General features: G+C 37.3%; 4 protein-coding genes and 1 pseudogene across 6 annotated transcripts; 1 reads left to right on the forward strand and 4 right to left on the reverse strand.

The window, feature by feature from the left end:
• Window positions 1-4,392: 4,392 nt before the first annotated feature.
• LOC117916242 lies at window positions 4,393-5,460 on the reverse strand. Its single transcript, XM_034832188.1, has one exon. It carries the CDS (start codon window positions 5,458-5,460, stop codon window positions 4,393-4,395), a length of 1,068 nt encoding a protein of 355 aa, XP_034688079.1.
• A 1,581-nt stretch (window positions 5,461-7,041) lies between these two features.
• LOC117916243 lies at window positions 7,042-7,449 on the reverse strand. Its single transcript, XM_034832190.1, has one exon. The coding sequence runs from the start codon at window positions 7,447-7,449 to the stop codon at window positions 7,042-7,044; it is 408 nt and encodes a 135-aa protein (XP_034688081.1).
• A 2,621-nt stretch (window positions 7,450-10,070) lies between these two features.
• Window positions 10,071-39,088, forward strand: LOC117916226 (methyl-CpG-binding domain-containing protein 11-like). Its single transcript, XM_034832154.1, has 3 exons — window positions 10,071-10,321; window positions 37,555-37,705; window positions 37,817-39,088. Exons 1-3 carry the CDS (start codon window positions 10,220-10,222, stop codon window positions 38,509-38,511), a joined length of 948 nt encoding a protein of 315 aa, XP_034688045.1. The 5' UTR covers window positions 10,071-10,219; the 3' UTR covers window positions 38,512-39,088.
• Window positions 12,522-12,682, reverse strand: LOC117917182 (annotated as a pseudogene).
• A 24,056-nt stretch (window positions 39,089-63,144) lies between the features above and the next one.
• On the reverse strand, window positions 63,145-67,633 carry LOC117915805 (probable receptor-like protein kinase At1g49730). Of its 3 annotated transcripts, none has more exons than XM_034831496.1 (7): window positions 67,383-67,546; window positions 65,926-66,181; window positions 65,336-65,388; window positions 65,197-65,264; window positions 63,892-63,981; window positions 63,674-63,743; window positions 63,145-63,597 (listed from the first exon to the last, which is right to left on the reverse strand). In XM_034831496.1, the coding sequence occupies exons 1-7, from the start codon at window positions 67,444-67,446 to the stop codon at window positions 63,293-63,295; spliced, it is 906 nt and encodes a 301-aa protein (XP_034687387.1). In that variant the 5' UTR covers window positions 67,447-67,546; the 3' UTR covers window positions 63,145-63,292. The 3 variants fall into 3 exon arrangements, with proteins under 3 accessions (XP_034687387.1, XP_034687386.1, XP_034687388.1); XM_034831495.1 differs by having other exon boundaries at window positions 65,926-66,193; XM_034831497.1 differs by lacking the exon at window positions 65,926-66,181 and having other exon boundaries at window positions 67,383-67,633.
• Window positions 67,634-72,089: the final 4,456 nt, after the last annotated feature.

A 72,089-nucleotide genomic window follows, 5' to 3' on the forward strand; every position in this document is an offset into this window, starting at 1 on the left:
CACTTCTGTCTTTTCACTCTGCAGGTACTGGGATATGATTTGTGACAGGATGTCAGAATGACGTAGTGAGGCATGCTTGGCTTGACAGTGATCGGATGAACATATCCGGGTAGAATATGAAAGGTCGCCGGATGAGTAATGGCGGTGGTCCGGATAGGATGTTTTGCGAGTCCCGTGTGCTCTTTATTTCAGGGGTCCGGATAGGAAAGCGCGCCACGTGTACTTTTGGGGAAATCCGGATGTGGATACTCCGGATAGGATCACGTGCCACGTATCGTCAGGGGACGCGTGCCACGTGTCATCAGGGATGGGTCCCTACAATGCCCCCCTTTTTAACTTGTCGATTTTGCTTTAGCAAAATGGGCGGGTTAAAAAAGAATGATTGCCTTTTGAAACCGAAGTTTGCTTTTTGTGCTCATTGGACCACGTGGCGAGCGGGGGCGAAGAGACAGGAGAGCATTTATGGCGAGCCGCCGTCTCTGGGTATTCCCTAGGCAATGTGTCGGTTTAATGATAGCGTTTGCTAAACGTTTGGAATACCGAGGGGCTGTTTCCTATAAATAGCAGCCTGTGGCCTCCCGTTGCATTTTTCTTACTGCATTTTTCTTTGTTATTGCTTCATCTGCCTACTGCGTGTCTTCGCTTGTGAGTGTACCGGCAACATTCAGGTTGTGACGGCGACTGCATTTGCGATTTCCGACCATACTTTCCAATTTACATTTGGTACGTATGCTATTCTGGTTTCTCCCCTTCTTGTATTCTCTTTTCTCGGGTTTTTTTTTTTATTTGCTTGGAAAAGCTGTTTGGGCGACTGACTGTTGATGTTAGCTTCTAGGGTTTTCTGCGTTTCAGATATGTTTGAGGTTTCTGTTGCCCCCCTGCGCTTTTGGTGGGGTATTGAATCTTCTGTGGGGTAGGGTTTGAGGTTTTGTGGGGTCGATTCATTTTGTTTGACTTGTTGGATTTCTTCCATGCAGATTCTGCTGCATCTTTTTAGGCTAAAAAATGTCTGCTAACAAGGAAGTTACTTCACCTCGCCCATCTGGTGATGCTCGTGCTGAGAAATCTGTGGAAAATTTGAACGTGAAGGAATTTTGCGATCGGTTTTGTATTCCCAATGGTGTATCTGTGGAACTCTTTGATGGAGAGGGTGTGTTGCTTGAGAAACCGGAAGATAACGCGATCTTTTTTACCAAGGAGCAATTCAATGCTGGACTCCGGTTCCCTCTCCCGTCTCTGGTCAAGGAATTTCTGCATTTCACCCAGATTCCTCCAGTGTATGCACATCCCAACATGATTCGGGTGCTAATGGGGTGCAGCATTCTAAGTATGTTGTTTAATTTGGACCTCTCACTACTGGAGGTTCTCTTCGTTTATTCGATCAAGAAGGTGAAGAGTAATATCTTTAGCTTCGTCGCCAGCCTTCCATCTCTGCAAATGGTGACCAACCTGCCAGATTCGACTAAAAGGGCCGCCAAGGGACAGGTACTAGTCAAGGGCGTATGGGCAGGTTTGGCGGAGCATTCGGATAGGCCCTTTGCTCCCAACCAGTCGCTGAAGGTTCCAGGTATAACTTAGGCTACTTGCTGTTTTTGCATGGTTTGTAAGTCAGCATTGTTTTAGGTGGCTGATATATTTTGCTTGCTTGGGTGCAGGCCAGAATAAAAGGGGAAAACTGGTGGACTGGGTGGAGAAGGCCTCGTTCGACCGTTTGAAGAGGCTTTTCGAAATCACGTCGGCCGAGCGGAGTTGCGAGCTGCTTCTTTCTGCGCAGAACCTCCGCTTGGTCGTCCAGGGGCCTCAGGCATACATGGTGAACATACTCCCGAGGCGGCTGCCTGAAGAAGTGGTAGCTGGGGAGCATTTCACCCTTAAAGACCTTCCCTTCTATGAGGGGGCGCGGAAGGCAAATGCCCGGACACGCAAGGCCCGTCTCAACAAGCGGGAGAGGAAAAGACAAGAGGGGCTCCTGCGGAAGGCTCCGGGTGGGAAACGGTCCGCGTCCTCTCCACCTGTTGGTGCTCCGGCGAAAAAGAAGAAGAAGCTGAGTAAGAAAAATAAGGGAAAGGCAGTGAAAATCCCAACTCCTCCGAAGGAGTTTGTACCGCCTCCCATTGGCTATGAAAAGGAATGTACAATACAAGAGCCGGAAAATCCTCTACCGCCTTCTATCTCAAGCGGTTTTGAATTTATTAGGGGCCTAAATCTTTCAGGGCCCTCAATGGCGCCGGACGTTCGGATGGCTCTTCTGACTGAGGAAGCGCTTTCAATAAATCAACCCGGCTCCCCTCATCCGGATGTGGCTGCGGCCCGGGCCTCTAGCGCTGCGACCTTGCCTCCTGCGACACCCCCAACAGGAGAAATGGGGGCGGATAACCAGGGGTTGCCTTCTCATGGGCCGAACCCTCGTGCCTTTGTACCTGTGAGGGGGCCAACCAGGAGAAGGTCGCGTCCGGTACGCGACTTGAAATCTGGCCTTGCTAGGCGGCTTGAGGGTCGGTTTTTAGAAAGCATCGAAGTCAGCTGTTCGTCCGTCCAGGAGGGTCACCTGGAAGGGAATGAGGCGGAGATGGCGGAAGAAAACCCAGCCACCCCAGTGTTGGTGCCGGATGAGGTTCCATCCAAAGAGACCCAGCCGGCTGAGAATGCTGAAGCCGTGGTCCCGGAGGAGGAATCACTTTCCAATGCCTCTTTGGGGGGGAGTCTTTTTTATGATGCCACTTTCAACTCTGCTAGCCCTTTTAGCTATGCGGAGATGGAAGAGAAGCTAAAACAGATTTCTTCCGGTTCTGACGTTGGAGTGCCTTCAGCCAAGATGTTCGAGACAGTAGAGATGGTATAATTTGTGTCTTGATTTCTTTGTCATACTGATGCGTTTGTCACATGGTTTGTAACTTGGTCTTTCTTTGTTTGAGTATTTTCCTGCAGCTGGTGAGTGGCCTTCGCGGCATGGCTCATCAACGTGATCTTCTTTCTGACCTGCTAGAGACTGTTGATTACACAAAATCCTTCATGTCTCAGTGAAAGAGTGATGAAGAGAAGTTGCGTTTGAGACTGGAGCAGGCCGAAGCCGGTTCATCTATTGCTCGAGAGGAGAACGAGGTTCTTCGAGAAGAGCTTGCTGAGGCAAAGAGCCGGGAGGATTTTATGGAAGCCCGCCTTTTTGAGACGGAGGACGAGATGGCTCTTTTGAGGAGGGAGGTAAGGCAACTCCGGACAGAGGTGTCCATTGAGAAGAGGCAAAGAGAAGAGTTGCAGTTGCGCTTATCAGCGCAAAAAAAAGAGCTGGAGGGTGAGTTTGCTGCGGAAAGGGAGGAACTTGAAGCGGAGTACCAGAAGCAAGTTGATGAAATGTACTTCTTTGGCTATCGCTGCTGTATGAAGAAGCATGGAATCAAACGGGATGTCCCTTCAATTCCTCCGGGTGAAGAGGAGAAGCTGCGCCGCAAACCTGCTCAATGAGGGTCTTTTCTTTTTGTAAAGAATTTTTACTGCTATCTTCTCTTTGTATTTTGTAGTCCGGAGACTTTTTGTATGTGATTCTTTTCACACAAGTATCAATAAAATATACTTCTTCATTTTGCCTCATCCTTTATTGGTAATACTGCTTTAGATTAGATACATTCCATGGTCGCTGCAACGGGGTTCCATCTAGTTCTTGTAGATGATAGGCTCCACTTTCACTTGCTTTAGACACTATGTAGGGGCCTTCCCAGTTGGCTTGGAATTTTCCTGCTCCTATGTCAGCAGTATTTTCAAAAACTTTTCTAAGGACCAGCGTACCATTTTTGAAGCTTCTGGGCCTTACTTTGCGATTGTAGTGGGCTGATGCCCTTTGTTGATAATCTGCCATCCGGATGGCTGCAGTTTCTCTTACTTCGTCCGCCCAGTCTAAGTTTCTTCCTAACTCTGTATCTGCATCAGTCTCCCTTTCTACCTCGGTCCGGACAGTGGGTAAGCCTATTTCAGTAGGAATGATTGCGTCCATACCGTATGCGAGGGCGAAGGGAGTGTTTCCTGTTGGACGTCCGGGTGTGGTTCGATAAGCCCACAGGACGCCGGGTAGTTCCTCCACCCACTTTCTTTGGCTTGCTCGAGTCTTTTCTTTAAGGCAGTGATTAGCGTTTTGTTTGTGGCCTCCGCTTGACCATTGCTTTGGGGATATCGTGGCGTAGAGTATGAGTTTCGGATGTTTAGTTCTGAACAAAAATTCCGGAATGCGATACTATCAAACTGTGGGCCATTGTCTGCTATGATGGTCTGGGGGATTCCAAAGCGGCAGATGATGTTTTTCCATACAAACCTGGTGACATCTTTATCTTTGATGCTGGCATAGGCTTCAGCTTCTACCCATTTAGTGAAGTAATCCGTGGCCACAAGCAGGAATTTTTTCTAGGCGGGTGCGGCTGGTAGAGGTCTTACTATGTCCATGCCCCATTGTGCAAAGGGCCAGGGTACTGAGATTGTTTTCAATTCTCCTGACGGCATGTGTGGAATGGGGGCATGCCTTTGACATTTGTCACATTTTTTAACATATGCCGCCGCATCCTTTTTCATCGTGGGCCAGTAATAACCTTGTGAATGGGCCCTGTGCGCCAGAGACCGACCTCCGGAATGATTTCCACATACTCCCTCGTGCAATTCAGCTAATACGTACAACACCTCTGAATGATTTAGACATCTGAGGTAGGGACCTGTAAAGGATCGCTTGTACAGATGTTCCCCTATTAGGGTGAAGCGGGCGGCTTGCACCCGGATCTTGTGTGCTTGCTTAGTTTCTTCGGGCAGGGTGCCTGTCCGGAGATACTCAATGATGGCTTTCATCCAGCCTTTGTCGACTGTTTTGCTTTCCTCAATGGTATGGCAAGTGGAGGTTTCAACGACGGAAGACTTGGCTTGCACATATATAGGCAATAGTATAGCTTCTTTGACGGGAAGAGAAGCGGCTATGCCTGCTAGGGCGTCGGCACGCGAGTTTTCAATCCGCCTGATTTTCTCAATCGTCCATTCGGTGAATCGCTGCAAGGTGTCCCTTACTTTGTTTAAGTATCGCGCCATGCGTGCATCCTTGGCTTCATATTCTTTCTGAACATGTCTTACCACAAGTTGGGAATCGCTATAAATTCGGAGTTTCGAGACGGATAGAGCCAGAGCGAGGTCCAATCCGGCTAAAATGGCTTCGTATTCTGCTTCATTGTTAGAGGCGGGGAATCCCAGCCGGATGGCTTGCTCCAAATATTCTCCGGTTGGGGATTGCAACAGGAGTCCTACCCCGGATCCGGATGACCGGGAGGCCCCATCAACCCGCAAAGTCCACCATTGTTTTTCGCTTGGCTCCTCGTGTTGGGAGGGCCTTCGGGAGTATTCCAGCACGAAGTCAGCCATCACTTGGCCTTTTATGGACAATCTGGGTTGGAACTCGATTCCATATTCACTCAATTCTATGGCCCATTGAAGCATTCTTCCGGTTAGGTCCGGCTTGTGCAGGATATTGCGAAGGGGTTGGTCAGTTAACACGACCACCGGGTGTGCTTAGAAATAGGGTCGGAGTTTTTGGGCGGCACTTCGAAGTGCTAAGGCCGTTAATTCCATCTTTGAATATCTGGTTTCTACGTCTGCTAACGCTCTGCTTATGTAGTAGATGGGTTTCTGCTCCTTGGGCGATGGGCAGCGGAATAAGACAGCGCTAATTGCCCACTCTGAGACAGCCAGGTACATATACAATTTTTCTCTGGGGAGAGGGCTGCTTAGGATGGGTGGTTGCATGAGGCACCGCTTAATTTTTTCGAAAGCGTTTTGACAGTTGTCCGTCCATCCGCTTGCTCCCACTTTACGGATTGCCAAGAAGAAGGGTTGTAGCTCATCGGTGAAACGGGCTATAAAACGCCCTAGGGCGACAAGCTTGCTTGTGAGGCGTTGTACTTTCTTCTTGTTCCTGAGGGGTGGTGTTTCTATGACTGCCTTGACTTGATCTGGGCTAACCTTTATCCCCCTTTGACTGACCATAAATCCCAGGAATTTCCCAGCACTTACGCCAAAGGCGCATTTAGAGGGGTTTAGCTTCATGTCAAACTTCCTTAGGAGGTGAAAAACTTCTTATAAGTGGAGAACATGCTCCTCTCGGGTTTTGCTTTTGACCACGATATTGTCGATATATACCTCTACTGTACGGCCGATTAGTGGTTTAAATATCTTTGTCATCAGTCTTTGATAAGTAGCGCCGGCATTCTTGAGGCCAAATTGCATGACTTTATAACAATAAAGTCCGTGTGGCGTTATGAAGGCTATCTTTTCTTGATCATCCGGGGCCATGGGGATTTGGTGATATCCGGAGAAAGCGTCCAGGAAGGAGAGCATCCCTTGCCCAGCAGTGGAGTCCACAATTTGATATATTCGTGGCAAGGGGAAACTGTCTTTCGGACACGCTTTATTGAGGTTGGTGTAGTCAACGCAGACCCGCCATTTGCCTTCTTTTTTGGGTACCACTACTACATTTGCCAACCAGTCCGGATAATCTACTTCTTTGATGAATCCGGCTTCCAGTAGTTTGTCAATCTCATTCCGGATGATTTTTTGTCTGTCCGGGTGGAAACGTCTAACCCTCTGCCGGATGGGTTTCGCTGTTGGTAAAACGTTAAGTTTGTGAGAGACTATCGATGGATGAATCCCCTTCATATCAGAGTGCGCCCATGCGAAAATGTCATGGTTTTGTCGGAGGGCGTCTTGGATGTTCTGGGTTTCTTCAGGTGTTAAGAGAGAACTGATATGAGTAAGGTGAACATCTTCTTCCGAAATTTGGATTGTTTGCAAGGGATCTGCTACCGGGGGATCTCTGTCCTCCGGGCACAGTGACTGCTATTGGTCAAGTGTGTGCGTGGATTCAGGGAGAGGTTCATTCTCTTGACTGGTCCCTGGTTCTCTTGCTATCTGGTAGCATTGGCGAGCAGCTAGCTGGCTGCCGTACAGGTTGATTTGCCCACCCTCAGTAAGAAAACTTACCATCTGATGATATGTAGAGGGGATGGCTTTCATGTCGTGCAATCATGTGCGCCCCAAGATAATATTGAAGGGTGACAAATCTTGTACCACTGAAAATTGGACGTTGAGAGTGACTGGGCCAGCTTGAACTGGTAGCACAATATCTCCTAAGGAAATAGTTGATGCCCCGTTGAATCCGGACATGATTCTCCCAGGGTTTTCGAGACCGACTAAATTATGTCCCATGTGGCTTACGACTGATGCTTGTACCAGGTCAGCTGAGCTGCCTGGGTCAACTAAGATGCGTCTTACATCGAATTTGTCTATCCCTAAGGATAGAATGAGGGCGTCGCGGTGCGGACGTAATATCCGTGTGGGGTCTACTGGTGGAAAAGTGATTGTTCCGTCTATGGGGTGAGGGCTTCCTCCGGTTATCCCAGGTCGGATGGAGTTGACGCGCTCACGCACCATTGCCTCTCATAATAATTTTTGCCTCTTTCGTTTGGAATTTATCTCTTCATCCGACGGACCTCCATTGATGTAGTTTATAATGGCTTTGGGGGTGGCTGGAACCGTGGGGGCTCCAGAGTCGCGACCCCGGGAGGCGTCTCTATCTCTGGCATCTGAGCGGAGGTATTGCCTTAAATGTCCCGCCTTTATAAGCCTTTCCACCAAATACTGGAGGCTTCTGCACGTCTCCGTTGTATGGCCATGCTCCTTGTGGTAAGCGCATTTTTTGCTATGATCTCTTCTGGATGGGTCCGATCCGAGGGGTCTGGGCCACCTGAAATCAGACATGCTTTGGATCATAGGGAGAAGCTTCTCATAAGTTATAGAGAGTGGTGTGAGGGGTGGCATTTCCGGGCGACTTGGCCCTTCTTGCCTTTGTCGGTGGCCTTGGCCTGTCCGGATGTTTAGTGCTTCCTTCTGTACTACCCTTGGATGACTGTCCGGCAACCAATACTTGCTGGGTGGCTGCCCGTACATCATCTTCAAGCATTGAGTATTTGTTTGCACGTCGAAACAAGTCGTCCATCGTCACGGGAGGCTTTTTAGCTAATGACTCAAAAAATGGAGTGCCTGGACAGATGCTTCGCTTGAAGATCTGTAGGACCGCGTCCATGCTGCAAACTTCCACTTGTAGGACGGCTTGGCCAAATCATTTCACGAATTCCCTTAAGGATTCATTATCCTTCATTTTTATATTTTGCAAGGTGCTGATGTTTTGTTTATGCCGAGCGGAGCATAGGTACTATCCCACGAAAGCTTCTGAGAGGTCTCTGAAATTATCCACCGAGTTAGGAGGTAGGCGATGGAACCATGAGAGAGCCTGTCCTTGTAGACTGGTAGGGAATACTTTGCACAGCAGCGGGTCGTTGCCTATATCGAGGGTCATGAGCTGCCGATAATGCATAATATGGTCGAAGGGGTCACTGCACCCATCATATGTGGAGAACTTTGGTACGAGGAACCCCCTTGGGGGCTCGTAATGAATGATATGGGAGCAGAAAGGTGTGGAGAGCATGTCATCCAGCCTTTTGCTAATGGAGCCGATGGGTGGCTCGTTCGGGGGATTTTTCCCAATGGATCGTACCGCTTGGTGCGGTGGAACGTTCTGCACCATGGGGGTGACCAAGGGGTCACGGTGCAAGAGAACGTTCTGTGGTATGGGGGTGACCGTAGGGTCATGGTGCACTCCCCTTGTGGTGGTTGCTGGTGGCTTGGGCCTGCCAGGCTGCTGGGGTCCTAGTCTCGCACGCATAGCGCCCGATAACTGGGATCTTCTGTCACGCTGTCTCTTTGATGAGAAATGAGTGGAATCCGAGCTCTCTTCACGGGGAGCTCGAGGCATGGGTGTGTGTGGCTCGTGCGGCCTAGCGTTACGTGTTTCAGGGATTGCCTCCGCTGTTCCGGGGTAAATCGACTCCAGATGAGGCCTTGAGTTGGCTACTTGGCCTCTAGAGTGCTGACGACGGGGTGGCCCCGTCGATGATGCCTGGATTCGTAATATTGCATTTTCCTCTCTTAACCTCGTCGTCTCTTGGAGGAGAGTTTGCAGTTGTCGCTCGCTTGCTAACTGCCTTCTTTCGATGGCTTGACGCCATTCAGAATTGTCTTCCTCTCCTCTACCAGATGAACGGCTTTGGGAAGGCATGGCCATCTTTGCTAGTTACTGAATCAACGAAAAAGTTTCCCACAGACGGCGCCAATGTTGAGGCCTCGTATTCTCAATGATCCACGTAGTTGCCAAATGGATGGATGTACGATCTCAACTGTGATTCCTGATTCAGTCGCTCCTGCAAAAGGCGTCCGGACAGGGTGTCCGGACACACCCTCCGATGGTTTTGTCAGCCATGGAAAAAGAGATAAAAGCAATTGGCACAGTTGGCCTTTTACTAGGTATTGAAAGGCTTACCTTCTTCTTTGCGCGAAGGTTTGTATATATAGTTCTTTGGAAATTCTCTCTCCTCCATAAATGATGGAAGGCTTTTTGGTTTACCATGATGCCACTAGGTGGTGGCAGGGACATCCTCATCCTACGAACGACTGTCAGAGATCGTGGAAAGTGACTTGCTGTCACTTCTGTCTTTTCACTCTGCAGGTACTAGGATATGATTTGTGACAGGATGTCAGAATGACGTAGTGAGACATGCTTGGCTTGACCAGTGATTCGGATGAACATATCCGGGTAGAATATGAAAGGTCGCCGGATGAGTAATGGCGGTGGTCCGGATAGGATGTTTTGCGAGTCCCGTGTGCTCTTTATTTCAGGGGTCCGGATAGGAAAGCGCGCCACGTGTACTTTTGGGGAAATTCGGATGTGGATACTCCAGATAGGATCACGTGCCACGTATCGTCAGGGGACGCGTGCCACGTGTCATCAGGGATGGGTCCCTACATATAGGAAGCAGCCATTCATATCTCGGACCCGAAAATCTGAATACAAAAGAATTAAATCCGGACGCCAACCCGAACACTCAAATCCATCCTATACATCATCGCACGTCCGACCCTCCCTGCAAGTCTGTTTCCGGAGAAATAGAAACAAAATTAAAATAAATAAAAGCAAAGGCGAGAAAATGTAGGACTATATATATCATCTCGAAACTCACTCTCACTCGCACATCGTCTCGCGTATTGTGCCTTTGGCTGGTTCGTTTCATCATTCGTTTGTCTTTTTTTGGGAGAGAAGCGAGAGAGAGCGGGAACTCTCGTTTATGTGCGTCGGAGGCTCCCAAAAATGGCGACCTCACAAGCAGATAAGGACTTCATGAAGGAGCAGCACAGCCCAGACGACGTCGTTTCCATCGACCTTCCAGCTCCCCAAGGCTGGACCAAGAAGGTTTTTTTTTCTTTTCCTTTTCCCTTTCTGTTCTCTGCTTTCGAATTCTGTGTTTCAGCTTCTCATGTTGCTTATATGCCCTATTTCGCTCTGTACTTTTCGTTTTTGGATTCTTTCTCGGAGTTTGTTCCAAGTTTGGAGGTTCTTTTTTGGTGGAATTTTGTGCGAGTAAGAGGGTGTGGTGTTCGTTTCCTGGCCTTTAATTCTCAATTTCGAGGTCGAATTGTAATTTTTTAGTTTTTGAGCTTTCACTTGGCTGTATTTGTTGTGGTGTCGTGTGGTGTGGTGTGGTTTGGCTTGTGCTCCCCGAGTTCGTCCACAGGTTGAAGATTTTTCCCTTTTTTTGGTGGAATTGTGTGTGAACGAGATAATATCCGTTTATGTTCTTGTTTTTGCTTGCCCATTTTGAGTTGGTCTTTTATTTATTTTTAGTTTTTTAATCTTTTTCTTTCTCGAATGTCTGTTTGCTCGTTTTGTTTTATGCTCGTTCTTATGTGGTTAGGGTTTTTCTCCGAGTTGTTTAAAGGTTTGGAGTTCTTTTTGGAGAATTGTGCAGCATATGGTGTTGGTTTTCTGGTTTTTGCTCTGAAATATCGAGTTTTGTACTAATTGAATTTTGTGTTTTTAAGAAAATTATTTTTTTGAGTTTTTAAAAATATTTTTTTATAACATTTCTGGCGTGGTTAGGGTTTTTTTCTCCAAGCCAAGTGGGAATTCTACGTGAATGAGAGTATAATTTGTTTGTGTTCCGGTTTTACTTATCAATTTTAAGTAAGAATTGCAGTTTTTGAATTTTTGAATACTTTTTTTATTTTTTATTTTATTTTTTTTTGAGTTTTGGTTGGTGGTTGTTGTTCTGTGCTTGGTCCTTTGAGGTTAGGGATTTTCTCCAAGTACTTTCACAGTTTGAAGCTCTTTTTGGGGAATTGTGCCTAGTAGGAGCATATCTTATTATTATTTTTTTCTGGTTCTTCGTTTTTAATTTTGGGATGGAATTATACCTTTTGCTTTTCTTCAACTTTTTAAAAATTTTTATGGTGTAAATTGTTACTTATTTTGCTATTTGGTGCATGAGAAGCCAATTTGCAGTTATAATAGTTGTTCAGTCTATTGATTGAAATTGCTTTAGGTTGTTTCTTTAATAATAAGGTCACTTTTTTTTTTGAAAGTTTATGGAATATGGAATGTTCTAGATTATTTGGTTTTTATTTATTTAGGACATGGAATGCGTATTTTGTTCTAGATTATTTGGTGTTCATTTATTTAGGGCATGAATCAAGCTGTTATAGTTTTCTGGTTTTCATTTTCATTTAGGTTCCTTAAACAGATAATTCAATATTGTATTTTACTTCTTTTGAAGTTTGCATTTCTATTGATTTAGTATGTTCTGCATTCTATATTGGCACATGCAAGAACCATTCCCGTGCTTTCATCTTTTAAATGGTTTTCAAGTTCAATGCCTTATACATACTCAGTTTGAATTTTATGAGGTCTGTCATTCCTTATAAGACTAGGGTTAGAGAAGCAACTGTTTTTACAAAAGAAGATGATCGGAACTTAATTAGTATAGATTTGATAAAAATTTTAATCATTTCTAATATCTTCTATTTTTGGATGAAGGGTCACAATAAAGAATGAATTTTGTAGTGATTCATGACCTAGTTCATCAATTTTAATTAATGTAATATCATTTATGTGGAGAATCTTAATTGTTTTGCTAATAGTTTTAGGCAGAGTGAAGTATCTTCGTTCTGTTTACAGTTGCTTTTGCTATGTTAGCTTTTAAGATTATTTATTGATATTACAAGAAAATTATAAACCTTTATAAATTGGAATCTATTTGGTAACAATTTATATTCAAGTTTAGACAATTGTATCAAGTAGAGGCCTGAATTAAAATGTGGATTGTTTCATTGTAGTTTCAATTGGAAATTCAAGTCTTATCTTATGATGGACATTGACAAAACATGAGCAAAAATTATTAACTTTTGTGCACTAACACGGATTTTTAAGTGAATTGATATTGATGAAAACTTATGCTAATATGAATTCACACTTCCCTTGGAGTTTTTAAGGTTTGTAGAGTGTAGTTTATCCAAATATGATATTACAAGAAAAGTAGTTAATTAGAATTTTTCTATGGAATAAATAATATTTATATAGAAGTATAGAGTAAATAATATTTTATATAGAAGTTTGAGAAAATATATAGATATGTGTGATAAAGGCCACTACCCCATTACACATGATGAAACACTTGATGACACTATCTTGACCGTATGTGTGGTAATAGGTAAGTTTGAAGGCTATTTCCATCCCTTGTTGGGGCATATGCCAACCATCTCTCTTTTCTATGAAGACGCTTGATGACATTGTCCTAAGAAAACCTCTACTTTGACTTCCACCCAAATTATCAATGAAAAAGGTGTCTTTGATGCTATTTTAAGATGTATTTGACCTAGTATGTATATTGGATTACATAACGTTATATGATATTTCTATTGAGATTGGTGGGTACTTGAAAATTGTGAGAAGGATTGTTGATCCCATAAGTAATGGTCCACCATTTTATTTGAAGATTTATTTTGAATTCGTATATTTTTTATTTTAATAGTAGTTTCAATTCTTAGAATATAATGACCAAATCAAGACTTTTGAAGCCATCTATTATTTAATTAAATTTTTGAAAGGACAGTGGGTGAAGAGCTTACAAGTCAAGTGATGGAAGTTTTCCATCAAAGCATAACTTTTTTTGTACATGTTCTTTAGGTTAAATGAATCATAATTATTATAAACAAGATTTCCAAGCTTAGTAGCAACTTGAACCTATGTCTACATGGTAAACTAGGTGCCGCTTTGACAACTAAGCTAGGAGGCATCACATTCAAGTCTTTTACCAATTATAGTAAAATCCTTGATAAATAAGTGTTCGATAAATTAATAACTCACTTAAATAATAAAATCTTCTAGTCCTAATTCGAGCAAGTGTCTTAAGTTAATAACCTTGCTAAATGCATAAGATATAAATTTTTTAGAAATCCTTAGGGATTGAAGGAAATATAAACTAATAAGTGATGAAGTTCATAAAAAAATAGCAAACAAAATTTCATAATATAGTATTGAGTAGCTTTTCACAACTTCTGTTTTTCACAATTCAACTCTTTTTCAAAACCATCACATATTTGAAATCTTTTTATCCTCTAGGGCATTATATTTTGACACCAAATCTCTTCATTTTAAGAGTCTTTCTATCTTCCATAAATAATAATCATCTCGTCTTTTTTAGAATGTCATGCTTTTATGTATTAACTTTTGATTACATTCATTGTTTTTGAATTTATAAGATATAATATTCTCTCTAAATTAATAAATATTCATTTATCGATGGTTTAATAAATTGTTCATTTATTGATAAATCAATAACATTGGTGAGATAATAATTTCTCGTGGTCCCAAGAGTATTATTTTATAGAGGTTTTACTATATGTATTTTAAGAATATGAACCAATGTGTGCATATATTTGATACCTTGATTTTCTTTGGTGACAATATGGACAAATATTTTCTTCTCTCTCTCTTCCATTCGTGGTTCTTTTGTACGACCATTGCTGAATTCCAATGTGATTGCATATTTCCTCTATGGTTGCGTAAGAATGTTGTAAGACTACAGAAAGATTTTTTGCCTGCATATTGCTGCTGTCCCCCTACCCTCACACCCTAACCCAAGAATTTTATACATTTTACAAGCTTTGGGCTGAGTTTTGAACCTAGTTCCATGGGAAAAAACTGTTTACTGCCTTTGACAAATAAGCTAGGAGACATTGAATTCAAATTTTGATTCAATGTGTACTTAAGGGATGGACAGGGCTCTCATAGGGAACCAAATGTTTACATATTTGATCCCCTAATTTGCTTTGCTGATGATGTGTTCAAATTCTTGGTCTTGTTTTTCTTCTCTTTCCATTTCTGGCTCTTGAATGTGCTCATCACTAATTTTGGTTGTTGATGTCTTTGCCTAGATGGTATAGTTGGTTTAATATGTTACCTTGAATGGCTTATGTGATGGCATATTTTCTTTGGTAGCATATATGATGTACCATAGTCATGTTCTCTTTTCAGCAATTGAATAGTTTTATTAATGTTTCATTTTTTTCTTTGGTTGCCACACAAATATGAGCATTTTAGTTATAATTCCACGTGATATACTTTTTTCTCATTTATCCTTTTTTTTTTTCTTCTCTCTTTTAAGTCAATGCACTTATGAAACTGTGACTGATATATGTTTGCATTCAGCAAGTGCTTGGGGACTCATTTATTTTCATTTCTTTATAATTTCTTTGCAAATCTGCTTTTTTTCTCATGACATTGAGAGATTGGCAAACAATGGAGGCAATCCTATGTGGAATTTATTATGCATTAAACATCAAACTTAATATTAAGTGCAGGAATAATTAATTAATGATGAAAAGATAAATGTATTTTATGGAGGGCACTTCCATTTGGCCCCCAATCACACCATAACTAGGTTCATGATTCATGTAAAGTTTTGCAGAGCCCCCTAAAAGCTGAATGTCAACTTATCGTATTATTGATGATGATCGGTATTATGATTTCTTACAGTATTTAATGGATAAGGTTTTGTAGTTTATGGATTTATATGAATTGTAATTGTTTTATCAAATTCAATTCTTGTGTCTTCAAAATTCAAATACCTATTCAGTGTATCAAATCGGTTAATTTATGGTTATCTTGAATCTCTCTCTCTCTCACTCTCTCTCTCTCTCTCTCTATATATATATATATATATACATACATACATATATACGTGTATATCTTTTACTTTTCTTTTGACAAACACATGAGGCAGTTGGCATCTGGCTTTCCAATCTGGCCTTCATGTTTGTTGTAGTCTTAATATTTTATTATTAGGTTTTGTTTTTTTGATTGGGTGGAAATCTTGCATCAAACCACCTGGGTCAAAGCTGATCTAGCTTCAGTTAGGGTTCGAAATATCGGTCGAGACTGGTATGACTCGACTGAGCCATATTTGCCTCGTCCAAGCTTGCTACGAAACCAATATCCGAGTTAGACTCGGAAATGGTCTGGATCGATTCGGAAGGAGAAGTTGCCTAGAACTTGAGCCTTGAGGAGAATCAATTGCAAATGGTTTTATTCCCATTCACCCAGTTATAGAGAAAGAAAAAAAAAGGGTTTGAAAGAGAAGAAGAGGACGGGGAGGATGAAGAAATGGGTCTTGGATAATGAGGTAATGGATTTACTAAAGAGGATGTTTGGGTATTGCAAATGGTTTTATTCCCATTCACCCAATTTCAGAGAAAGAAAAAAAAAGGGTTTGAAAGAGAAGAAGAGGATGGGAAGGATGAAGAAATGGGACTTGGGCAATGAGGTAATGGGTTTACCCTATGGATGTTTGGGTGAAATGGGTAATGAACATAGTGGTATTTATACAATGGATAATGAATATAATGAGATAAATATAAATATAAATATAATTTATAAGAATTTAATGTAATTACATTTTCAATAAATTACTAGTGTATAAATTAAATTTTATTAGATAACATATTACTAAAAAAAAATTAACAATTACTTGTATCAATATTAAAATGTGATACATAATTTGAATTTTTTTATAATTAATAAAATTTAACGTGAAGATATTAAATAAAAGATCTTTAATATTAAAAACTGATAAACAAATTTTTATATTTATTTAAATAATATTAAATATAATTAAACTTAAAATTTTATAAAAAGTATATTTAATTGCATATATTTTGCGTATCGTCCAATACTGATCTGAGATACTGAGATCGATGTGCCTCATGACTTTCTGAGTCAATGATCGAGACTGCAACTTTGAGTCATGGCTTCAGTCTCTTCTTTTAGGCTTATTAACACTCTCAATGGTGAGAGTATGGTTCTGCATCTATTTTTGAGATGTGACTGTCAAAGCTGAGATCTTCCATTGACTATGACTTCTCATCTGTAGAAAGTGATCTCTGTGCTGAGGTCATCTATAATTGACATGAATGTTGTAGTAGACTTGATCTTTTAAATTTTATACTTTATTTTTATTTTTTTATCTTTTATTATTTTTGAAATTTTATAGAATTATCATATTTGAATTGTTGATTTGGAATCTGTTTCTTTTCCTTTTGCAATTACCATCATTAACATTAGTTCTTATACTGGGTTCTGCAATATTAACCATGGAATTTACTGAATAATATCTCTTGTTTACCTTGCTGCCAAAAATACCAACATGTTAGATTACTTGCTTCCATGTATTAAATTAGTATGGTTATGTCTTCTGATTTGTTTGATCCATCCTTGTCGACGGAACATTTTCTTATGAGTCATTCTCTTCATGTAAGAAAAATACCTCCTTCCTAAATAAATTAGGGGTTCAATAAGAAAAATTAAGGAACCAAAACAACTAAGACAAACTGGTTATTAGTTGTCAAAAATGCATTGCTACTATATTCTAAGGTTCTGTACTTCTTTGTAATGGTTGACATAATATAGCAATTTGTATTGTTGGTCCATTCTCTTTACTTTAAGCTTTGCTAAGGCTTCAGACAAATAAATAAATAAATAAATAAATAAAATCGAACTGCTGAATTTTTTGTCCACTCAAGATTTATTTAAAATAAGATAATGCCTGAAATTAGAATTCAAGTGATTGGTTTTGCCCTTTTGCCTTCTCCACTTCTACTCCCACTTCCCTACATGTCTGCTGAATGTGTTGTGGCCCTTCTCCTCTGATCCTCTTCTTTGGGAATCATCAGGAGTGTTAGGGTTGTAAAGTGCAGAATAATCTTTGGATGTGCTGCCCAATTCTATTACTTGACTTTGGATTTGTTGCTTGGGGCTCTACTCCAAGCAAAGTCATTTTGAGGGAGGATCAGCTTTTGCCTTCTGAGTGAAGTTCCCCTCTTTTGCTTCTATTGTTATCATTTGAAGCATCACCACTTAGAAGATTAATCTGTTGTCCTCCATCTGGCAGGGCATCTCCAACCAGTTCCCAACCTTCATTTATGAGATTCATTATTTCTTCGCCATCATATTAAATGTTGTGCCTTTTTAATGTTTTCAAAGGAATCACCACCCAACATTTGGGTTATCGTCGGGTTTGCCTGACTTGATTAGTTGTTCTCTACTATCATGGAGAGTACGTTTTGTGGGGAAGGAAATAAATTTGGAGAACAGCTTCTTTGTGTATTTTTTGGTGTTTATGGAAGGAAAGGAATCAAAGATTATATGATGGGTTTGAGCTCTCTATTTTGAAGCTCAAAGATATGTTTCTTGAGTTTTGGTTCATGCAGTCTCTGGATGCATTTCGGAAAGGATGAATATCTTTTTTTGGTTTTGTTGATTGGCTGGGGTTGGAGTGGCTGGTCCTTGTAATTGTTTGGTTGCTTGTTTTTATTTTTACTTTTTTCACATTTTTACATTCTGTTCTGTTCTTCATGACCATGCTGTCTTGGTGGCCCTTTGTATTCTTCCCATGGTGCTTGAGTTACATATCTTATTATCTATTTAAAAATGGCAATGCCTTCATAAGATATTTGTCCCTTGTCTACTTTTTATCTTGCTACTAACCAATTTCTCATCAAAGTTTCCCACAATGTAAGATGTTTCAAAAGCCACTTCCTTCCCTGGAGTATGCACCCCCAAGTGATTTTCATCTTTATTGTGGTTTACCTTTAGAACTAGACAGGGATGTAAAAATGGCAGCATGAAGTCTCGCTGAGCTGCCTCATGTTTCTGTAATTATGGGGAGGTCTCCTCATCCTTCTCATGGAATTTTTATCAATAATTAATACATCTTTTGTTTCTAATAATAATAATAATTAAAAAAAAAAAGAAAGGTCTGTCTGAGCCTGACCAATAAGCTGCCTAAGGCTTGCCCTGGGTTTCAATCTCCAGCATGAAGCAGCCCCACCCATCCAGACTCACATGAAAATACCCACAAACACATTCACTGGTCATGATGACTATTGTAAACATGTTCTTGCACTATGTGTCCCTCATTGCAATAGCTGTGTCTCATGATTTCTTGGTGGTATCGAAATTGGATTTTTTTTTTCCTTCCTTTTGTGTTGGATTACAAATGAGGATGCATCTTGATCTAGTGTAACTTGAATCAGCCAAACCTGGTAAATGTATGTTTGATTTCCTTCACATTGGGGTTTTATCCAGTGCTCGTATAATAATATGATATATAGCATATAAAAGATGCACTTTTCTTAGCAATAAATTCTGCTCTCAGACCCTATGATGTAGCATAATGGTCCACTTTTTTAGCATCAAGTTGCTATTGGTCAAAATCAATTCTTCCTGAATTTATTGTATAAGAATCATACGCATATATGTACAAGGTTATTACCGAATTAGGCTGAAATCAGGCTGAGATTTAGGTTGAAATCAAGCTGAGATTCTACCACTTTCTAGCTATAATACAACTGTCCTATAAAGAATAATATTTGACTAATCTAACAGCTAAGTCCTAGGAATATACATGGTAATAAAATAACAGTCAATTTTATCTTTGAAATTAAGTTTGCAGATTTCTAACACTCCCCCTCAAGTTGGTTCAAAGATGTCTTGCATGCCCAACTTGCTTGTCATAGAATTGAAACTTGGTCATGCAATTCCTTTAATAAATCGATCTACCAATCGAAGTTTAGTATGTATGTAAGGAGTCAAACAATCCCAACCTCAAGAGAATAATTAAGTGCCTATCAATTTCGATGTGCTTTGTTCTATCATGTCGAATAGGTTTGTGAGCGATGCTAATCGTACCTTTGTTATCACCAAATAACTTCATAGATTCTTAAATCTCTACTTGAAGCTCCTTTTGTAGAGTATTAATCCACATAAGTTTACAAATTCTTAAGGCCATTGCACGAAACTCAACCTCAATACCTCCAAGTTACCAAATTACCTCTAACAAAGGTGTAGTAACCGGTAATTGACTTTCACTTAGTCAATGACTTGGCTAGTCCACATCTGTATAGACTTCAACATGCAAATGATTATTCTTTGAAAATAGGAGTCCTTTCCCTAGCGTAGCTTTTAGATACCTCAAGATCCTCATCGCAACATCCATGTGTTCTTCAAGGGGAGCATGCATGAACTAGCCCACAACTCCAACAAAATATGCAATGTTTGACTAAGTATGAGAGATAAATCGGTCTTCCCACTAGCTTTTGATATCTCCCCTTATCTACAAGAACACTACCTTCTTTGGTTGCTAACTTTTGGTTTGTATCAGTTGGAGCATCTATGAGTTAACGTCCTATCATACCCGTTTCATTAAGTTGAGTATATATTTCTTTTGAGAGATGTGGATCCCATTCTTTGATCTAGCTACTTCAATGCCAAAATACTTCAGATTTCCCAGATCTTTAATTTCAAATTCCTTGGTCTGCTTGCTCTTCAATTGGTGAATCTCTTCCAAGTCATCACCTGTCACAATAATATCATCAATAGAGACAATAAGTGTGATTAATCTTTTCTTGAGAGACTACTTAATGAACAGTGTGTGGTCATTTTGACTTTGCTAGTAACTGAACTTGAGAATAGATTGAGTAAATCTCCTAAACCATGCTTTTAGAGATTTTTTTTACCCATATAGTGCCTTTTTAAGTCTACCTACTTTCCCTTTGTTGAATTGGTCTTCAAAACCAAGTGGAGGATCCATAAAGACTTATTTTTCCAAGTTTCCGTATAGAAATGCATTCTTCACATTGAATTGTTGGTGAGGCCAATCTTGGTTTGCTACTAGAGATGGTAGAATTCTAATGGAAGTCATCTTTGCCAATGATGCGAACATTTCTCCATAGTTAATTCCAAAAGTCTACATGTATCCTTTAGCTATTAAGCGTGCCTTGTACCTTTCTATGGTGTCATTTGCCTTGTACTTGATAGTTAGCACCCACTTATATCCAACTTAATGTTTCCTTGTAGGCAAATTAGAAATATCCTAGGTTTGATTCTTGTTTAGTGCCTTCATTTCTTCATTTCTTCATTTATGGCTTCTTTCCATTTGGGATCAACAATGGCTTCCTCCACATTCTTTGGGATTGAATCCACAGCTAATTGAGTTGTAAAGGCTTTGTATTTGTTGTTTATCTTGTCATAAGACATAAAATTGGACAAGGGATTTTTGGTACAACATCTTACACCCTTTCAGATTGCTATAGGAATGTCCAGGTCAATATTAAAAATAAGAGTGGATTTGGAAGGATAAAGGATTGAATTTGAAGGATTAGAGTTGGAAATTGTACCTTCTTCTAGAGTGGATGATAGGTTGTGCATAGGGAGAATGGACTCTTGTACCAATCTAGATTCTCGAGGTCTTTAGGAGTAAAAAAGCAGTTCAACATCCTTTTCAACATCTTTTCCTCCTCAGATTGTTTGATTCTCCCCTTTCTTTCATTTTCCCAAGTATGCATAGGTAAGGGAAAAGAAAATGATTGTGGCTGATCTTCATCTTGTGTTCCTCCCTTTGAAGAGCAGTTTTGCGATAGTTTGGCCGGTCTTAAAAAAAACTCACATCCATGATAACAAATTTCTTCCTAAATGGAGGATGAATACACTTATATCATATATTTTTTTTTGGGAGGTGAGTATCCTAGGAAAATGCATTTGATAGCCATAGGATCAAGTTTAGATCTATCCTTATTAGGAACATGAACATATAAACGAAAACCAAAGAATTTGGGAGAAAGAGAATAAAGACCTAGAATATGGGAGGGTATCAAAGCCAAGAGTTTTGGAGGGCATTTTATTTATCAAGTAGGCAACCGTGACTCAAATAAAATCAAGAATCCAATTAGAAATTGAACAGATTTCATAGTCCTTACCATGTGATCCAAATTGTGCAAAAGCATAGGAAGATGAAGGCATTTCAGATTTTCCCATGATCTTATATAAATTTTTTTTTTTTTTTTGATAGATGCGATCTTATATAAAATATCAATCTGTTCTTCAGTGAATGGCATGCTCTCAGTAGGTGGAGGATTCATATTAGCATCAGTGGATGCTGTATTTGTAGTAGGTACAGCCTCAGTGTTAAGCACTTTGTTACTTTTAGAGTATCTTCCTCCCTTGTTTCCTTGTTGAGGCCTTCCATTCAATCTCCATCATGTTTTTTAGGTGCACTTTGATCTTTTGTAGAAGTCGCACCACCTTGGATCTTTTTCTCCTCCCATGGTTCCTTTTTCATCCATGATATTCAGAGCAGAAATTTCAATTGATGATGCAGAAGATGTTCTCATCATGACTCCTAACCTAGATTCCTTAAGATGTACAAGGGAAAAAGCTTGCTGTAAAGAAGGGAATGGATTTTTTCCAAGGACATGACTTCTTACCTGATCCAACTTAAAGTTTAGACCGGATTAAGTTAATATCCTGCTGCATATGGCGAAGTTTTTTGAAGTGGAAAAAAAGGCTTTCCAGGTAAAGTTTGAAGGCTCTAATGGGGGACTTTGGATTTCAATAACAGAGAGGAGTCGAGGTTTTGTTGTCTCAATAGGTTTTGGAAAGGAGGAGTTGGAATGGTTGTTGGAGCATTTGAAGAAAGCTGTGGAGTTAGAGGCTTCCAGGGGTTTTATTCGAAAGATTAGGGGCAAGACTAGGACTCATTTGATGAAGATTTGTTTCAATAGTAGAGGGAGATTCATGAAAATTACAGAATTTGTTACAAAGAGGAAACCCTTAATTCTAGTTGTTCCTGAGGGTGTTAAAGGCAATGGGTGGGAAGCCCTTAGGAAGGCGATTTCTTTAGTGCAAGATTCGTCTGATCAAGCTGTAAGAGCCTCGAAGGAGGCGATTGAAGATTCTCAGGCGAGCAAGGGAATTTACAGAGGATGTCAGTCCTATGCAGATGTGGTTGCAGAGGAAGGACCTAGGAACGAAGCTCTGTTGCCAGTTGGAAAATGGGCCAGAGTTGTAATTTGCGAAAGTAAAGGAAAAGTTCAAGATTGATTTTATGTAGGAAAATCTATTACGAGGATGATGGGTACGAAAGGAATGGTGTTTGTAACCCCTTTTTCTGCTTACAATGGGTGTTTTTTTGTGGATTCTGCAAGGAGAGCTGATTGGTTCCAAGATCAGGGGAGTTTAACAGTGAGAGGAGGTTCTATTTTTCTGAGGAGATGGTCGCCAAGAGAAAATACAGTTGTACTCGGAAAATTTAGAAGGGGTTGGTTAGAACTAAGAGGCCTTCCTTTTCATTTGTGGGACGAGGATCAACTGAGATACATTCTGAAGAAGTGGGGGAAGGTAACGAAGGTGGCACGGGACTCTCTGAAGCTTGTAGACTTGTCGAAGGTAAAGTTGTTGGTGGAGATGCTTCCAAATGTCGTGCTACCTGCGTTGATAAAGGTGGAAGATGGGACCTAGTCATTCACGGTTGCAGTTTCAGTCATCGGAGAAATTGAAGAAGACGACCTTTTCAGGTCTAAGTCAACTCGTAGCAAGGACGAGTTGATGTTAGCGGGAGGTTGCGCCTCTCAAAGGCCAAAGGATGCTGAGGGGCTACGTGCTATTACTAAGGATAATGAGTGCTACAGTTGGAGGCCTCTTCCTCGTTCCCGTTCCTATTCTCGTTCTTCAAGTTCAAATTTGGCTTCCAAAACGGAGAAAGGCAGGGGAGGGAATCTCTTGGGCCTAGTGGTGGGAAGCCAAATGCCTTGTTAAAATCCTGATCTGTTAAGGCCCAATTTGGGGCAAAAAGTTTTGGGCCTCCTGTCGGTCCAGCCCACGAAACAAAAGCAAGGTTTTCTAAGGGCGGCCCTGTAGCGCTTTCGTCCTCAAAGCTTCAGTACTCAAATTCTTCCGCAAAGGAGGTCCTGTCGATTGTACACTCTCAAGAGTCGTCAAAGATAAAAGACCCCTTAACCTCTACAAGGCGCAAAGTAAGAAACTGGCCTCCAAGCCTAAAGGTGTCGCCTTTTGCACCGAAACGTAAAATAGATGGGGGTGTTTCAGGGGAAGAAAATCTAGCCATTTTTTAGGGCAATTCAGTCTTCAATCAGGGCGTTTCTTCTTCTATTCCAGAAATTTCCATAGATTTCACCGTGGAGACAGAGAGAGACGAAGGGCTTTCGCGTTGCAGTTTGACAAACAAGGTGTGTCTTCCTCTCTCAGCTTCTTTTGAGAAAGGCCATCCTTTGGTTGGGGCTTTTGTTCTAAAATCTCTTCTCGTCTCCTCTGTTTCTGCTTTTCACTCTTTTCGGTGCCAACCCATTTCTTCGATTCCGCTGGAGTCAAACCTTGCTTCTCATGTTGTTCCCTTTTCGAATTTTCCTAGTGATGAGTTTAGTCGTCTTGTTGGTGTGCCCATTTCGGAAGGTATGGCGTCCCCCTTAGAAGCCTCTAACCAAAATTTTAAAGACTAGTCTTTCCTTAGGGAACCACTTAGTAGCCCAGAGGAGCTTTGCGTCTCAGGTAGGGTGTCCTCCCTAGAGCCTCACCCTCCTGTTGGAAGGTTTTTAGATTGAGGGCATCACGCCCAGGAAGATGGTCAAGGTTCAATCGATTTTGGAGAGTTTGAGGATTAGAATTGTCAGAGATAATGGAAAAGGTGCAACAGTAGAGAGTAGGAGTACTCTTTCTGTGGACAAGGTGTATTTCAAAAGGAAGAGGAAAACTAGTTGTGGAATCCAAGGAGAGGCTTAGGTCTGGTTGCAGTTTGTGCTGAGTTTTTTTTTTTGTTTACATGAAGATCTTAAGTTGTAATACAAGAGGGTTAGGTTCTAAGAAGAAAATGAGGATTGTCAGAAATTTTTTAAGTTCTCAAAATCTAGATGTTGTGATGCTTCAGGAAACAAAGAGAGAAATTTGGGATAGGAGGTTTGTGAGTAGTGTTTGGAAAGATAGAAGCATGGAGTGGGCTGCTCTTCCTGCTTGTGGGGCTTCAAGGGGGATTGTGATTATATGGGATTCAATTAGGTTAAAGTGTACAGAGAAGGTGTTAGGGTCTTTCTCTATAACTGTGAGGCTGGATTCTGGTGAGGAAGGGTCTTTTTGGTTAACTTCAGTGTATGGCCCAAATAAGCCTTTGTGGAGGAGGGATTTTTGGTTAGAGCTTCAAGACCTGTATGGTTTGACTTTCCCAATGTGGTCTGTAGGAGGGGATTATAATGTAATTAGGAGGATCTTTGAGAAACCGGGTGATTCTAGGTTAACATTCAACATGAGGTGTTTTGACGAGTTTATAAGGGAGAGTGGTTTGTTGGATCCCCCTCTAAGAAATGCAGCTTTTACTTGGTCAAACATGCAAGTTGATCCTATTTGCAAGAGGTTGGATAGGTTTTTGTTTTCTTCTGAGTGGGATTCTTTTTTCTCTCAAAGTCTTCAAGAGGCGCTTCCTAGATGGACCTCAGATCATTACCCAATTTGTTTGGAAACTAATCCTTTAAAATGGGGTCCGACTCCTTTTAGATTTGAGAATACGTGGTTGCTCCATCCTAAGTTTAAGGAGAATTTTAGAGATTGGTGGCAAGAGTGTACAGTTGAAGTTGGGAAGGTCACAAGTTCATGAGGAAATTAAAGTTTGTTAAATCAAAGTTGAAAGACTAGAATAAAGTGGCCTTGGAGATTTAAGAGAGGAAAATTTTCATTCTTTTGGACTTAGGTAGAATTGATCTAATTGAACAAGAAGGGAATTTGAATCTTGATTTGTTATCAGAAATGACCTGAAGAAGAAGGGAGTTAGAGGATTTGTTATTAAAGGAAGAGGTTCATTGGAGACAAAAATCTAGGGTCAAGTGGAAAAAAGAAGGGGATTGCAATTCTAAGTTCTTTCATTGAATGGCCAATGGAAGGCGAAGCAGGAAGTTCATTAGGTCTTTGATCTCTGAGAGGGGGGTGACTTTAAGCAACATTGAGGTTATCTCTGAGGAGATTGTAAATTTCTTTGGGAAACTCTATTCCAAACCCGAAGGTGCTTCTTGGAGGGTTGAAGGGTTAGATTGGGTCCCTATTTCTGGACAGAGTGCGGTTTGGCTGGACAGGCCTTTTTCTGAAGAGTAGGTACAATTGACAGTTTTCCAATTGAATAAGGAAAAGGAACATCGGGATACCTGGAAGCCTCCTCCAACAACGCCTCGTCGGTGAGCTTCAGATGAACAGGACGCGACCCCCCGTCGACGACAACTTCAATAGCAAGGAACTCCATTTCCATCCCCACAACACCCCTCGTAGACTCTGCAGGAACCCTAGATGGGGAGCATAGTTGTGAAAGGTGCGCCAAGGCTCGGGGCGGCGCAACGCCATCCTCTGATGCCTCGCCTGAAGGCAAGCGACACCCCTTCACAAAGGCGCCGCTTAGGCGCGACGCGATCGCCTGACCCGCAAGGCGCGATGCGATCGCCTGACCCGCAAGGCGCGATGCGATCGCCTGACTCGCCTCCGGCTAGGTACGCCCTCCTTCTCCTTCTTCTTCTTCTTCTTCTTCTTCTTCTTCTTCAAGTAGTTGGGTTGCAGAGGGTTAGGGCTGAGCCCTAATTTTTTCTTTTTACTTTGTGGGTCCAAAATGACGTTGTTTATGGTCACTGTTCTTTTAAAATAACAGGGCCAAAACGGCATCGTTTTGGCCCTTTTTAATTTTAAAAGGAATAGGCCAAAATGTTTGGAGCGTGTTCCTTTAAAAAAAAAATACAGACCAAAACGACGCCGTTTTGGCCCTATTTTCCTTTCCAACCCCATTTTCTAATATTTTTCAACCCGACACCACTCCCAATCGTGCCCTAGCCTTATCTGTACAGTGGAGAAGTGAAGAAGAAGAAGAGGAGGGGGGGGGGGGGGGGGGGGGGGGGGGTGGAAATAGAGAAAAAATAGTCATGTACCTTCAAGGACCTTGATATTTTTCTCTTTTCTTCACTTTTCTACATTTTTTTCCGTTCTTATCTCATAACTCTCATTGGCAATTTTAAAAAAATATATATAAATATTGTATTTTGACATGAAAATTTTACTAAATAAAAATAAATAAACAAAAAACACTCATATGCGTATTTTTCTTAATGTGATGTGCATTTTTTTTTCAATTTTTTTTTCTTAATTTAATTATAATTATTTTATTGTAGTATAGATAATTTGTTTGTAAGATGGATAATGAGAGTGAAACTCAAGTGGACTCTAGTGCAAGTGGAAGAAGAGATCCCGGATGGAAATATGCACGTTTGATTAATAAAAAAGATTTGAACACCATCATATGCATTTTTATTGATAAAGTAACCAAATGAGGCATATATAGACAAACAACATCTTGTTGGTGGATATTGAAATGCTAAAAAGTGTAGAAAATGTCCGGAACATGTTAGAGAAGAAATGGAAGAGTATATGAGTTCCAAGAAAAATCAAAAAGAGCAAATGAATATGGGGAGCGAAGATGTTAATGAAGATTTGTTTGGTTTGGAAGATGAAGATTTTGGTGAGGAGATTGATAGTAGAATGAATGTCACCAACATTTCTAGTGGAGGTAGTAACCGAGGAGGAAGTGATGGTAGGATGTTTTCTTCAAAAAAACCAAGACAAAAAGATCCTATGGATCATTTTTTCACTCCTAATGCAGAGATGGTTGTTCAAAATCGAAGGAGTGAGAAGATGAATCAAACTACCATCAATGATGCCTACAAAAAGGAAGCAAGAGAAAGAGCTTGTATGCTTATCACAAGGTGGATGTATGAGGCTGCTATTCCATTTAATGCAGTCACATATCCGAGTTTCCAACCAATGATTGAGGCTATTGGCCAATATGGTGTGGGTATGAAGGGACCAAATTTTCATGAGGTAAGAGTTACTAACCTTAAGAAAGAATTGACTCTCACAAAAGATTTGATGAAAGATCATATGGTGGAATGGGAAAAAAATTTCAATTATGTTGGATGGATGGACTGATAGGAAAGAGAGAACTTTGGTGAACTTTTTGGTTAATTGTTCAAAGGGAACCATATTCATGCAATCCATTGATGCTTCTTCAATGATTAAGACGGGAGAAAAGATGTTTGAGTTACTTGACAAATGGGTAGAGCAAGTTGGTGAGGAGAATGTTATTCAAGTTATAACAGATAATCACTCAAGTTATGTGATGACAGGTAATAAATACTATTTCTTGAATTTTTATTTACTTTTGAAATTTGAATTATTTATCTTGAGAACTTTGTAAATTTGTTATCTACAATGTCACATAAGGAGGTTGTTAGAATTAAAGCGCCCGCATTTGTATTGGACACCATGTGTTGCACATTGCCTTGACTTGATGTTGGAAGATATTGAAAAACTACCAAACATCAAGAGGACATTGGAGAAGGCTATATCACTAAATGAGTATATTTATAATCGCTCAGACCTACTCAACATGATGAGGCGGTTTACTAGACAAAGGGAATTGCTTAGGCCTGCTAAGACTCGGTTTGCAATTGCTTTCATCACATTATCGTGATTGCATAAACAAAAAACAACTTGAGGAAGATGTTTACAAGCTCAGATTGGTCAGATAATAAATGGGCAAAAGAGCAGAAGGGGAAAACTATAGCCAACATAGTTCTAATGCCTTCATTTTGGAACATTATTGTGTTTTGCTTAAAGGTTTCGGGTCCCCTAGTTCGTGTGCTTCGTTTGGTTGATGGTGAAGAAAAAAGCTCCTATGGGATACATCTATGAGGCCATGAATAAAGCTAAGGATACAATTGTGAGAAGTTTTAATGGAAATGAAGAAAAGTACAAAGAAATCTTCAACATCATTAATAAGAGGTGGGAGATTCAGCTTCATTGGCCTTTGCATTCAGCATGGTACTTTTTGAACCCGGAATTTTTCTATGATAAACCAAAAATAGAGCATGATGCAGAGATTATGAGTGATTTGTATAAATGCATCTTAAGGCTAACAAGAGACCCTGCTAAGCAAGAAAAAGTTGTGGTCGAAGTGAGTTTGTACACAAATGCCCAAAGACTATTCGGGAATGAGTTATCTGTTAGGACAAGGAAGACTAGAGCACCAGGTTAGTTATTTAGTTTTGTTTATTTAAATGATTAGATTGTATTTTTACTAAAATAGGTGAATTGTTTCACTAAATTGTTAATATCTATACTACAGCTGAATGGTGGGCTGCATATGAAGCTTCAGCTCCAAATTTGCAAAGGTTTGCAATGAAAGTCCTCAACTTAACATGCAGTGCATCAGGTTGTGAACGGAATTGAAGCATCTTTGAAAATGTAAGTGATCAAAATAATTATAAGTAATAGTTTAATAGAGTTTTGAATGTAACTGTTGAGAGAGAGAGAAAGAAGAAAGACCTTGATTTTCATTAATGTAATAATCTACTTACAATTGAGAAATATATATATATACAAGGTTAAGAGTCCTACAAGGCTAAGAGTCCTAACTACCATACATGTGTCCTACCATATATGTGTCCTATATTAACAAGGAAAGGTTATACACTATAAATACATTATATTCAACACTCCCCCTCAAGCTGGAGCATATACGTCATATGCACCAAGCTTGTTACAAATATATTTAATCCTAGGACCTCTGAGAGATTTAGTGAAGATGTCAGCTAGTTGATCATTTGAATTAACAAACCTTGTAGCAACACATCCTGATGCGATCTTCTCTCTAATGAAATGACAGTCAACTTCAATATGTTTGGTCCTTTCATGAAAGACTGGATTGGATGCAATATGTAATGCGGCCTGGTTATCACATATGAGTTTCATCTGTTCATCCTTTCCAAATCTCAACTCTCGAAGAAGATGTCTCAACCATATGAGTTCACATGTTGCCAAAGCCATAGCTCGATACTCGGCTTCAGCGCTAGATCTGGCCACTACATCTTGTTTCTAACTCTTCCAAGATATTAGATTACCTCCAATAAAACACAGTACCCTGAAGTGGAACGTCTATCTGTGGGTGAGCCAGCCCAATCTGCATCTGTGTAACCAACAACCTGAGTATGACCTCTGTTCTCGTACAGCACACCTTGGCCTGGTGTACTTTTGATATATCGAAGAATGCGGATTACAGCATCCCAATGGCTATCACATGGTGGCTGTAGGAATTGACTAACAACACTCACAGGAAAAGAAATGTCTGGACGAGTAATGGTGAGATAGTTCAATTTACCTACAAGCCGTCGATATCTCCCGGGGTCTCCTAAAGGCTCCCCTTGTCCTGGTACAAGTTTGACATTCGGATCCATAGGTGTGTCTACTGGTTTACAGTCTAACATACCGGTTTCTTCCAAGATGTCTAAAGCATACTTCCTTTGGGAAAGGACCACAGCAGAACTGGATTGAGCTATCTCAATTCCCAAGAAATACTTGAGTTTCCCCAAGTCTTTGGTCTGAAAGTGGGTAAAAAGGTGTTGCTTTAGTTTCTGAATACCATCCTGATCACTGCCTGTAATGACGATGTCGTCCACATAAACAACCAGATAAATACACTGCCCCAAAGAGTTATGATGATAGAAAACTGAATGGTCTGCTGTACTGCGAAGCATGCCAAACTCTTGAACAACAGAACTAAAACGGCCAAACCATGCTCAAGGAGATTGTTTCAAGCCATATAGAGAACGGCGTAACCTGCATACTAAACCAGACTCCCCCTGAGCAACAAAACTAGGAGGTTGCTCCATATAAACCTCCTCGGCAAGATCACCATGAAGGAAGACATTTTTAATATCCAATTGATAAAGAGGCCAAGAACACATGGCAGCCATGGAGAGAAGCAGACGGACAGAAGCAATCTTGGCAACAGGAGAGAATGTGTCACCATAATCAGAACCATAAACCTGAGTATAGCCTTTAGCAACTAAGCGGGCCTTAAGGCGATCAACCTGACCATCATGACCAACCTTAACTGCGTAGACCCAACGACAGCCAACGGTAGATTTACCCGAGGGTAAAACAACAAGATCCCAAGTGCCATTAGAGTGTAGAGCAGCCATTTCATCCACCATTACCTGTCGCCAGCCTGGATGGGAAAGAGCTTCATGGGTGCTCTTTGGAAGAGAAACAGAGGATATAGCAGAAACAAAAGCAGAATAGGGTGAAGATAATCGATGATAACTCAAAAAATTGTAAATAGGATGAGGATTACGAGTAGAGCGAGTACCTTTCCGAACAGCAATGGGTAAGTCATTAGGAGAAGGCAGAGCCGGGGTAGGTGAAGCCGAAGGGATAGGAAGTGAGTCAGCAGGTGCCTCAGCAAAAGGGAGAGGAGCAACGACACGAGGGCGACGATGATAAACCTGAAGTGGTCGAGGAGGCATAGCATCAGGTGGGGAGACAATGGGAATAGGCAAGACTTCAGAAATAGGAAGAGACTCAGAAGTGGTGGAAAAGAATGGTGAGTCCTCAAAGAAGGTGACATCAGCGGAGATAAAGTATCGATGAGTCTCAAGGGAATAACAACGATAACCCTTCTGAAGTCTGGAATATCCCAAGAAGAGACACTTCATGGCTTTGGCGGAAAGCTTGTCCTGTCCAGGAGTGAGAATATGAACAAAGCAAGTACAACCAAAGACACGAGGAGGAAGGAAATAAAGTGGTTGGTCAGGGAAGAGAAGGGAGTGAGGAATCTGATCATGTAAGACAGAGGAGGGCACACGATTAATCAAATAACAAGCGGTAAGAACAGCGTCCCCCCAAAAATGAAAAGGAACATTACTGTGGAGGAGGAGAGTACGAGCTGTCTCAACAAGATGTCGATTCTTGCGTTCAGCTACCCCATTTTGTTGAGGAGTATGAGCACAAGAAGACTGATGAAGAATCCCATGATGGGACATAAACGAAGTAAATGGTGCTGAAAAATATTCCCTAGCATTGTCACTGCGTAACACACGAATAGAAATATTGAACTGGGTTTGGATTTCAGCATAAAATTTCTGGAAAATAGAGAATAACTCAGCTCGATTTTTCATTAAAAATAACCAAGTACATCGAGAATAGTCATCAATGAAAGTGACAAAATACTGAAATCCTAAAGTAGACGCAGTCCGACAAGGACCCCAAACATCAGTGTGGACAAGCTCAAAAGGAGACTTTGCCCGATTATTCAAACGCTTTGGGAACGAGACACAAGTATGTTTTCCAAGCTGACATGACTCACATGGAAGTGACGATAAAGTGGAAAAACAAGGGACCATCTTCTGGAACTTGGAGAGACTAGGGTGGCCCAGACGATTGTGAATGAGGAGAGGAGCATCAGTGGAAATGCAAACTGCAGGAGATGAATCCGAGGTGAGGTGATAGAGGCCTTGAGACTCACGTCCTATGCCAATCGTCTTCCCCGTACTCCGGTCCTGCAAGGTTACAAATTTATCAGAAAAGGTAATAGAGCAATTAAGAGTACGAGTGATTTTGCTGATGGAAATAAGATTAAAAGGACATTCAGGAGTATAAAGGACAGAAGTGAGAGGTAGAGAAGGTAGAGGAAGGGCCAAACCAATACCTTTAACCACAGTTTGAGAACCATTAGCTAAGGTAACAGTAGGTAAAGCAGAGGTAGTAGTAATAGAGGAGAAAAGATCCTTATTACCAGATAAGTGATCAGAAGCTCCAGAATCTAGAATCCAGGGTCTAAGAGAAGATGTGTGGGTAAGGCAGGCAGAGGCATTACCAGGCTGGGCAACAGAGGCAACAGAAGCCTGAGATGCGGAAGAGCTCGGAGGCTGAGGCAGCGGAGAATCAGAGGACTGGGCCACATGGGCAGTGCGAGGAGGTCGTCCATGTAACTGATAGCAACGATCGCGAGTGTGGCCAAGTTTATTGCAATAGGTGCAATGAGGACGTTGACCTCTACCTCGGGTACCACTGCGGCCTCCTCGAGAGCTAGTTTGAGAAATTAACACAGAAGAATCTGAAGTGCTATCAGATGGCAAAGTCTGAGTGGAGGAGATACGGAGGCGAGCAAACACATCATCCAAGGACGGAACTGATGAACTACCAAGAATCTGATCGCGGACAGGCTCAAGATCCGGACGGAGGTCAATAAGAGTAAGAACCATGAAGAACTGGTCAAGCTGTGTTTGTTGAGCCCCAACATCAGGAGTAAGAGGCATCACAGTCAAGAACTCCTCCTTAAGAGAGGCAATCTGGCCAATATAAGTAGATAGATCCAAGTCCTGTTGGCTGAGATGGACAATAGCAGAAGCCACCTTATAAAGACGCTGGACATCATTCGTATATAATCCTTTGGCCTGAGTCCAAAATTTAAAACAAGTTTTGTAGGCCCGAAGATGAAGAAGAATCTTGGGATCAACCGATTGCCATAATACACTACATAACTGTGCATCTATCTTCCTCCACTGTACGCGGTCAACCTCAGGGATATCTGCCTCCTGTGTAATCAAGTGATCCTCATATCCTTGACCCATAAACCAAAGTTCAACAGAGGCAGACCAGGAAAGATAATTGTCACTGCCAACCAATTTTTCCGAAGTAATCATAGGAGAGCCAGATATAACAGCGGAAAAAATGGAATTTTTAGTAGTCATATCTACTTATTTGGAGAATGAAGTATGTTTGGATCGAAGAGAGCCCTAATATGGCTTCAGATTGCGGCGTGGCACCACCGAAAGGTAGAAGAACACTTCCCAAGGCACGTGCAGGGATTGGAGTGGAGAAAAAGTAGTCGGAGCTTCGCCGGAAAGACTGTTTGGAGGGCCGACGGAGACAAAAATCCCCAAAAGAGGTATGTGCAGGGCTCGGATGGGAGAACCAGGGAGGTAGGGAGGCTGGTCGGCGTCAGGCGAAGCTGGAGGAGGAGGCGCGTCGCCGGAAAAGGCCTCACGCGCCCTCACGCGCCGGCGCGTGAGATGCAGCCGCCGGCCGGAAAAGTGCGCGTGGGCGGCGCGTGGAGGCTCTTTTGGTGCTGGTGCCTTCACAAAAGTTGGAGATCTCCTCCAGGCGCTCCTTCTGGTATGGTCGGTGTCGGAAAAATACGTCGCCGGAAAATTCGCCGGAAAAGTTCGCCGGCGGTGAGTGGTTTCTGTCGACGATCCGAATGACCGGAAAGTATTGGGAGATGGGGAAGGTGACCGGAATGAAACACGGTCACCGGAAGGTTTCCCGGAGTTGATGACACGGGAAACAGGAAAGAATTAGGTTTTCTTCCTTGGCTCTGATACCATGTTGAGAGAGAGATAAAGAAGAAAGACCTTGATTTTCATTAATGTAATAATCTACTTACAATTGAGAAATATATATATATACAAGGCTAAGAGTCCTACAAGGCTAAGAGTCCTAACTACCATACATGTGTCCTACCATATATGTGTCTTATATTAACAAGGAAAGGTTATACACTATAAATACATTATATTCAACAGTAACTTAAAAGTTAAAACTTTAAAATATATTTATGAGCTTATGAATTTTTGTTGATTCATAGCAAGAGGAGAAATAGGTTAGACCATCAACGCTTGAATGATTTAGTATACATTAAGTATAATCAAGCCTTGAAGATAAGATACAATGAACGTAACACCATTGACCCAATTTCTTTGAAAGATATAGATGATAGCAATGCATGGTTGATAGGAAGAATGGAAAATGAGGATTCTCATGGAGGTGCACAAGAGGATTTTGTATTTCATGATGATAATTTGACATGGGGTGATGTTGCTAGAACTACTGGAGCTGAGGAGGCCAGGTTTGATATTAGAGCTAGAGCTAGAGCAAGCTCAAGCATAATACCACCAACGAGGGGAATAGCTTCAAGTTCTAGAACTTTGCCTTCTCATTCTCTAATAGATGAAAATGAAGATGGAGACATGGTTGATTCAGCTGATGAAGAAGATGGGGAAGGCTACGAATGTGGTGATGGAAATGATGATGATGATGATGATTTTGTTGATTTAGAGGAGTGATGATTGCTTGTTGTGGACAAATTTGTTATTTAAGTGTTTTTTAATGATGTTTTTGAATTGTGGACAAATTTCATGTTTTGGACCTTTTGGTTTGGAAACTTTGGATTTGGATATGTATTAGGCTATTAGCAATATGGATTTGGATTTGTTTTTATGCTTGGAGTTCTTTATTTTTATGTTTTTTGTTGATTAAATTGAAGTTTTGGATGATATTTGATGATTTATGTGTTTAGGACAAATAAATGATTGTTAAATTTGATTATATTATATAAAAATATATATGTAAATTAGGGTGCGCCTCACTTCACTAAAGCCCGCATCTTAGGCGCGCCTTGCGCCTTAGGCTCCAGGACTACTTTGCGCCTTGGTGCGCCTTGAGCCTTTTATAACTATGATGGGGAGACTCCCCAAAAAGCCCAATTGGGCCTTATTAAAAGTGGGCCCAAAAGGCCCCACAGAACTGACACCCAGGTCTGCCTCCACTGGGTTGGCTGGAATTGGGCCTTTGGCCCATTCCTCTCCACCACTTATATCCAAAACACCACTATCTTTGTGAGCCTCCCGACTTGCTGTCCTAGGCCCAAGCCCATTCACGGAAGAGTCTAGAACACCTGCACTAGCCAGTCTACCCCCTGCCCCCGCTGCAACCCTATGCCTTCTGCCACACTCAACCTGCGCATCTGCCCCTCGATATTGATTTCCAATTTGAACATCCCCCACGCTATTGCCAGCGCGTGCCTCACCCCCACCTTCATTCCTGACCTCCTGTCCCTCAAATTTATGCCAAATAGACCTTGGCACTACCTGAGAAACCCAAGGGGGGGTTTCCCACCACAGACTAACCGCCCAGTAGAAATTCCTGGCTACTACCTGCAACGAACCAGGCATAATCTTCCCAGAGGCTTTCACCAAAATACGAGCCTACTGCAACTATTAAAAGAAAGTTGTTTCCTCATCAACAACTATGAAACCCCCACAACTCTCTCCAATACTCTTGAACACCTCTCTACTCCAAAGGTGAAGAGGAAGCCCTACAACCTCCACCCAAACTTCCTTGACATGTCTCCCATTCCACAAGGACCCCACTTCAGGTCCCCATTTCTGCAGTAGAAACTCCCTATCCTTAAAACGTCTGCTGCCTTTTAAAAGCACCGAATCAGCTTCACATTTATTTTCAAATTCAAACAGCACAAGGGCCACACCTAACCTGGAAATATTTAAATCTCCCTTGAAAGACCACCTTTCAAACACCCACTCCTTCATGGCAGCCAAAGGAGGAACGGACTCAAAAACTTTCCCCAAAGCAGCCAACCAGGCAATGACTTAACTACTCTTCCCTACAAGACAAGTCACGGTCCCCTACATGCACCCATAAAGAATCCTTTGTTTCCTCTATCTTCACTCTCGCGACTTCTACATGCACTCCTTTCCCTTTCTCTTTCTTTTTGAAACTATAGCCATTCTTTTCAGAGATGGAAGTACCCAAATCACCTTTGCTCAAAGTTAGAGTGGCAACTCCAAGGGCCCTCAACTTGTGAGCCAACAGAAACCATCCTCCTACTAAGCCTTTTCCTTCCAGAAAAACAATGCAAAACCTTTTAGCTTCCAAATCTCTCACTGAACAAAGTAAAAACCTCCCAACTACATTTGAACGACACTCAAGCCTAAACTTTCTTCCTCCTTCCCAAACTTTCAGACACCTCGAGCTTGACTCTCCTCTACACCAAGCTTCCACAACTTACAACAACAAGCTTAAGCCCTTTTCTCCAAATCTTATCTAAGAGGAGAAGCCTTTACTCCTTTCCAAAATAATCCCTTTCTTTTTACCTCAGACCTCTTCAATGGAGATTTCGAATGTCTTGGATTCAACAGCAAACCAACACTTACCACCTTTCGAGACTCCTCTCCCCTCCGAGAGAGCAGCCATCTCCTCTTTGCCACAATATACTTTATTAAATAACCAAACAAGAATCACCCTACATAATATTGGAGAAACTGGGAACCTTCAGCCATAGTTATTAATGTTTGGAGATATATAATTAGTTTGAAAATTCTCATTCCTACAATAGTAAACGTCATTTGTGTAATGTACCCTAGGCTCTCTGATTCCTTTAAAATGCATGTTAGCGCATTATCTTCTGCTGAGGAAGTTGAAAAAAAAAAAAAAAAAAAAAACAATGACAATCAAATAGCTAGATCCAAGCAAAGTGAGAATCTAGAAAGAATCCTATACCCACTCTCCTGTCTTATCATGTTGATATGGGTACGCTGGGTAAAGTTTGAGGATTCGGGTAAACATAGAAGAGTGTGAACAGAGTGATTTGAAGCTGCTAGTTTCCTTTCTCATGTAAAATTTTTTGTTTGTATTTGGATCCATTATCTCCCCTGGTAGAATACAACAAATAAACTTTTATTTGTTTAAGTACTTGTGATAACTACTTGGTATGGTTTGGATCATTCACCTGAATATGGTGATATTATCCATTTTTTTCCTCTCTCTCTCTCTCTCCCCCTAATATTTGTTGTTTCACCTTTTTCTTTTTCATGAAAATCAATTTGGTTGTTGGTTGTCTTGCCTGCTTTGTTACCTGATAACTTTTGCTCAGGTTTGTACTTGGTAAAAATTTATTATAGTTTGGATCAGTCACCTGAATATGGTAATATTATCCATGGCACTTAGGTGGTGTTTGTTTTTTTGGCTTTTGCTGAAAGCAATTTAATTTTAGAATTTAGGTTGTTTGTTTTTTTACTTTTTCATGACTTATTATAAACTTTTTGCTAAATAGAAAAAGTCAAAATATGTAACTTTTTCTAAATAGAAAAAATAACATATTGATTTTTTTTACTTTTTAATACTTAATAAAAATAAAATACTATAAAAACAAACAACCTAATATTTAACACTATCAAGCATTAAAGTTCTATTTAGAATTAAGTAAAAAAACAAACACCACCTTAGTTTGCCTTTCTCTCTCTCTCTCCCCCTATTATTTTTTGTTTCATCTTTTTCTTTTTCATGAAAATCAACTTGGTTGTTGGCTGTCTTGTCTGCTTTGTTACCTGTTAACTTATGTTCAGGTTTCTACTTGGTAAAAAATTATTTACAAGTGGTCTAGAGGACTCCTATTATTCTCATGGTTTTTGTTCCTATTCCTAGAAAGATAATGCAACAGAGAAAAAAGAGTGAAAAATGACGAATCTGAGCATTGGGGCAGCCCATTTCTCTATAAAAAAAAAAAATGTCTAGGGTTGCTTTTCTTCATTATGGCTTTATTGGTTTCCTTTTTGAATTGAAGTTTTCTTTATCTGCATTTACAGTTCACTCCAAAGAAAGGTGGGACCCCTAGGAGGAATGAAATAATTTTTGTTTCACCCACAGGTGAGGAGATCAAGAATAGGAGCCAATTAGATCGGTTTCTCAAATCTCATCCTGGAGGTCCTTCTTGCTCTGAATTTGACTGGGGCACAGGTACTTGGCTTCTTCTTTCAGTGGTGCATGTGTATATGCAATATGCACATAAAAAGCAATTAAATGAATCCCTTTAATGGGTAAAATCTCCTGGAATTTTCTTGTGAACAGGTGACTCTCCAAGGCGGTCTGCCAGAATAAGTGGGAAATCAAAGGCGACAGAGACACCAAGAACTAAGCCACCCAGGAAGAAGCAAGCAAAGTCAAATTCAAAGGAGGGGGTAAAGGGGAAAAATGATGATACCAATGGGGAAGGTGAGGTTACTGAAAAACAAGCTGCTGCAGCTGCTGATGGAACTGAAGCAAGTGAAGAAGTGGAAATGAAAGATGTTAAGGATGTAGGGAAAAAGAGCAAAGTAGAGGTTGCTGCAGCTGAGGATACTGAAAATGACTCTCAGCTGAAATCCGATGAAAAATTTGATGAAATGGACATTGGGCAACTGCAGAATCAGGAAGTTGATAATAAGACAGATTCTGATCCAAAGGAAGAAACTGATGAGAAACTAGAGGGGGAGCCTGATATATCACCAAAACTGGAGAGTAAGGAAGCAGTTGATAAGACAGAGGGAAAAGAGGCTGGGAATAAATCACTGCCTGAACCAGGGCAGGATGAAAAAAAGGAGGAAGAGGAGAAACAGCCAGCAGACCTGGAAGCACCAGCGAGCCTAACAGAGAAAGAGGGGGATGTTTTAAAAGATGCAGTTGCTGAGGTGGATGCCAAGCTTGAAGAGAAATGTGAGGCCAAAGTGGGACAAGAGGAGAAAGAAGCCTCAACTGAAAAGAGGGGTGAGTGGGGGAGAAGTTAGACCAGAGAATGAGAGGCTGAGGGAGGGAGAGGAGCTGGCAAAACCAAGTGAAAGTCACACAGAGGCACCGCATGAGCCTAAGGCATCTCAAATTACGTGTTGAGATGTGTTAAATCTTTAGCTTCCATGTATCGTGGGCATAAGTTTGCATTCCATTAACAGTTCGTTCCTTTTATGAGTTAGGCATATCTGACAAAAGCAAGACCTGTGGGTGCAATCGCCCTGTAGGAGTGTTAGAGCGAATGATGGGTGGTGTGTGCTGTATCTACATAGTCAAAGTCGTCGTGGCCGTCATGGTCACTGTCATCATCATCTTCAATTGTGTGTGCACTGTGCTGTAGCATATTACTGTGAAGTGAAGTTGGGTGAGTGGGTTAGTGGTGTTAGCAGACATTCTTGACATTGTGGTACTGTTGTAATTTCAATCCCTCAAAAGCATGGCTCATATTCAAGTATATATGCCTGTGAGGACAATATGGAATGTCGATTGTCGAGACTGGAAATAATAATGGCGAGATCCCTTGAGCTGAGGGCAGCTCATTCCAAGTTTATTAATGGCTCCGGTCGGTTTATGCAAGGCCTGTTTCTCCTTTTCTTCTTTTGACGTTGCCTGGTCCCAGGAGTACAGGGCCAAGGCCCTTGGAACTAATTTCGACCGTGAGGATTTTTTATTTTATTTTATTAAATTCAATTTAATATTTAAAATTATTATTATTATTATTATTATTATTATTATTATTATTATATGAATACAAATAATATTAATATGTAATTTATATTATGCTCATTTTTATTTTTCAATAAATAGATTTTCTGTTAAATTTCCCCTTTTGTTTAGGTTTTATAAAAGTATTTTTCCAGTGGTAGATTGCATGCAAGATTTTACTGATTCCAATTTTCAAAAACTTGATTTTTTATTTTATTTTAATTTTAATTTTAGATGTGAATTTTTTTGGAAAACTTGAACTTAAATGATTTCCTTTTAAAAAAACCTTCTGTTCGCAAAATTAATTATACTAGTTTTATCATGATGTTCTAAGGTATTATTTTCCTATTTGTAAAAGGGACTTAAAAAAGTAAATTTATTAAACCACTTTTAAAAATAGAAGTTCAACACAAATAAACTATAATTTACAAAAATAATTATGGTTATGCTAAACATAACTAATATTTATAAGGGCTACTTTTACTTAAGTTTTGGTATGAATGCGTTTAATCATTATTGGTTTTAAGTTTTATAAGTTAGAACCTCTATATTTTTATTCTGTTTGTAAAATTTATTTTTTAGAGAAAGATTTTTAGTAGGTGTATTCCACAATGCTCTAAAAATAAATTATATATATAAGATATATTTATAGGGGTGTTAAGGGATTAAATTTGAAAAAGAAAAAATGGTGACTTAGAGCTTGTTTGATAGTGATTTTACAAATCACTTTTAATATTTTTGATAGTTAAAATTTTTTATTATTCAAGTATTAGAATTATTAGAAATGTTTTTTAGAATTACTTTCCAACGCACTCTTAGTGTACCTATACTAAGTCTATGGGAGTGAATGAAATTAATCCATATTTATGAAGAATAATTATATTTAATAGGGATGGTAACATAATTAGTTTTGGTTTTGGAAGGGGCACATGTTGATTTCAAAGAGGCATGCGCAATGAAATATACAACAAATTCAAACTTTTAGATCTTTTAAGATTGGCTTAAGTAACTAATGTCCCATTAATTAAGCTTAAGTTAAATAAAAACTCAACTAATAAATAAAATGAGCCCATATCCAATTAAATTACATGATCTAGTGTGTCCTTATGAACCTTAGTGCATCCAATTGCACCCATATATGATTCTCATAATTTCTTCGTCAATCCCTAGTGCTACAATGAATTAAGCTTGTGTGGAAATTGTTGGTGCCCATAGGAAAATAATATTAAGTTATTGAGCTTACTACCCCAAGTTAATCACCTATGAGGGGGTGAATTCACTATAGTAACTTTTGGAGCCTCTAAACTATTCCCCTTGGATTATGGTTCCAATGAACCATTTCAAGCGATACCCCACTCTTGAGCTTCCTAAGTGATCCTACACTTGGTAGTACCTCACGAGGTTACAATTATAGAAGATTGATCCTAATACAAGTTTAGGCTTAAATTGATACAAGACAAAACTAAGATTGAGGTGCACATGAAATGCAAGTTTTAAAGCAAGGTGCACTCAAACACCCTCCGTTAAGGCTCAAATAATATTTAAGAATGATTTTGAAATATTCCTTATACAATAAAATAAGCATGAAACCTTTATATAGGAATTAGAAGCTCAAACTAGTCGTTAGATATAGTTTGGGTCAATTATCAACCTTTCTATTAAATCGACTACTGGCCATTGGGCTTTTAGTGCACTGGTAGATAACTGTTAAGTCTCAAAAGCTCATTAGTCAAGCAACCAATTGAAGTTTCCACTTCAACTAGTTGAAACATGCTTTTGTGAGTAGTAATCAATTGAACTAGTTCCTTGAACACTATGAGACTTTGCAAGTTTTTTACCAAATAATGAAAGGTGAATAATGACTATTGACTCCTTAACCTTCGAAAAACCTTTTAAATTTATTTTAACCAAACTAAAACCTTAGTTTTTTCCTCAAATCAATTTTTCATTTGATATAAAAGAACTTTAAAAAAAAATAGCACATGTATAAACTTAAGAAAGATGATCCTAATGCACCAACAACCTTACAAAGAGATCCTAGAAAAAAATATGATATTAGGATACTATTTATTTTAGGTCTTATCCTTCTTCTTGATTTCTTTTTAACTTGATGTCTTCTTGATTGCCTCTTTGAACTTACCTAATCACACTAGAAATATAATCACTAGGTTCAAACATTTTCTTTGTAATAATCAAAATTAACCAAACCTTGATTTGACAAATACTAGCTCCCATAGAATTACAATTAATTCTATAATTAATTCATCACACAACTAAAGAGAGTTAATTCCACTCCAACACCTCATAATATTGAATTCAAAATATTTAATAATCATAAATGATTAATTACTCAAGTTTAAGACCTACTATTCTAATACAAGTTCTCTATGAACTAAGTCTATAATCCAACAAGGTAGTAATTAGGGTTTCCTTTGAATTCTTGAACCTCAAATTCATCTATATTATGATCAATTGACATTCTACTATCCAGAAGGATAAATTTCAAATTCAACTGAAGAAATTACTATGACCCAATCTAGAGGGAATATATTGAGAAATCTATTTAAATTAGTTTCTTTACAACTAATACTATATCTAGATTATTTTTTAGTCCACAATTAAATCCAAATAATTGCGAGAATAAAGGTGATAGCATTAAAGGACGTGATATCAACAACAATAAAATTCAACTATGCATTAAATTGGGTTTGAGCATTCAAGGTAGGTTAGTAAGTTTATCAATAATGTAGTGATCTCAAATACAATATAAATTTATGCAAGGTATCCTAGTGTCATAAGGATCAAGCCTAATTTGGGTAGGTCATAATTCTTATTACTAGGTAGAGACCCTCTCTAATTAATTACCTTGTCTTTAACTTGGAAAGTTTCCTAAGGTAACGATTTACCTTTTTAGTTTCACCTTAAATTATGCAAGGGGGACTACTTTAGTTGATTCTATCACTTTATATCTAAGTTAAGTGTATAATCAAGATCTTTGTCATCAATATTACTAAGTGAGGAGTTTCATCTTTAGGATTAGTCACTCTCACTATAAACATGTGTAGTTTAATCCTAAATGGAAAGTCTATACCCCTTGATTCATTAGGCTAACCCATCTTTAGGATGGTGATGGACCAAAATCAAGATAAGGTTGATCTTGGAGGCTATTAGCTTGCCAATGACCCTCTCCTACTTAATATTTTGAAAAAAAAAAAAACATTGTTTTTTAAATTTGGCAATTTTCTTAAAATAAATTCTCTATCATGAGAATTTGCAACTTTATTTACTTGCCTAAATTGGAATCCTATGTTTATAAGGAAAAATAATTTTATAAATATTTGAAATTAAGAAGGTTCCTTTTACAAATATTTGAAATTAAGAGGATTTTCCTAAATTAAAAAATATTTAATCCTTGAAGTGTTGGCATATTAGATCTAAGCAACATAATCAACACTAATTTTTCACAAAAATTGATCTTTTAGGGTTAAAATACTAACCTTTAGGTTTGGATGTTCCCAAACCTTAAATTCCAAGTGTTGAAAAATCAAATCCATGTCCTTGAAAGTCTCATAGACCCACAATCTTTCGCTCGATGACCCTTCCTTGACCTTGGCACACTTTTGGTGGGAAGAGGAAGGAAGAGAAGGTGGAGACTGTGACTCTCTTTCTCTTTGGAGATGGAAGACAACTCTATTGAAAAGTTATGGAAACTCCAACCCTCAAGGGGGTATTTCTAGTATTCCACATTGGGTTTAAGTGACGTGAGCCCATTAAGGGATTGGGTCACTTGATCTAGCCCAAAATGAGTCCTAACTAATTAATTAACCCAACAAAGCCTACTAATTAATTAATTAGCCCAATCCAGAGACCTTGTTCACTTGCCCTTATGCAACTTTATGCAATCACTAAAATACCCTTATACACAAAAGTGAACCTAGAGTCAATCTAACCCTCATAAATTGTGCCAATATGGTACATGAACTCAAGTAGGAACCACTAGAACCCATAAGATAGTACTAGTTTCCTCATAATCTAATTTTAAAGTTGATTCAACATCCCACTACAAAGAATCAACCACACTCTAATACCTTACATAAATAACAACGAGATACTAAATGCTTGGGTCCATGACTTGCTATCCATTGCATTCAGTTTCTCCATGAACTAGTATTCGTAGCCTAATAAGGTGAAAACTATTAGTATTTTAAACTACCTTTACTATTCTTTAGTTACAAATCATCATATTATGTGTTCAATTGACATGTCTTAGCTCGCAAAGAGCTTATGTCAAGTTTTACTTAACGAACTATTATGGTCATAGTTTTCACAAACACACATCCTTAGGATCACCTAATGAGACATTTTGTCTCAATTCTATGAGATATCATGGTGCTGCTATTGAAAATACATATTGCAACAGGCTTCCATCAATAGTGACCTAATTGATAGGGAATATATGTTGGCATATTGGATCTAAGTATTCACCTTTATATTTGGATGTTCCCAAAACTTAAATTCCAAGTGTTGAAAATGACCTTGAAGTTGTTGGAAATCTCATGAACCCATGATTTTCTGCCTAATGAGTCAACCTTGTTCTTAGCACACTTCTGATGGGGAAGAAAAAATGGTGGAGGCTATGGTTCTCTCTTTCTCTCTGGATGGTGGAAGACAAGAGTCATTGAAGCCCTAACTCTTAAGGGGTATAAAGTTCCTAACTGGGCTTAAGCAACTTGAGCCTACATGGGCTTGGGTCACTTAATCTAATCCAAATTGGGTCCTAATTGATTAATTTACCCAATAGGGTCTACAATTAATCAATTAGCTCAATTCAGAGACTTTGTTCACTTACCCTTATGCATCCTTATATAATTACCAAAATGCACTTGTGCACAAAAGTGAACCCATAGCCAATTCGACCCTCATAACCTATGCCAACAAGGTATATGAGCTTAGAACGGGGACCACTAGGACAAATAGGAGTACTGGCTTCCTCATAATCCAATTATGAGGTTGATTCAACATCTCACTACAAAGAACCGATTGAACTTCAATATCATATGTAAATAACAACGAGACACTATGTGTTCGGATCCATGACTTGCTATCCATTACGTTCAATCTTCCCATGAGCTAGTGTCCATAGTCTAACAAGGTGAAACTTATTGGCCTTTTAAGACTACCTCTACTATCCTTAAGTTATAGATCTCCTATTATGTTCAATTGACATGTCTAAGCTCTCAAAAAGCCTATGTTAAGTTCCACTTAAAGAACTACTATGACCATAATTTCCATGAACATACCTTCTTATGATCACCCAAGGGGATACTTGTCTCAATCCTATGAGATATCATGGTGTTGACCCTCTATTTTGTTCTTTTGGCACATACTATTCAAAGTTTGCCCTAATTCATCCTTTATTATCTTGTTGTGATCTTAGGGTCCCTTTTTGAGCTATTTTGAGTCCTCATTGGTGGTCCACTATAACTCTTTTGGTCACTATCTTTAGCCTTTCTCTAGAGATATCTTGAGGGACTTTTTGGGGATCCCTAGTGTGATGAGCAGTGACTTTTAGTTTTTTTAGCTTAAGGTTTTGTTTGGTTTGACTTTGATTGATTTTTCTAGTGCATTTAGTCTTGTGTTTATTTTCTCATTGCTTGGTTTTAGGATTAGATGAGTATTAGATTAATTTTGTTTTTGATTGCATAAGATTGATATTTCGATATTTGATTGTATACTATTGACGTACATTTTTATTTTGATACACATGATTGATGTTTTTTTTTTTTTGTTTTTTTAGGTATGCGTGTGATTGACTTTTTAATTTTTAATTTTTTGAAATTGATTTTTAATTTTTGTGAGCAAGAGATTGATCTTTGTTTTTTAAATTACATGATCTTGATTTTTTTTTTAGTTGTATAAGATTGATTTTTAATTTTGAATTGCATGTGAATTAACCTTGATTTATTTTTACATGCGATTAACTTTAAATTTTTTAATGTGTAGTCTACATTTTGATCATTAGTGCATATTCTTTTTTTATTTTATGTAAGCTTAAAGACAACTTAAGGGAATATTCTAGAAGGGGTATTTTTGGAAAATTGAGAGATTTTGATATTTTTGGAGAGAAAATGGAAGAATTGTCCAAAAGTCTTTTTGAATTTTTGAGGAAAATTTGAGAGGGAAAATAGAGGATTCTAGAGGAGACTATAAAAAGTGAATTAGAAATTTTAGAGGGAAATTGACAACTTTTGGGAAATTTTAAAGAGAGATTGGCAACTTTTAGGACATTTTAGAGGGAAATTGGTAATTTTTGGAAAAACTTTAAAGGGAACTTTAGAGAGGTCTCTAAAAATTTTAAGAGGCCTTGAAGGAAGCTTTGGTGAAAAATGTGTTTGGATGGCAAGAAATTTTTTCAAGAAGAAAATTTGAGGTTGAATTCGATGAGGATTTCATGAAAATGTGTAGTTGCGTTGATGCTTGATGAATAGAGAATGTGCAACTGTAATTTGAGAGACCACCGTCAATTTGAATAACACTTAGACAACTTCAAATTGGGAAAAATTGAGCACTTTTATATGTTATCAAGGTATGCTTTCTTTCCTTATCTTTTTGTTTATATTAATATGTATGCTTAATTCTCATTATGGTTTGTCTTACTTTGTTTGATCTTTATGTTTTCGTATCCTTCCTTATTTTTATTAGAATGAAGTTCTTGTTGTGCAACTCAATTTTATTATTTGCCAATTAAATTTTATGTTTTATGGAAGTGTTCAACTTGCAAATAAAGTACACTTTTCATTGTTTGATTGATGATATACACTAAATGTGCTTTGATATATTTAATTGATTCATGGTATCCATAGATTAATTAATCAATTCCCATAGTTACCTTGACTTAATTAGTAAAGACCCATTTTAGGGCTTAGAGGAGTGTTATCTTTTGGTACCTTCCCGATAGGTAACCTGATCCCTGGACTTAGACTCAGGTTTACAAAGACATGTTTTTCCAAATTGTGAAACCAAGGTTTGGTTAATCTTGGTTTTTATGATAATAAAACAAGGTTTAGAACTAATGATTATATTTCAAGTGTGACAAGATGATTTCCAAAGTGGTAATTATAAAGACAAATCAAGTTAAAGAGAATTCATTAAGAAGAAGAAAACCTCAAAGAGAAGTGTTTTTCAAGACCCATGCTTTATAAGATCTTTTTGTAAGGTTGTTGGTGCACTAGGATTTTCATGCATTTCATTATTTACTTATGCACCAAAATCATCTAAGAGTTTTTTCATTTTAAATCCTTTAAAATTGGATGATTTCATGTTTTCAACTAAAACCTTGTGTCAAATGTTTTCCAAACTTGTTTGAAAGGTTTTAAGTTGAAAAAGTTGGTTGTTGAGCCAAAAACGACTTAACCGGTTGAACCGAATGGGCAACCGATCAACTCCTAACTCAATCGATTGAGGGGTGCAAAAAAACATTTTCTCTCTTCTAGAATGATTGTTCAATCGGTCAAGGTTGAAACTCAACCGATCAACCTCCACCTCAACCGGTCGAGGTCCAATCAAGGGGCGGTCGAGATCCAACGGTCACTTGCCAAGCATTAAATGATAACGGCTAGTCAAACATTCGAACCCCTAACGGCTAGTTTGACATTTTTCCTCTATAAAAAGGCTTCAATCTTCATTGGTTCATGAGCTTAACCTTCCTAAACCTTTCTTAAATATATTTGAGCCTTGGGAGACTGTTTTTGAGTGTACCATTGTTCTAAAACTTGCATTTCTTTAGTGCAGCATTCAATCATAGTTTTCTTGTATCATTTGAGCCTAAAGTTTTGTACTAAGATTTTGTGAAATTATTTATATATATTTGAGATGAAGAATCTAAGTGTAAGGTGTCACTTAGGGATTTTTAAGTGTGGGGTATCACTTGAGAGTTTGTTCAAGAGTAGGGTATCTCTTAAGGATTGTAAAGGGTGCTTGGAGCCAAAAGTCCAAAATGGTGTATTGGAACCATAATCCAATTGTATTTCTTGAAGGTTTGGTTTGGAAACCTTGAAATAGTGGAACCTCAAGCTTTGGATTGAAACTAGAAGAGAGTGGACGTAGGCCGGGTTGCGTCGAACCATTATAAAAATCTTGTATTTGCATTCTCTCTTCTCTACTCTCTTAATTTATATGCAATTATTTTTATATTATTTTATTATATATTTGCATATAATTATCTCTTGCATTCACATAATTTAAATTTGAAAAAAAAGACCATCACTCTATTTACCCCCTCCCCCCTCTAGGGTGATTACCATAAGTTATATTAACCTAATTTTTCTAGCACAAATTATAAGTCATTTTTAGGGTTTTATTTCTTATTTTGTTTTTCCTTTAAAAATATATATAAAAAAATAAAAATAAGTGTTAACTTCAAATTTTTATAAAAATCAATTTTCACTAAAAAAAAAAAACGAGTCTTGCCATTGAGTAAGAATGCACGTGAAAAATGCAAGTCCACAAAATGGTAACTCTGCTAAAGATCACTAGCTTGAACTTAAGATGAGGTAAATGTGGGGTTTGATTGGTTGATCAGTGGGTACCACTTCTTTGTTCCTTTGTATGCTTGATTGATGGGCGACACATTGAAGATTTTTTATATCATGATTATCTATGACGCATGTTGGATTATGATACTTATTTATGATTTTGACATGATGATTACCCTGATTGATTCTCTTACTTATTGTGTTTATTATAACATGATTTGTTATATCCTTATTGTATGAGTATTGTATCTTAGTATGATGATTGATCTAGATGCTTGTTTGATTAGTTTTTCATACACTTGCTTATCTTAAGCGTAGAAATGGATGATTTGTATTTGTATTGCATGACTAATTGTTGCTTGACTACCATTTTCTTGCTTGAAGCATGATTGTTTGTATTTGTTTTTAGATGATATGTTTGTTAGATGCACCCACACCATTCAATGTACACTTAATCGTCACTGAGTGTTGAAAGTTGTGAGAGCCTTCACCATAGAAAACCCCTTGGGATGTGAGATAGCGCATGCGTGGAGGTGATGAACTTCTTGCATGGAAGTATCTCATCTCTTCATAGGCGTGTAGGAGGTTGTGTACCGTCGAATGGTATGATCGCTTCTACTAAGGATCTTTTTCAGCCCACCCAACTATCTTTTAGAGCTACCTTATCCTTATAGGTTAAACTTAGATCATTTTATTAGTAATTCTCATCCTACATATGGGTACATTTGAGGGCCTTTAGAGGTTTGTCTAGTCACACTTGGGATCTTATACTCCCTCTATTTGGTCTCCTTTTGGAATGTTCAGAGTCTAATGGTTTTTTTAGTTTCAATAGACCATCATGTTATGTTGTAATGGCTTTTGCCTATCATTCAGGTCAGAGTACTTCTCTCGTGCTTCCCTTACATCATGTCTTATCTAATTCTCTCTTTCTTGAGTTAGCATTCTTCAATTTGTTGTCACTTTGTTTGACGTTTTAGGATATGTTCATCGATTAAGTTCACCCTTCTACACTTGTCATGGGCCTAATAACTCATTCTATGATTGGCTCACTTTATTCCATTTTCAACCTAATGCTTATCACTTTCATTATGGAAAGATAAAAGATATGTTTTCACATTCATATCTCTTTTAGAGATTCTCATTGATCACCTTATCATTTTCCTTTGTGGAGCTCAAGTTGAAATTATATAACATATTCATTAGAGTGATTAGGACAAGTATATCTAATTCATGCTAGAGTGATTAGGACAAGTATGAATTATATAACATATTCATTATGTCTAGTACACAGTACCAAAGCCAAAATGGAGGCAAGATAAATCAAATGACTCTGAAAATAATAACAATTTCAAGTGAAATATAAAACCATCAATATGCAGTTAAAAAATGAATCATTTTTTATTCCAAAAAAATATCGTTCATCTTTGTACCTTATAAGAGCCTAACTTGCCAAAGTTAAACCTTCTTAAATGTACCTATGACTTCCCAGTTGTGAGAATAGCAACCCTTGATCTTCAATTGAGAGTAAGTCACTATCCAAAAAGATTTCTAAGGCCATAATTAACTTGGAACAAAATCACCAACATACAAATAAGACACAATGTCTTAACAATCTCACCCTTTGGCAATTTTGTGACAAAACATCATTACATAAACCTACCTGAACTCTCATAAATGAGTTTACATAACACGCATTAACGATCAATTAAAAATAACTTAAGGAAATGCACTGCATCATCTTGTAATACTTATCTTCCAATCTTGTAACTTGCACACATAAAGAAAATTATACCCAAGGTAAAGCAATGTGCGGGATAAAGTAATATCAAGAAAGAATAACATGATAGTTAGAGATTTTGCTTGATGCATTATGAAAGCATGAAAGAGAAACAGATTCATGTAGTGACACCAATGTACAGAGCAAAGCTCAAAAGGAATATAGATGCATGTAAATCAACCAAACATAATAGAAACTTGATAAGACACAATAAAGCAACAATAAAACATAAAGGTCTTTCACCAAATAGAATATATGCAGTGAAGAGCATAGGAAAAAGCTTCTATGACTTAGAATAGTTTTAGAGAGATAAACAAATCTAAAAGAAATAATTTCCAAAAAAATCATCCATGTTAGGAATCTCTCTTAACTTCTAAAGCATGCTTTCAATAGTTGATTTAGTTTTCTCCAATGTCTCAAGATTAGTTTCCTCCAATATTTCTATTAATTTCCCTTAAGTATTGAATCTATATATATAAAAAAAATGAATTCAACAATTCAAATGAATTAATAAATTCAAAAAAAATATTTCCCCCTAAAAAATATCTCTATTCCACTTTTCTTAAAGAAAGTCTATCCATTTTTGTTAAGAAATAACTCAAATATCTCCTCTCAAATAACTCTTAAAACTTTTACCTATTTTAAGTGTATCAAATGCCTTGTCAATTATGAAATGATATTCCTCTTTTTGTCATAAAAATGGCAAAGAATATAATATATGAATTAGAAAGCACACACAAGTCAAGAGAGAAAGATAAAACATCATCATATATGTATCAAAAAAATTGATTATGCATGCAAGAGACATACAATATAAATCAATCTAGATCAATATATAAACAAAAATAATAAAGTTAAGCATCAAGATGAGATGAAGGAGGAGCGAAGCTCGAGGCACCCTAAGAGTGGATCCATGATAAAAGTAAACTAACCCTAGGTCTCACGAAGTTGTGTCTTGTGAGTCCATCCTCAAATGAAGATGGGTCATAGAATCCATGATCTCTTTGGAAGTCGAGTCGGTTGAAGTCTATGCAACGTGAGAAACTCGGGATGAACTAACACGATCATGACTGGAATGAGTCCTTAGAGCAGACTCTGGAAATTCGGCCTCTAAAACTTGAGCATCCTGCTTCATTGCTTGAATCTCATCCTCTTCTAAGAGAGCCTCCAAAGTTCTCTATTGGCTAGTGTAGCATCCTAAGGACCATGGGAAGTAGGAGGTGTCATGAGACCATACACATGACTATAGTGATTGGCCTAAGAGCTCCCATCCAAAAGGACATGAGAAGCTTGGACCCTTAGTGCAAAATCGATCTCGAACCCAACATCCTTTAGGATCTAAGAAATAAAGAGGTCAAATGAAAAGTCATTGGATCAGTAAGAAAAATCACAATAGGGGGTCATGACATCCAAAATGACTTGCCTTATGTCGAACTGCTTGCTAAGGAGAATAACATGTATAAACCTAGCAAACGAGTGACGAATCTAGGTATAGTGAGTGAAAAGATATAAATTATAAGTGAAGAAGGTAGTGAAGAGCCATGCTAGCTTGGTGAAGCTAACAATGGAAATATGGGAGGGAAGATGGCAAGAAAAGCCATAGAAAGAGGTCAAAATGGCATCAAGCTCTCCTCTGGTGAGAGTTTATACCTCTGAAGAGAAAGAAAGAACATAAGGATCAAGTTGAGGCATGCCAAGTACACACCTAATAGATTAGATGAAGACAAAAAAAAAAAAAAAACTAAACGTACATAGTCACTCTGAATATGACACCGACAACGACTGAGTGCATATTTGCATAGAACATCTATACAAAGTAGGGATAATAGGTCCCTTGAAGAGGAAACAAGGTCTTCCACCCTCGCTCACAGATGATGGTGTGGAGAAGAATATCTTGGAATGCACGGAAGTCAACAGGACACTCGATCTAAATGCGATGGCCACAAAAAAATACATAAAAACGATCACGAGACTCCTCATAGTGGAAACACTCCATTGAGAGGTCTCCCAAGTCAAAAGGACCTTGGAAAGCGATTCCTTGAATGAGCTCAGGTGACTTAGAAAGGGTTACCTCGCGTTGATGCCTACAACTAGCCACAAAAAAAAAAAAAAAAATGGAATGTGAAAAGACTCAAAAACCAAGAAAATTGCGAAAGAAAACTAAACCATTAGAAAAGTTTTAAAAGGTATACTAAATAATACTATGCAGACGAAAACGTGAAAAACGAAGCAAATTGACCTCAAATGTTGAAGAAATGAAAACCCAAAATGCTCAAACTAACTAAGATGGATGGAAAGTGATGGCAAGTTGGAAAGTTTTTTTATACTTTTTAGGAGAACTTGATGATGCTCTAGCACTAGAATTAGTGTTTGAAACAACTTATAGCCCTCAAATAGTTTAATCGCTGAAAGCGGCGCTGGATATAATTTATAGCGCTTGGTGCTCGAAGCATTGGAAAGGAGCGTTCAAGTGCTTTATGTAGAAACTCATCACCAAGAAAAAGAAAAACACTTACCAAAAGACTTTGAAATTGTACTAATTTACAAGAGAATTGAAAGAATGGCAAGAAAACAACTTAAAATCATAATTATCTTAAACTCTAAACATTAGATTGATCAATAATATACCAATTGAATTTCCTAGATTGTATACATAAATCCATTAAGAATGAAATTTCAAGTCAAAATATCAAAGTCAATCTCAATTTTGATTTAGAATTGATGTTCAAGGGAATATGGCTTACTATCTAATTCTATATTTCAAACTTGATCACTTAAAAGAGATCCAGTCATGCCTTTGATCAAATTAAAGTACACATCCAATCAATTTATTCTAAGATCGTTGGATTTATGTTTAACATAGCCTCATTGATCTACATACTACACAACTTGACTGCTCCTTAATTTAATATCATGTTTTTTTTTTCTTTTCAAAGTGGAAGCATCGTACACTGTGATCTTTTTTTATTTTTCATTCCATTTTTATTCATGGTTACCTTTGTATCCACTTTAGGGGTGTTTCCAAATGTTTTGAGTGACCAGCTTATGTTTAAGAGCATGAATCTTGGAAAGTGTATGAGAGTTGAGTTTAACCAAGGATTCAAGTATTCACTGACTCACCTCAGGAAACAATTATAATGATCTTAGTCAACCAAGACATATGGATAGTAAGAATTAAACATGACAAAAGATCTTTCCAAAGATATCAAAGTCTACTTTATGAGTTAAACTTAAAAAGTCTCTCTCTTGATCATCACAAGATGTAACTAAGGTTGAAATTCCACTATACAAGATATTTAATTATTAGGGGTTATGTACATTAATAGTGATTAACAAATATGCATCAATCCACATCAAGTCTTGTAGACATAGTATATTTATCCAATTCAAAAATTCTAGATATTATAAATCATGCTAATATATCAAGTAAATAAACAAAAATCATAGATAACCGAAGGTCAAAGGAATTAAAAAAAATGAATAATAAAAACAAACCTTTTATGGTTTATAACTCTATATCATTAGTTGATTAGGCATATGGTCAAGGATTTCCTAAGAAATTCAAACCTAAGAGAATCTAGGGGTTTTGTAAATATATCTTCTAGTTAATGTTCAATAAGGACAAACTCTAAAGGTCAATCTTTTCTTCAACAAAATCCCTAATAAAGTGATGACGAATTTCAATGTGTTTAGTTTGAGAATGAACAACGGGATTCTTTGATATATTAATAGCACTAGAGTTGTCACAATGTATATTCATGGTCCCTTACTCAATCCTATAGTCTTTCAGCATTTGTTTCATCCACAAGAGTTGTGTACAACAACTTCCAATAGCGATGTATTCAACTTCAACAATAGATAAAGATATTGAGTTGTGTTTCTTACTAAACCAAGACACAAGACAATCACCAATAAAAAAAACAAGCACTAGATGTGTTTTTTCTATCCTCAACATTTTTTGCCCAATCAACATTGAAATAACTAGAAATAACAATAGAAGAATCATACAGATACCACAACCCATATTCTAATGTCCCACTAACATAACGTATCATTCTTTTAATTGAAGTTAAGTGTGACTCTTTGGGGTTGTCTAGTACCTAGCACAAGCTCCAACACTAAAGGATATGTTTAGACAACTCATTGTGAAATATAACAGACTTTCTATCATGCTCCTATAGAACTTTTACTTAACATCCTTTCTAGATGTGTTCTTGCTAAGCTTGGTGGTTACGCTCTTGGTGTCCTAAAGTGTTTTGTGGATTCAAGACACAATTTCTTAACTAACTCCCTAGCATATTTAGACTATGAAATAAAGACGTCTTCTTTTAGTTGTTTAATTTAAAGTCCTAGGAAGAAAGTTAGTTCACCAACCATACGCATCTTGAATTTAATTTTCATTTTTTTGGCAAAGCTAAGGGCAAGGTCACTTGAGATGGCTCCAAAAATAATATCATCAACATAAATCAGTGCCATTAATAACTCATCCTTAGACCTATGTATAAATAAGGTTATGTCAACTCCCCTACTCTCAAAATTTTTCTCCAAAAGGCAAGAATTGAGTCTCTCATACCAAGCTATAGGAGCTTACTTTTATCCATGATGGCTTTCTTTAACCTATAGACATGATTGGGGAATTTTGGATCCTCAAAACCATTAGGTTCATCAACATAAACCTCTTCACTAAGAATCTCATTCAAGAAAGCACTTTTGACATCCATTTGATAAAGCTTCATCCTCAAGTCGCATGATATGGCCCAAAGTATCCTGATTGATTCTAATCTAACTATGGGTGCAAATGTCTCTTCATAATCAATTCTCTCTATCTGTGAGTATGCTTAGGCTACTAATCTTACTTTGTTCCTCACAATGACTTTGTTTTCATCTTGTTTATTTTTTAAGACCCATTTAGTACTTATGACATGTTTATCTTTAGGCCTAAAGACTAAATACCACATATCATACCTAATGAATTGATTTAACTCTTCCTGGAGTGTAGTAGTCTAAGACTCATCTCCTAAAGATTCCTCCACATTCTTTGGCTCTAATTAAGAAGTATAGCATATAAGACTCGTCTCATATAATCTTGATTGTCTCTTAGTAACCACATGTTCATTCATGTTACCTATAACATTTGAGATAAGGTGGTTCTTGGATACTCTAGATTTATGTTTATTCTTTATTATTTCAAATGTGTCTTCTTGAGATGCGTTTTCATCCTTGTTGGGAATCTTAGGATCAACATTACTTTCAAGGATATCATTAGGGTTATCTTTTACACTTTCCTCATTTTCAAGGTTCTTCTCGTCTAATTACTGGGTTGAAATTTGATTTTATATTATATCTTGATCATACCCAATGTCATTTATAAACACATTAAAGGAATCCTAAAAAATATGTGAATTTTGATTATAAACTCTATAGGCTTTACTCTTAGTAGAATAGTCTAAGAAGATACCTATGTCAAATTTGGAATCAAAGTTCCCTAGGTTTTCCCCATCCCTAAGTATATATCACTTACTATGAAACATCCTAAACTACTTAAGGTTAGGTTTTCTCCTAATCCATAATACCTAAAATGTCTTCTTTATTCTAGGCCTAAGAAAAATCCTATTGGTAGTATAACATGCAATTATTATAGCTCCATTCCAAAATTGCATAGGGGTATTACACAAATCATCACTCTAACCATTTCTTATAACACTATATTTTTCCTTTCAGCCACTCCATTCTATTAAGGAATTCAAGGGGTTGAAAAATTCATGTTTGATACATTTTAACTCACAAAAGAAGTCAACATCCACATTGTCAAAATCTCTCTCCCTATCACTCCTAATCCTTACAATTTAATGGTCTATCTCCACTTGAATTCTAGTGAACAAGGGCTTCAAGTACTCTATGGTTTCTAATTTCTCCTTAACAAAACTCATAAAGGAATATCTTGAAAAATTATCCACAACACTTGGGACATATTCTTACCATCTCTACTTTCAGTATGCGTGGGACCCATAAGATACATAGGAATAAGATCTAAAGGTTTAGTGCTCCTAATTTCCTCAACCTTTTTCTGTGAACTTTTTGTTTGTTTACTTTTTGTGCACTCACCACAAATAGGTTTAGGTTCACCATTTAGTATAGGGATGCATCTAACTTTTTCATTATTTACTAAGTGCACAAGATCTCTATACTTTATGTGACTTAGCCTTATATCAATAAGGTCTAGCTTTGTCCTGTTGCACACAAAAGGTGTTTTTGAATTTGGATTTATTGCATAACAATTGTCAATTGTCCTATGTCTTATGATTAGGATTTTTTCCTTATTTGTTGATTACCTTGTGAAAGTCTTGGCAAAAATTTACCTTATGTTCATTGTCACATATCTAACTATTACTTAAGAGGTTTGTTTTAAGTTCATTTTGTTAGGAACCCTGAATTACTCCATTCTCTATCCCTAAATCTCATAAAGTGCATGAAACTATCCCTAGGGCTCTCTAAATCTAACGTGGCGGAAACATATGGCCATAAAAACCATATTGGGATAAAAATCTAGAGAAAAAAAGTGCTCATACCTGTGATATGGATGTTCTCATATCAAAATTCATCTTATGAAGAACATGTTTGTAAAATCTATAGGTCTCATACAACCTAGATGTTCCGTCCAATGAGTTGAACCACGATCTTGGCACTCTAAAGTGTGGGCAACGGAATGAAGAAACTTTAACTCTCTCCTTCTCTCTCTCTGAAGGTGGAAGATGACTAACTAAAGGTTATTTGGAAACCCCAACCCATAATGGGGTATTTATAGGGTTACCTATTAGGCTTAAGTGACTTAATCCCATTAAGGCTTGGGTCACTTAATCTAGCCCAAAAATGAGTCCTAATTGATTAAATAACCACATAGGGTCGTATAATTAATTAATTAGCCCAAACCAAATACCTTGTTCATTATCCCCTGTGCAACCTTGTGTAGTTACCAAAATGCCTTTTGCTTAAGGATGAACCTAGAGCCAATCTAACCTTCATAAACTCTGTCATCATGGTATATGAGCTTAGAACAGGGATCATTAGGACCCATAGGAGTATTGGCTCTCTTAGAATCCAATTTTGAAGTTGATTCAACATTCCACTAAAGAGAATCAACTACATTCCAATACCATATGTAAATAATAATAAGACAAAGTTTAGATCTATGACCTACTATCCACTACATGCAGACTCCTCATGAACTAGTGTCCATAATCTAAAAATGTAGTGTTATCACCTATCAAGATTACCTCTCAAATCCTTGAGTTACTGATCTCACTTATTATGTGATCAACTGACATACTCTAGCTCTAAGAAGCATATGTCAAATTCCATTAAAGGAATTACTATGGCCACAGATTTCATGATCACATGTCATTTGGATCACCCAAAGGGATACACTGTCTTAATCATATGAGATATCATAGTGCCTTTATTGAGAATACCTATTATCACTAGCCTCTATCAACAATGACTTAATTCATAGGGATATATGACCACTTTAGGGTCTCATCCATAAATTAAAGTCTCTTGTTGATTTTAGCGCATACTCAATATCCTCTCAAGGTTGAGAGTCAATGCAATATAGTAGCTTGGTGAATCACAACAATTAATATCCTTGAGCCATGATTCACCATAGGTGTTGTCCAGTGTGCATCACATACACTAGATCACTCACTAAGGGAAACTCATCTCGATGACCAAGACAAGTCATACCTCTAATTAGGAGGTAGTGCACTTTAGTTTCCACTGAATTGCCTAAATCCATAAAATGATTATGGAAAACTTATCTACTTACAAATAACTCAAGACTTGTACTTTCTATGTAACTTCTAATACACCCAAGTCATGTACAATGTAAGATATATGAGTTGAATGTTCAAATGAATGTCAATACACCAAAATGAGAGTAAAATGATAGTTAAGTCTAACTTTGTTATGTTATGTATTACCTTTAGGGGTTCAATCCCAACAAACTCCCACTAACCCTAAAAACATAGTGGACATTGTAGAAAGATTTTGTTCCACAATTATATCACCTTCCTATACTATCTCACAATAAGTTAACATTTCATCTTTATGTGTTTCCTCTTCTAGTGATACTTCTATTATTTAGACCATCTCACCATCTCATTAATATCACATAACAGGATCTTAAATGATATAGTCAAAGGAACTACCCATAAGCCAAAAGGCTTCCTTTGTTTCTATAAAAGCAACAAAAACCACTTAAAGTGTACACATACCCAGCGATCGACTTGCGAGAATCCTTATCAAATTGAAAGTCCAATTTCCTAGTGCAAAAGAAGTATCAACTCATCACAAAGACTCACAAGCATATAATGTCTCATTCTCCAAGGATACTTAAATATATGTTTGACATCTGCCCAAAACTCTAATAAGTAAACAGACTAATATGGACTCATTATTCCTATAACAAATCAAATATCTAGTCTAGCACATAGCATCGTATACTTAAGACTATCCATTACAAAGGCATTGGATACAACTTTTATGCGAATATCTCTCTACAGATGTCCAAGGGCATTGATCCCAAGAAAGACAACCCTAAACCCAAATGGCAACAAGCCTTCTTGGAGTTTTGCATCATGTACTTAACCAACTGTTCATTAATGTAAGTGACATAGCACAATTTTCTTATTCTTGCATTTCTAAAGGACCTTAACCCAAGAATATGTTGCGTATTCCTCTAGATTTTCATCTAAAACTAAGTAGTCTACTAGATCTTGACTGATGACAATATCCTTACATCATATCCAATGAGTAGATTATCATCTACCTACAAGATCTTAAAGCATCACCACGTTTTCCTATGCCTTCTTGTACACACAAGGCCCTTTGCTATGAAAGTGTTTAGTTGTTGTATCTTGTAAATGAGACACATTGCAATAGATAAGAGTAATTTGATGGATTTGAATATGACCACTACTGAAAAAGTTTTCTATAGTTGAAACTAAGTTTCAAACTATAACCTTTAGTTACAATCTTAGCCATATAAAACTTAAGTTTTCCATCTACTCTTGTGTTCATCTTATAGACCAACTTACACCTATGGGTTTTATCATTTTAGGTACTTTTACAAGAACCCAAACTATGTTAAAATACAAAGATTTTAACTACCACTTCATAGCTCCTTACCTTAAGTGAGCACAAACATTGCTTATCGCTTCATCATAATCTGTGAGATATAAACCTCCTACTATGATGAGGCTCTAGTGTACTAGAAATCATAGGAATGGTATGTCTTCAACCTTCTGGATATATAGTATCCTATGCAATGTGGGACTATCTTCTAATATATTATTCGATCTATATCACTCTTTGCCTTAATCCTAATCATATAGTCTTCATAAAAAATCTGACATATAGTCTTCATCAATGAAACATTCTCCAAAATATTTAGATCTCTTATCCTAAAAAGGTTATAATGAGATATTTATAAGTAAATATTCCAACGAGATTCGATATCATAAGTTTTTTAAATAGAATTTATGTGAAATTCTTGAAAATATATTTTAAATCTCAATAGAAAAGGCATGAACACTCGAGAGCACTTAACCACTACTTGAGTGCATCAGACACTTAAGTTGTCTCAATGCTACTACTTGCTCGCGCGTTCTTTGCAATTTTTTTTTATAAATAAAATGCATTTTTTATTTTAGAAAAATGTTGTTCCTCTTTATACCTTATAGAAACCTAACTTGTCACAAGTCAAACCTTTTTAGACATATCCATGACTTTCCAGTTTGGCAAAAAAACAACCCTTTATCTTCAATAAAGAATAAGTCACTACCAAAAAAATTTTCTAAGGTCATAATTAACTCGGAACAAAAATGCCAACATACAAACAAAACTCAATGTCCTAACAGCTTTTCCGTAAAGTTTTTCTTCTACCTCCAAAGGGAAAGAGAATCATAGCCTCCACTCTCTCTTTCTTCCTTCCAAAAGTGTACTAAGTTCATGGAAAAACCATTAGGATGAAAGATCAGGGGTTTACAAGACTTCCAACAACTTCGAGATCATCTTCAACACTTAGAATTTAAGGTTCGAGAACATTTAAATCTAAATGTTAGATTTTAAACCCTAAAAATGAATTTATAGAAAAATTGATATTGTTTCCATTGTTGAGATCTAAAATGTTAGCACACTCACCATAGGTAACCCATCCAAAATTGTAAGATAAGTCATTTCTCTAATTAAGAGGTGTACACTACAGTCTCTACGAGATTACCCGAATTCACAAACTATAGACAATTTATCTACTTACAAGGAACCAATTATTTGTATTCTTTGTACAACTCCTAATGCACCCAAGTCATGTATAATATAAGAGATATGGGTTAAATGCTCAAATCAATGTCAATGCATAAAAATCATAGGAAAGAGACAATCAAATCTGACTTTGTTACATCATATATTGTTTTTAGGGGCTCAATCCTAACACCGGTATCCTAGATTGATTGATCGGGTTTTGCCCCTTCTAGTCCAATTTCAGTCCATTTTCAAATCCTTTATTTTTATTTTTATTTTCTTCTTTGGGGGTTCCTAAGGGTGGTTTTGGTGGGTTTTGTGAGTGGGTTAGAGGTGTCTTTGGGTTGGATTTGTTTTTAAAGTGAATTTAAGGTTTGGTAGAGATGATGACATGTGTCAAAATCCCCATGCTTCCTTACCCTATAAAAAAGAGTCTTGAAACTCATTTTCAAGGCTTCTCTCTAGGTTTTTGAGGGGAAACTCTACCTATTTTTACATAAAATGAGAAGTTCTTGGAGATTGGAAGACAACTTGACTTGGAAGAGAAGTTACACATTCTACAAGCTAATTAATTTCACTTGTGGGAATATTTTTGGGTAAGTTCGTCTTCTTTTTCATTTCCTTCTATTTATTTTTAGTTTGTTTTCATATTCATTTTATTAATACAACGATGAGTGTATTGGATGTGGGTATTGAAAGGCCACATGATTGATTTTGGGTTTTGCTCTTCATCTTTAGATTCTCTTTTTCTTTTCCTCATTTTTCTATTTTGATTGTTTGATGAGATACTTGTTCTCTTAATTGTATTATTAATCAATAGTTTTTCAAGCTTTATTTGATTTGATTTTGTTCTTTATTAGGTTGTTTTCTACTTTTTGAAGCTCATTGAGTTAATCATGATATGAGGCTCTTTTGGATTTGAGATCCTTGGTTTTCTTTTGATTTTTGGTTTTGGGATTTCATTGTCCCTTTCATTTTGAGGCTTTAGAATATGTTTTATGATTGGTTTTAAAATAAATTTTGAGAGAAATAAAGTGTTTGATTTTTACCAAAATGAATTTTTCTAGAAAAGTCTCTTTGAAGCCAACTTTTGCCTTTTTAGTTTATTTTGAAAATCTGGTTGTAAAATCTTGATTTCAAACTCTTTTTTATTCCATGGCCAAAGTTCAAGTCTCATACCATGGACTTCGGTCTTATCATCATGCTTAAGAATATGGATGATTGCTCTTATCGTTTTTTATGATTTTTCGAAGGTTTTCTAAACTGATTTTTAGAGGAACATCCTCAGCCCTTGTGATACTCGTTTAATGGTCATTTGGGGCTTGAGATTATGGTCATTTTGTAGCCATTAATGGCTGCCACTAGCTTTGGCAAACATGGTTTGGATTTACATATATAGAAGCATACCTGTCCATGGATGTCTTCATGTACATTTCAACTCTCTTTTTCAAATGCGATTGTTAATTTGGCCTTCTATGCCTATTGTAAGCTTAAACTTGTACTTATTTGAGGGTTGGAAAGGAGTGCTAGCCTTGTAGTTGATCTATGACTTACTTCCTTCCTTAACCTACATCACTCATTTCTCTAACTTGTGATTTTCATATTTTCTTGATTTTGGAAACATTGACTATCCTTGCAAATCATAAATTAATGGATTAATTTTAGCCCTTATAAGCCTCCTTCCATGCTCATTAGAGGGATGGAATGTGAATTTGTCCATGGAAATTAATTTGGGCTTCAGGCAAAACCCACTAACTTTGTTTTCCAAGTTTTGACTCTTTGTTGTCTTGTTTTTAACCCCCAAAATACTTTTGCAAATCTAAAGTTTTTGGCTTATTCTAAAATATTTTTGAGACTTAGGTTGTATTTTGAACTTCTTGAATGTGTCAAAAAAATTTCATTTTGTTAAAAAATTCCTTTCCAAGCTTGTTAAATAAATCAATTTTTCCAAATGCTCTACTATTGCCCTATTTCTACATGTCAAAATGTTTTTGCAAATCAATCATAATTATTTGGTTTTTAATTAAATTTAAGATTTTTTTTCCATATCCTAGACTTTTTAAATAAGGTTAGGGCTTTGGTGCTCAAAAATCTTTTATTAATCTTGTGAATTAATTTAGTCTTTGCATGTTTTTATCTTAACTCTAACCATTTTAAATAAATTTATTTTTTAAATGCATGTTTACAGCCTTGTTTCTATATCTTCCGTATATCTTGTTAAATCAGCCCATTTTGGTATAATTTTAGCCTTCTTTGGCTCTTAGTTTGTATTCTAGACACCTTATGTATGTTAGACAAACCCTACTTTATAGCATAACTTCTCTTTAGCTATTTTCTTTAAATTTATTTTATGACAACATGTTGAGTAGTTCTTTCTTTGATGTTAGATATCTATTTTGTTTGTGAACTAACCCATTATTTCTTATGCAAGCGCATTGCCCTTGTTTTAGGCAGTATTAAGGTACGCTTCTTTCCAGCTTTAATTGATTTGGTTTCTTTAATATGTCGTGCTCTTGAGTTTGGCTTTTACATATACACAAGCCATGTTGCTTGTTTATTATCACCATGCCTTGTATTTTTGCTCTTGCTTTTTGGTTTTTAGGTCTATTTGTCGATAGATTTAGTTCCATCCACTTGTTTAGTAAACCCTTTTTAAAGATTAAAGGAATGCCACCCTATGGTACCTTCTCAATAAGTAACCTAACCCCCAGATTTTAATGCAATTTTTACATATTTTGTTTTTCCTTAAAAAATGAGTCACTTTAGGGTTTTATTTTTTATTTTATTTTTCCTTTAAAAATAAATCACAGCTTAGCTTTTTCAAAATTGATTTTTCACAAATAAAAAACGGGTCTTATCATCAAGTAGGAACACATGCAAAAAATGTGAATCCACACATACATAGCCTAAAGGTACATTCTTTCATATTATTTTGTTGTTTGGCACAACCCTAGTAACCATATTTTAACATGAAATATAATAAAAATAAAGAAAAGTTGTTTGCCAAATTACCATTTGTAAAAGATGAATATATTTGGGAAGAAAAAAAAAAGGAAAAGGTTGGGCACTAGAAAAGAAAATTTCAATCCTAAACAATTTATTTCTTTTTCCAAGATTGGAATAAAGATTTAAAATGAATATATAGGTCATAAAATATTTTTTTAACTTTTTTTTTTCATGATTTTATAAATCAAAATAGATAATTTGGAGATTTTTCTATTGATATTACGTAAAATGCAAATAAGCATTTTTTTTTTTTATTTTTTTTTTGCCCTTTTTCTCAGAAAAGTTGGTTAGAATCGACTCCCATAGCTTAGTCAAATAGAGAATTTAGGCACCAGCTTGTTGTGATAGAAAATTTAGGCTCCCTTGCAAACGAGGAAGTAGAATCCCAAGAGACAACATCATCTCCATTTCCAATCAACATGTAAATTTCACAGCAAAAAAGGCCTAACCAAATGAGAAACACTAATCACGTGGAATGTCCACCTTCTTCTGGAGATACCGAAATATTTGTGGTATAGAAAATGTTGGCTTTTCCCCAGATTTAATACACAATCTTGCAACAGCTAAAAGATTGTTGAGCTCTCTCGAATCATAACTGTTTCCAAGATCTGGGTCTATCATCTTTTGCATGGATCTGCTTAACCGAGATTCTTGGACCCATTGAATTAAATCAACACCTCCCTTCTCTGATGATTGACCAGTTATTAGCTCCAGAATTAGAACTCCAAGCTGGAAGATTATGTTCTTACCTTCCTGACCTGTGCAATCTACAAGGGAGAAAATTTTTAAGAAAAAAAATAAAAATATAAATTGTTGTTATTCAAAACAGATGTAAGAACTCACCTTTTGAACATGAGACATTTTGTGCAGTGGCATGATTTCCACCAGAACTAAGAATACCAACGTCAGCTAGCTGTGACAGGAAGAGGAATGTTCATTTTTCTAAAAATTTATCCACAAAGTTGGATGGAAGTGTCTTTCTTCAATCCACACACACAACTCAGATATTCAAAAGCCTACAGCCAAAAGTTAAAAAGACAAAGGAAGGAAAATATTCTTACCTTTGCGGTGAAGTTCTCATCTAATAGGATATTACTAGACCTGATGGAGACATGATATATTGGTGGTTCATTGAAGAGTTGCAAATATTCCTGTAAACATCACCATAACCAAGCAACTGTCAATTAAACTTCAGACACAGAAATTTTCTCTATGTTTGGTACAAGACTATTTCATGCATCACAACTCAGGCTGATAAGGGAGCAATCAGGTAGCTAGATGGCCAATGTAAACCACATCCATACAGACAGGATTTAGGCTTAGTTGAGTTGAGTTGAGTTTGGGTATGGTTTCACAGATCATGTTTCTCATTGACACATAATTAGAGTCAACAAACAAAACCATCTCAGGCATCCAATCAAAAGCCAAAGGCCAACCAGCTAGCATTCGGTGATCTGGAGAAAGCTCATAAGGGGAAAGGAACATAAGGGTCTTGAAATTCATGGGTGTAAATTAATAAAATATTACCAAACCAAAAGGATTTGAGATGGAGTGGATAATCAATTTGCCACCAAATACACAAAATCAATCCCTAAGGTGTTAGTTGATGCAAATGGTGCTCAAGGTTGCAGCCTTTGGAAAAGAATTTCTGGAAAACTGATTGATTTCTACCAGAAAATTTCATTTATAGTACGGAAGTAAGAGAATAATTCCCTTCCCTGGCAACCAAGCTCTCCTCACTCCTATTTTGATCTCTATGCACTCAGATTGAAAAAGAAAATGACCCAATCTCAAAATTCCTGATCAGGTTGAGAAAACTATGTTGGACCTCCATTTTTAGGTTCCTGCTCTAGGACTGGTAGGTGGAATCTTATGGAAATTGGTTGGCTAGTTTGTATAGCCACTATGCTATATAGACTGTCACTGCTTTTTGGCAATGGCCTTTTCACTTCCAAGCTGATTAGAAAATTGGATGTCCCATATGTGGCCTAGGAAGAATGTTTCAAAATTGACCATCTTACTGCCCGTAACTGGGAGTTGCCAAATAGATTATACTTTGGAAAATCTAATTCAGAAACACAGCCACCTTAATAGTCCATTTCCCACTTGTTGTCCTATTTGAACTCAGAAGCAAGCGGATAATGCACATATTTTTGGCTTGACCTTCTTTAAAATTGGAGAATGAAAGCTAAGAAGGAGATACTGCAGGTTGTGATCTTTTCTATTTTCAGGGTTTTTATACCTATTAAAAAATACTTGCAGAGATGAGTGACATGTCTCCTTGTATGTAGGTAAGCATGCATGAAACTTAGGCAGCAAATATGACCATGACATTAAAAGGATAAAATTATGACTTTACAACTTACCAGTGCGGCTGCTACACCAATAGCTATTTGTAGCCTCGTCCTCCAATTCAACGGAGTCTTCAGAGGATCTGCCAAGAACCAATTGTTTATAACAAAACCAAATTTGGCGTACATAGACAAGTTTAGCTCCAAAGGTTACCATTAAGATGCTCTTTCAGGCTTCCATTTTCTATGCTTTCAAATACTAGGAATCTGTAAACAATAAAGAGGAATATGACAAAATTGTTAATTTCTCAGAACAATAATAGTTAAGGATATAAACTTCATTAAACCAGAGATGATTGACAAAATAAATGCATGAAATCAGAGATGAGGATTATGGTCTATCCATTCAAACAGGTCTCATTTTGGGGAGAATTGCAGCAAGAGAACAAGTGGAGAATACTGTTCTTGTTTTATTTTCTCTCCCTCTTTTAATTCTGAAAGGACATCAATTTCAGGAATACAGGAAACGATACCATAGAAGCACGGGTGTGCTACTAAATTGGCATCTCTATTTCGTGTATTCTAGGGATTAAACATTTAATATCAAAATCTCATGATATTTTAGTAGATTTTTCATCACAAAATTCAGCCAACATATCCAATTTGAAAACAAGATCTTCATATTATTCATCACATTTTATAAGGGCTCCATCTGGGAAAACCTGTTTTTAATAGATCCACAGGGAAGGCAATGTGGCCATACAAACTGGCACATCTGCTTTTGACAAGAGTTAGGAAACAAACCTTTTACGTCCTGTGGAAAATCCTCTAAGTGCAAGAAGGTGCCGATGATGCAATCGGCCCAATCGTTGCACTTCCCCATAGAAGATGTCCTTCCCTTGATTAAAATCTCTTACTTCTTTTACCAAGGCAACAAGACCATCCTGAAATATGGCTTTATAAGCAACCCCATAAGAATTGCTATAACTGATTCTGCGGAAACCATCCGTTGCCCTCTTTATATCCTTGTATGAGAAGCGCCTCACAAAGGACACAGGGCCTGAAATTGAAACTTACCATTGTAAGTATGGAAGTAATTAGGAGATACATACAACTCTTATAATGTATAACAAACATATTAACTGCTATTTTACTGTTTGGTTGCAGAGAGATCAAAGCAAAAGAGAAGAATAGCAATATTTTAAACCTATATTTTCCTGTTTTTCCAGAAACTAGAAAAGAAAATCCATTGAGGGCAGCCTCGCATGATTATCTGACTTATATACCTTAAATTCACCATTTCTTAAAGAGTCAAACAAGCAAAGACCAGAGACTTGAATCTCAATTCCCTTCTCTTTACAGTTTCCTCCAGAACCCAGTAATGCCTAAAGAATCATCATATTCTAAAACACAACATAAGCCAAAAGACCCCACTTCAGATCACGATTTACAACAGAATTCTAGATTCAATTAGAAGGAAGGTGACAAGTCTCATCACGTCCAAATAATTTTCACACTAAAAACCCAAAATATATGACCAAAAAAATCCTGATCCCTTTTAACATCTCACAGTCCTTGAAACCTCTTCTCTGTGCATCCAAAGAACATGCCTTGCAAAATTAATTCAGAATTCCATAAGATCAACCAATTTTCACACTGAAATTTTAGAATGCATCGTTCTGAGTCTTCATTTTTCAATGTACAACCAAGAAATTCATATCAAAAAATTTTCTTCAAGATTTTCACACATTGTTTAACACAATCAGTCACTGAACCTTTTATGTCTACATCCAAATTACATCTATCACAAAACTAACGCAGAATTGCGCAAAAGCAATCAATTTTCTTCAACAAAACTGAATCACAACAAAGAAAAACGTGTAAATTCAAATAAATCTATAAATTCCTATGGACGTCTTTTAAAAATTTATGAAAATTTTTAACACATGTCAGATACTAAAACCTTTTCTCTCTGCAGGAAAATCGCATGTAGTACACAATTAACTGAGAATTCCACGAAATCAAGCAATTCCTTTCCACAGAAATGAATCACATAAGAACAACATGTGAAAATTCAGTGAAATCCGTCAATGCACATCTCTGTACATCCAAATCACATCTATCACACAACCGACTCGGAACTCCAGAAAGTAAGGGAATTTAATCAAGAGAACTGAATCACATACAAAAACAGAGCATAATTGAATGAAAAACATGAATGTGGAATGAAATTAATGATGAATTGGAAGTGAAGTGAATACCGGAACGATGTGGATGGAGCCAGGCAAGGAGAAGGAGGCGAAACTTGCGGATCAGAAGGTCCATATGGGAGAAATTCGGAGGTTTGGTGGGGGGTAGTCAGCGAAGATGAAGAAGACACAGTAAAAGCTTTTCTGTTTAAACCCATTTGTTGGTAATTGTGAAATCCGATCTCTCCATCTGCGATCCGTTACTCTAACAGTGCTCATGGGGGAGACCGCACGTGCCACGGGCGTGGATCTGAACTGCCGGCCGTACTATATATATGTGTGGTTCCAAACACACTCCGCCCATCATTCTTGGCCAACCCAGATTAGCATGCCAACGTGGTGCCATGTCAGCTTCTTGAATAGAAATGCCGTCGCAAACATTCCCTCAACGATTTTTTGAGGAAACTTCAAGATGAAATAACTTAAATTCATTATTGATCACTCAAGATTCAAAATTACTACCCCATGCACACTCAAGTCATCATCATCATCACTTATTCTGAACCCACATTTTATTCTAAAATTATAAGTGTATTTGATAAATCAATTTAATGATTTAATACCACCAAATAACTTAATTTAAATAATTAATTAAATTAAACATATTTATCAAATAACTTAAAATAAAATATAATTTTAAGTATTAAATTAAAATAATTGTTATGAATAAAGTAATGAATGTCATCATATTTATTATATTAAATGTTAATTAATGTTATTTATTAATATTAATAGATATTATTTATGACTTTCATTAATATACATCAGTGAGAATATTAATGGAAACCATTTAAAAAGCTTATAAAAAAGCTTCATTTCCCTTGTAATATACATCCCCAAAAAAGAAAAAAATTTCTCAATTTCTTTCATTCTCTCTATCTTCATTTTCTCAACTCTCTTCTCTAATTCATTCATCTTATTATATATATTGTTAAAGTAATATATATTTTATCTCTATTTTGATTTGCTTTGCATTTACCCCCGTTTTACAACACGTTATTAACACAAATTGCTCTGAAAGTAATTCTCGTATCTTAAACTTGAAGTTATTTATATATAATAAAATTTTACATATTTATATTGTTATTTTTAAATTCATTTAATTTGTGTTATATATTATTAAAGGCTATAAGCAAATTATTTGATTTTGATTATATATACCAATATTAGTAGTTTATTATAACCGATTTTAATAATATTGTTTTGTCATATATTTGAAGTTATTTGACAATGTTGAATCTAAAAAAAACTTGAATTTGTGATACTTGACATTTCTGGAAAGAACTATCTCTATTAGATCCTTGATGCTGAAATACATATTGATGCAATGAATCTTAGAGTTACGATCAAAGAATAAAATCAAGCATCCCTATAGGATCGCGCAAAAGCACTAATTTTCCTTTATCATCATCTCCATGAAGGTTTAAAAAATAAGTATCTCACAATAAAGGACTATTTCACTCTATAGAGTAATTTGAAGGAAAGATATGACCACCAAAAAATTATGATTCTTCCAAAAGATCAATATGATTGAATGCACTTGAGGTTGCAAGATTTTAAAACTGTTAGTGAATATAACTCTGCAGTTTTCAAAATCATCTCTTAATTAAAGTTGTGTAGAGAAAAAAATCACAAAAGAAGACATGTTAGAAAAAACTTTTACTACATTTCGTGCCTCAAATGTGCTTCTACAGCAACAGTATCGAGAGCGTAGATTTACAAAATACTCTGAATTAATATCATGTCTTCTTGTTGAACAAAATAATGAGTTTTTGATGAGAAATCACCGATCTCGTCCAACTAGATCTGAACCATTCCTTGAAGTGAATGCAATATTGTCCCAAACTCGTGGACGTGGACGAGGACGATGACGTGGTTGTGGTCGTAGAATGAATCTCTGATACCATGGTCATTATGGTAATAATTGATGGGAAAAACTCGGATCTCTCTGTTTCCCAAGTCCAGATCAGGTTTGGAACATACATAACTATCCTAAGCTTTTTTTAAATCCTATGCACAAAAATAAATAAATAAATAAATAACATTTTTATATTTTAAAAGGATTCAAAAAGTGTTGACAAAAACAGTACCCCATATTCAAATGTTCTCGAATCATATCCACATGGTGAAAATGAAGATCGAAATCGCAGAAGTCTTGTAAACCTGAAGTCTTCCGCCCAATGACTCGAACCTTGATCTTTGCACACTTCCGATGGGGATGAAAAGATGGTAGATATTATGGCTCTCAATCTCTCTAGATGGTGGAAGACAAAAACTGTGGAAACCCTAGCCCCTATGGGGTATTTATAGGGTTCCTAAGTGGGCTTAAGTGACTTGAGTCCCCATGGGCTTGGGTCACTTAATCTAACCTAAAATAGGTTCTAATTGATTAATGAACCAATAGGGTTTATTAATTAATCAATTAGCTCAATCTAGGGACCTTGTTCATTTACCCCTATGCAATCTTACATAATTACCAAAATGTCCTTATGCATAAAAGTGAACATATAGCCAATTTGACCCTCATAACTCATATTAATAAGGTATATGAGCTTAAAGTAGGGACCATTGGGGACCCATAAGAATATTGACTCCCTTAGAGTCCAATTCTAGAGTTTATTCAACATCCCACTACAAAGAATCAACTAAACTCCAGTATCCTATGTAAATAACAACGAGACACCAAGTGCTCGGGTCCATGACCTGTTATCCATTATATTTAGTCTCCTCATGAACTGGTGTCCATAGTCTAACAAGGTGAAAGTTATCAATATTTCAAGATTACCTTTACTATCCTTAAGTTATAGATCCTCCTATTGTGCGTTCAATTAACATGTCTTAGCTTTCAAAGAGTTTATGTCAAGTTCCACTTAAGAACTACTATGACCATAGTTTTTATGAATACACTTCCTTAAGACCACCCAATGGGACACATTGTCTCAATCCCAAGAGATATTATAGCGTCTTTATTGAGAATACCTATTGTTATTGGCTTCCATCAACAGTGACTCAATCCATAGGGAATATATGATTAGCTTACGATCTCACCCATAGGTTAAAGTCACTACTAATTTCAATACAAACTCAATATTCTCTCAAGGTTGAGAGATAATACAATGAAACAGTTTGGTAAGGTCATGACTACTTGATAACCTTAAGTCATAACTCACCGTAGGTCTTGTCCATTGTGTAACCATACAACTAGTGCACTAACTATGAGAAACTCATCCCGATAGCCAAGACCGGTTATCCTTCCAATTAGGAGGTGGTGCACTAAAACCTCTAATAGGTTGCCTAAATCCATGAACTAGTTGTGAACAAGTCGTCTATTTGAAAGGAACTCATGACTTTGATCTTCTATGCAACTCTTAATGCACCTAAGTCATGTACAATGCAAAAGATACAAGCAAGAATGCTTATAAAGGATAATACATAAAATAAAGATAAATAAAAGTGAAACTGGAACATTATTAAATAAATAATGAATTCTAAATTTATTACATCATGTCATGCTTTTAAGGGCTCTATCCTAACTATAATTCCTCAAATTTTCAAAAAAGGAAAGCCTCATTGCACCACCAGAAGTAGAATAATGATGAGGCAAAACAAGAAAATGAGAAGTATTTACAAGATAAACCTTCTAAGAACCATGAGAATAACTGTTATAAATGTGGTATGAGTGGGCATTGGTGACGTACCTATCGCACACCCAAACATTTAGTTGACACTTACCAAGCATCAATAAAAGCAAAAGAAAAAGAGACAAATATGAACTTTACTGATGGTGATGGATTGGACCTAACCTACTATGACATTGATTTCTTTGGAGGTCCTAATGAAAAAAAAAATCATTTAATAAATGATGAGAATATTAACATTGATTGATGTTACTTTATATATCAAATAATATATTATTATGTCTTATATTTACATCTCAATTTTCTTTTGTTATTTACATTATGCCTTGATTTATTTTTTTAAAAAAATTAGTTATATCTAAAATCCGTGTGTTATTTGATCTCAAGATGAATGAGGATGATGTATGTCTCACAAAGTGCGCAACCACACACACAATTCTTCAAGATAAAATATATTTCCTCGAATTGACATTGATAAAAGCTAATGTAAGTGTCATATCTGATACTACAAACTTAGTTGAAGGCTCTAGAAGAACAAACATAATGCTACCAAATGGAACTAGATTTCATATAAATGATGCTTTATATTCTAGCAAATCCAGAAGAAATTTGCTCAGTTTTAAAAAGATTTGTAAAAATGGATATCATATTGAAAATATGAATGAAGATAATGTAGAATATATTTACATTACTTCTATTATATCCGGCCAAAAACTTATAATGGAAAAACTCTTGGCTTTCTCTTCTGGGTTGTATTAGACAACTATAAAGCCTATTGAATCATATGTTGTCGTGAACCAGAAGTTCAACGACCCAAAATTTTTTGTCCTTTGGCATGACAGGCTAGGTCACCTAGTGTCTTCAATAATGCATCGAATAATCAAACACTCACATGGGCATCCACTAAAGAACCAGAAGATTTTTTTTACCCAATGATTACTCATGTGTTGCCTATTCACAAGGTAAATTGATAGTCAAACCATCTTTTACTAAAGTCATATCTGAGTCACCAGTATTTCTAGATAGTATAAATGGGGACATATGTGGGCTTATCCATCCACCATGTGGACCATTTCGTTAT

This window comes from Vitis riparia, chromosome 6 (assembly GCF_004353265.1).
Source record: "Vitis riparia cultivar Riparia Gloire de Montpellier isolate 1030 chromosome 6, EGFV_Vit.rip_1.0, whole genome shotgun sequence".
NCBI lineage: Eukaryota > Viridiplantae > Streptophyta > Magnoliopsida > Vitales > Vitaceae > Vitis > Vitis riparia.

Excerpts from the sequence above, each read along its gene's own strand:
- LOC117915805 (XM_034831495.1), bottom strand. The coding sequence starts at position 67,446 with ATGGACCTTCTGATCCGCAAGTTTCGCCTCCTTCTCCTTGCCTGGCTC. Across the intron at positions 66,194-67,382 it reads GCTCCATCCACATCGTTCCG|TTTCAATTTCAGGCCCTGTG; the intron begins GTATTCACTTCA and ends TACAATGGTAAG. Across the intron at positions 65,265-65,335 it reads CCTGAAAGAGCATCTTAATG|ATCCTCTGAAGACTCCGTTG; the intron begins GTAACCTTTGGA and ends GGTTCTTGGCAG.
- LOC117916242 (XM_034832188.1), bottom strand. The coding sequence starts at position 5,460 with ATGCTTCAATGGGCCATAGAATTGAGTGAATATGGAATCGAGTTCCAA.
- LOC117916243 (XM_034832190.1), bottom strand. The coding sequence starts at position 7,449 with ATGGTGCGTGAGCGCGTCAACTCCATCCGACCTGGGATAACCGGAGGA.
- LOC117916226 (XM_034832154.1), top strand. The coding sequence starts at position 10,220 with ATGGCGACCTCACAAGCAGATAAGGACTTCATGAAGGAGCAGCACAGC. Across the intron at positions 10,322-37,554 it reads CCCAAGGCTGGACCAAGAAG|TTCACTCCAAAGAAAGGTGG; the intron begins GTTTTTTTTTCT and ends CTGCATTTACAG. Across the intron at positions 37,706-37,816 it reads TGAATTTGACTGGGGCACAG|GTGACTCTCCAAGGCGGTCT; the intron begins GTACTTGGCTTC and ends TCTTGTGAACAG.